Raw genomic sequence first — 63,248 nt, forward strand, 5'->3', positions numbered from 1 at the left:
GGGGCTTGTCCCCGGCTCCATGAGAGCAACTCAATATGCCATAGACACTCGGGGCTTCAGAGATCTCTCCGGCTTGGGAGCAACCGCCTGGGTAAGAGCAGGGCCGAGGAGGCAGCAGGGCTCCCACACCATCCGAGACCTGAGGGGACACAGCTGCCTCCCTGGAGAGGCCTACACAGTATCTGCTTCTGGGGGATGGATGCGGATTACCTGAAGGCCCAAGGCTGGACCCTTGACTCCTCCCCTCCCACCCCCTCCTCTCCTTCTAGAAGCCCATTGTGTTGGGTCCCTGGGTTCCACCTGCCTGTAGTTCCACCCAAAGGATCAGAACGGCCCCCCTGATTTTCTTAAGGCTTGGGAGAAGAGGGAGAATGACAGGCTGTGTTCCCACGTGAGGGTACACCGGAACCCTCTGGGTGAAAGGTTTGCTTAAAATAGAATTGCCCAGGCCCCAACTCGAGAGAGTCTTTTTTTTTTTTTTTTAAAGATTTTATTTATTTATGAGAGATGCAAAGAGAGAGGCAGAGACACAAGCAGGCTCCCTGCAGGGAACCCAATCCCAGGACTCCAGGATCACGCCCTGAGCCAAAGGCAAACACTCAACCCCTGAGCCACCCAGGTATCCCAAGAGAGTCTAAATCAGCAGAGCTAAAGTGGGACTCTGAAATACTCTTCTAACCAAGCTCCTCACCCTATGACCCTAAGTCAGGTAGTTCTCCGTCTATTCCAGTGGAGTGCCTCAGGCAAGCTTGGCTCCACATCCAAGTTCTACTCCTGTATGAGTTTGGAATCATTTCAGCTTTGAGCGATGGCTATCCAAAATAACAGAGGTCTTGGGGAACCTGGCTGCTGTGACTTTTGACCTTGGGGTTGCAAGTTCGAGCCCCACGTTGGGTGTAGACTTTACTTTAAAAAATTTTTAATAAAATCTTAAAAAAAAATAAAAAAAAGAAATAACAGGGGTCTAAACAAGACAGAAGTTTACTTCTGTCCTGTGAATGTCTGGAAATGTAGTCCAGGCTGGTATGGTCCATCATCCTGATGCCTATAAGCCCGGTGTCAGCCGGGGTTCCCCATAAGACTAAAGTTCCACTCAAACCCACAAAGTGCCACAATCATTCAGGACCTAGACTTTTGCTCCAAAATCTTCCACATTCAGCTATTGTTTCATGGTACAAAATGGCTGCTCTAGCTCCAGCCCTCATGCCTATGTTTTGTCTAGCAGGAAAGAGGGAAGGAAGGAGAAAGGCACAATCCCTCCACTTAAAGGGTGATTCGTGAAAGTTGCCAATACCACTTCTACTTACATTCCCTGGTCATAAGGCTAGATGTGCTAGAAGGGAGGAGAGAAAATGTAGATATTTGAGTGTTGGTAAGTGGTGATTGAAGGCACAGAAAGAGCATCCAAAGGAGCCGAAGCAGGAGAAGGTGGTAGAAGAGAAAGATAAAATCAACTAACATCAATTGTTAGCCCGGTGTCAGCCGGGGTGCCCCATAAGACTAAAGTTCCACTCAAACCCCATCTTGTGCTCTGTGGACATGCTAGGGGTTTCTAGCTCTGGCTTCTTCTTTCTGCTGAAGCATTTTGTCTGTGGGCATTTGTCCCTCAGAGACCAGGGAAAGAGTCTGGGGAGCCTGTGCCCAACTGCCCTCCGGCTCCTCCCCAGCCACCTGGAGAATTGTATGAGCAAAGTGTTTCTGTGACTTTTTTTTTCTTTAAGGCAAATCAGAGCTGTCACCCTGCTAGACAATTGCTAAGCCCAATTGCTGGGCTCCAACACCTCCAGAGAAATTTGCTGTGGGCACAGTGCGGGACACATAAAGAGATGCCCAGTAGAAGCTTGTTGAAAAATCATCATCATCATCATCTGAATAAGTGTTCACCATGTCCCAGGCACTATGCTAAGAGCTTTATTAATATTATGCCTTTTGTGGCAGACAACCACCAAGATGTTAATTTTACCAAAGAAAGAACTGAGACTCACAGATGTATTTGCCAAAGGTCTCACACCTGGTATGTGGCAGAGCTGGGATTCGAAGCCACAAATTTTTCATCATAATGCTCAGATGTCTACAGCCTCAAATAGCCACCCCTCCCTACCCACACGTACCATGAAAGTCCCAGGAGCCTGGGGTGGAGGCTGCTGGTTCTGTGGACAGACCCCTGCCAGAAGAGTGAGTTCCGTGTGGGCTCCCAAGGATTCGAGCAACTGCGGGATACTCCTGGCCATCGCCTCGCCCAGCTCTGCAACCCCCACCGGAGTGATCCTGCCCGGCACAGAGTGCAGGCCATTTTCACTGTGGAGGGAGGGAGGGAGGGAGGGAAGGCCAGGCCTTTCATCCACAGGACACTTGGAAACAATTTCTAGAAAACCAGCATAATACAGAGTTGAGCGGCTGGACTCCAGCCTGACACTCCCCTGCTTCGTGACCTTGGCCAAGCTAGTGAGGATTAAATGAGTTAATACATGTCACATAAAGCCCTGAGAAAGGGGCCAGGACGCTCTCAATAGCCTCCCAGGGTCCAGCCATCATTATGACTATTTCGGCTAAAACTGGTACCAGTGGAAGCCAAACCAGCCAGGAAGGCCTGAGTTCTGGCCCCTCATCCTGTCTTTTTTATACATAATAAAATTGGCTTTTTTTAAAAAAAGATTTTGTTAATTCATGAGAGACAGAGAGAGAGAGAGGCAGAGACACAGGCAGATGGAGAAGCAGGCTCCATGCAGGGAGCCCAATGTAGGACTCGATCCTGGGTCTCCAGGATCACACCCTGGGCTGAAGGCAGCGCTAAACCACTGGGCCACCCAGGGATCCCCTAAAATTGGCTTTTAAATAAGAAGTGATACATCGTTAGGGCCACCTGGGTGGCTCAGCAGTTTAGCGGCTGCCTTCAGCCCAGGGTGTGATCCTAGAGACCCAGGATCGAGTTCCACGTCGGGCTCCCTGCATAGAGCCTGCTTCTCCATCTGCCTGTGTCTCTGCCTCTCTCTCTGTCTCTCATGAATAAACAAACAAAAATCTTTAAAAAAAAAAAAAACCGATACATTGTCAACTGGTAAAAAGTATAAAAATTCAGATGAAAAAAAAATCACCTACAATTCCGCTCTCTGAAGACCATCTTTCCATTCTTCTATTTAATGAGTATCATGGCGATGTGGTGCTGTTTGTTTTCTTCCCCAGAGGGTGACTGGGATCTGTGGTCCTCCCAGCCCAGCAGCATCTGAGTCACCCTGGTCCCAGTCACCTGAGCCTCTGGCTCTCCTCACGGTGGGGGGTGATGTCTCAGAGGCAAGGGAAAGAGTCTGGAGCCTGCGCCCAAGTGCCTCCGGCTCCTCCCCAGCCACCTGGAGAATTTTATGAGCAAAGTGTTTTTGTGACTTTTTTTTAAGGCAAATCAGAGCTGCCACCCTGCTTATGATCTTTCAACAGCTTCCTGTTGTGCTTAGCAAAAGGCCAAGATCTCCAATGCCCGGACCTGATGGCCTGAGTCTGAATCTTGAATCCAAGTGATTTATGCCTCTCTGTGCCTCTGTTTCCTCATCTATAAAATGGGCACAACGGAGTCTATGTCCTTGATCCATTATGAAGTGAAATGTGCTATGTGCTTAGAACAGCACCTGGCGGACAGAAAGCCCTTCCTAAATGGCGGCAACTCTTACTATTATAATTTTCTCCTTTCTTCTCTTTGCCCTCTACCCAAGGACTCCACACGCCTACAGCCTGACTGTGGAGACCCAACTTTTAAGCCCTCTGCTACATGGCCTCTGACAGCAACCAAAAGTGAAAGGACAGAGCAAGCCTTTCTCCTCAGATGTCTTTCTTGTTTTATGAGGGATAGGGGTTTTTCCAGAATCCCCTTCCGTCTCATCAAGCAGAACGGGGTCCCACACCTGCCCCTTAAAGACTAACTGGCAGAGAGGAATGGGAACCCCGGCTTACAGAACACCTGAACCAATCGGGCTTCTGTCAGCTTTGACAGGTGCTTCTCAGATTCCAGGTGCCTCAGAATCAGCCACAGGGTTTGTTAAAACTGATTTCTGGGCCCCATCCCCCAGGCTTGATTAGGTAGGCCTGAGGGGGGGTCAGGGGTTTGCATTCTCCCCAGCATCCAGGTGCTGCTGGCCTGGGACCACACTTGGAGAATCGTGGCACAGAGAAGGATCAGTGTCTGGGCCCCAGGGTGTAACCCGAATCCGGCTGCGGTCTTGGCCCCTGGAGACTGAGGCAGGTGCGTGCAAACCCTGTGGCCGTGGCTATGGAGATTTCTGCGGGTCCTCAGGGCTGATGCTCTCATGGCCACTGTCCTGCTCCTGCTGATTTCTTGCAGCTGTTGCCTTTATTTCTACCGTGGAATTGACCCAAATGAGGGACAAGGGATGAGAATATTTTCCCCTGTTCCCAGAGCAATAGTGACTACAGGCTATAGTGTGACTTTTACTAAAGACACGGCGCATAGTGGAAAGTAGCCCAAGAAACATTCTGTTCTTTTTTTTTTTTTTTTGAAACATTCTGTTCTTAAAAGCCCTGCGGCCACCTGACCCTGGGACTCACAAGTTCTCACTGGTCCTTCATTCCACTCATGACCCAGCCAGCTCCTCTTCCGTTCTCCCTCCTTATGCTCCCCTCCCTCCCTCGTAGCTGATCCCCCTCCTGGGGCAATCAGCACCCTGAAGCTCCCTCCACCCCCCTTCCCCTCTGTCAGGCCTGTGGCCACCACCACCCACCCCCTTGCACCTGCACAGAGAGCCCAGGGCAGGAGAGTCCCTGGGTCTGGGTCCATCCCTGGGAGTTTGGGTGGGGGTGCATGGGGGCTAGGGTGAGACTCTGCCTCCTTGTGAGCCAGAGTGGGCACTGAGCTTCCCTTCTGAGCTATCCTAGCTCTGAGATGATTCTAGAAACATCGGTGGGGATGCTGGGACTTCTGCAAAAGTATGGCAGGGGATCCCCTCCCCCCCCTTTAGCTCTCAAAACCACTCACAACAGCTCCCAAAAGGAATCTTTGAAGCTTTTGAAACTCAGAGGCAGAGAACCTGCTAGCCGGGGAGAGGAACCCATGAAGACATCCAGAGGCACCAGTTTGAAGGACGTTTTAGAAGACTCTAGGAGGACAGTCAGTGTTTTTCTAATGTATCTTGGTCTTACCTCCCCAGGTTCTGGAAAAGTGGCTGTGTCTTTCACTGTGAACTTTAAGGGTGTTCAGGCAGGACCTGACATGGGGAGGACTCTCTTGGCTGTCAGCTTATTCTGAAATTGGAATTTCTGATGCACCTGGAAGAATCCAGAAGGGGACCATTGTTATTTATAACCACAGCTTCCTTCTCAAGAGAGTAAATCCTGCTTCATTAAATAAAGAGTCCCTTTGTTCTGAAGCCTCTTACTGGTCTGGTCGGGCAGAGAGTCCTGGTAGCCAGTTGCGGGGAGAAGGCGGGGTGGGAGGCCCAACTGCCCACACTGATCGGAGGCCCCTGGAGCACCATGGTGGCCAGAGCCATGAAGGAGGCCAGGTGGAAGACGAGGGGCTGGCAGTGGAAGGGTGGGGGTTGGGTTGAGGGGTGAGGGGTGAGGGAGGAATGCCCGGTGGCCACAGCTTTTTAATAACAGGAATGTCCCAGTGCCACTTCCAGTCTGGGCTGAGCAACGCTACCATTTCCTCAAACTGACACATCGTCAGTGAAATTCTGCTCACAGAGCAGCCTGGTATTCACGGTTTCTTGAGAGAAGAAATGGGCTGCATCCTATGTTTGAGTCAATTCCAGGGCAGAAATAAAGGGAACAGCTGCTAGAATTCAGCAGAAGCAGGAAGCCAGAGCCACACAATTGAAGCCTGAGACTTTGCAGAAGTGGAGGGTGAGGGATGGCGTCTGAGCCAACTTTATTTCAAGCTGGGAGCCTCCAGCTAAGCCTCGCTTCTTCCCGGGGGGCAGTCATCTGCCCCCTGCTTCCTACCTAAAAGAAGCCCGTTTTGTTCAGGTGTGAGGGCAGCGTGCCCACCTCCAGGGGATGGGGACTGTGTGTGTGTCCCCACTCCTCTCTGCTGTGTGACTGGGTCGGGTAAGTAGGTGACCCTGTTCTGGCCAATGAGACAGAAGGGGAAGTGGTTTGGGGGCTTCTGGGAAGGGTTTCCCTCTCTGATTAAAGCAGAGGGTGCCCTTTTAAGGCAAACACTGCCCCAGCTTTCCTTTCCTGGGCTGCTGTCTGTGACAGAGCAGCCCCCGTCAATAAAAGTGGGGGCTCAGAGTCAGGGTAAAAGCATGGCTCTGCCTCTAATTAGCTGTGTGGTCCTAAATGAGTTACTCTATCTTCTCCTTAATGTTCCTCATCTGCAAAATGACAATCATAGTGGCACCTTCCTCATAGGGTTGTTGTGAAGATCAAGTGAGCAAGTACACCTAAAATGTCTATACAGTTCAGACACATGGTGAGCACTCGGTGCATGAGAGCTATTATTACTATTTTTGTTATCTGTGGATATGATGCTTAGAGCTGCTGCACCATCTTTCAGCCATGGAAGAGGGACCTTGACACAGAAGATGGGAGGGCGGAAAGAAGAAAGGAGTATTCATTCAAAATGGCTGACTTCAAGCCTTTTTTTTTTTAAATTTTATTTATTTATTTATTATTTATTCATGAGAGACACAGAGAGAGAGAGAGAGAGAGAGAGAGAGAGAGAGAGAGAGTCAGAGACACAGGCAGAGGGAGAAGCAGGCTCCATGCAGGGAGCCTGATGTGGAACTCGATCCCGGGATTCCAGGATCACACCCTGGGCCGAAGGCAGAGGCCCAACCGCCGAGCCACCCAGGCGTCCTGACTTTTTTTTTTTTTTTTAAGATTTATTTATTCATGAGAGACACAGAGAAAGAGGTAGAGACATAGGCAAAGGGAGAAGCAGACTCCCTATGAAGAGCCCGATGCAGGACTCAATCCCAGGACCCCAGGATCACGACCTGAGCCGAAGGCAGATGCTCAATCACTGAGCCACCCAAGTGCCCCAAGATTTCTTAAGATAAAAAATTCCAAACTCTTTGGGCAACTATTAGTTGAGTGTTGCTTGCAGCCTAAAGTATCCTAGCCAATCCATACATAAAAGCTTGATGCCCATTATTGATTTAGAATGAGAAATAAAACCACTTGGTCTGAGAGACTCTCATATTTATTAATGAGAATATTCACCTTGGAGGCAGACCACGGCATGGACTGCTAGTTATTCCCAAATATTTCTCCTTTCTTTAATAAGAACTGCCATGTTTTAACTTAGTACATGCTACTTGGCTAGAAACTACATTTCCCAGGCTCCTTTGCAAGGAGGCCATATGCCTAATATGAATAAAAGTGATGTGTGCCACTTTGAGGTTTTGCCTTTTAAAGGATCGTGCATGCCCTCTCTCATTCTTATCTCTTCTTGCTGGTGGGAAGATAGCAAGAGCTGGAGCAGTCACCTTGGATCCAGAAATGCAAGAGGCATTCTGAAGGTGGACAGAGTTGCCCCTTGCCCCCTCACCCCCAGCCTGGAATCACCTACTTCTGACCTCTTACATGCAAGAAAAAGAAACAATCTTGTTTAAGCCACTGTATTTTTGGATTGATTCACTAGAGCAGATCTATATGAGGCTCCAGAATAGCAACTAGAAACAGTAGCACAGAAACACTGTTCTGAGACTATTACTGTGATTCTCTGTATCAGTTCGCTGTTGCTGCATAACAAACCACTCAATATTTAGGACTTAAAACAATGATTTATTATTTCTCATTATTCTCTAGGCTGGCTGCATTCTTCTGCTTTTTCCAGGCTTGCTTGTGCAGCTGCATTCAGTTGGAGCAATGGACGAGGGCTGGATTCAGCTGGGACACTGGGGATGGCTAGACTCCCTCTCCATGGGGTCTTTCATCATCAAGGAAGATATAGTCCAGGCTGGGTTTCCTCATACGGTGGTTCCATGAGCATTCTGAGAAAAAGCCCCAAAGCACAAGCACTCATCAGGCCCCTGTTTGTGTCTTGCTTGCTGATCCTTCACTGGCCAAAGCAAGTCACATGTCAAACCCAGCATCCGTGTGGGAGGGGCCTACACTAGGGTGTAGCTACCAGGAGGCTTGATTCATTGGGCCATTTGGGTAACAATCAACCTCACCCTATTATGCCCCATGAATTTTGGAAGCTCATTACGGGTAATTAGAAATCCTAGTACGGTGCTCATTAGGCCCATCTGCACAGAGACTAATAACCCCCTAGGAACTGGGACAATTAAAATTCATTCCTTTATTTGGTTATTCATTACCTACCTCCAAAAAAGATTTTCAGGTTGTTTATGTAAATACAAAAGATTTTTAAATGCTAAAATAAAATATAAAATGAATATTGGGGAGAATCAGCACGAAAGAAGAATGAAGGTAGGAAAAACAGAAAAGATGGCATCAGAAGTAGGGTCAGAATAAGAAGCATGTGTGCCGGGGGCCCATGCTGCTGCTAAGAGAGAGACAGGAGGGTCACTGGAGAGTGTCTGACAAGATCCAGGAGATGGCCAGGGAATGGGGCTCAGGGGAGCTGGGATGAAGCTGCCTCCCAAGCGATCCAAGGTGATGCTTCTCACCCTTTGCTGTGCATTAGGATCGCCTGTGGAGTGGGCTTAAATACAGATTCTGAGGCCCTATCCCTAGAACCTGGATTTTTAACAAGTTTCCCTGGTGATTCTGAAGTAAGTGGTCTTTGAACCACATTTTGAAGTGACTTTAAAGCTCATAAGCTGGTGCCAGCTTCTAGGCAGGATATTCAGAGGGGAAGAATAAGCAAGAGGAAAAGCTTCTTGAATAAGTGAATGGCTATCAGAGTCACAGGAAGATTCTTGAAAGGACAATGGGATACTATGTGATTTTGGAGCTTTCTAATATCTCAGATATTTTATTTGTGCACAGAACAAACCTCTGCCTTGAGCAGGTATCTCCTAGTGGGTCTTGGCCTTCCGCAATTTTGCCCGCCTCAGGACCTGTCCCTGTGAAAACCCCCATGGCAGGGATTCCATCCCTTCCCCGCCACTGCTGATTGGATAGGGATGGGCACCTGACTCAAGCTAGATTAATCAGTTTCTCTGCCAGGAAACTGGACACAGGTAAGGGTCTTTGATACTGCGTCCATTGATGGCTGTGTTCTGCCACGACAGCCCACAGAACCGTGCTGTTAAGGGGCAGGATTGCCTGGCCCCTACCTTTCCTGGATCCTGGCTCTTTGGCTTCCCTCCATTTTGTGACACAGTCTAGCATCCTTCTACTAAATTCCACCTCTGGCTGAGTCAGCTTCTATCCCTGGCTCCCAAAAGCACCTTAACTACTACAGGCTGGCAGGGTGAGATGGGATCAGAGCTAGTGTATCTGAGGTGGTCCCTATGATTCCAAACTGGGCTGTCCCTAAGAAACAGGCCTGTCTGGTCAGTTTCCTGAAGAAACCACAAGGCACCAAAGGCATGTGTTGAAAGAGCTGTGGAGGCCTGGGAAAGATGAGAACTTGCTTCTGAGATGCGGACAGTAGATCAGCGAGGGACATGGAGGAAGCCAATGGGAGGTTGGCGGGGCCCACACTGGGCATCACCCTCATCCCTCTTTAGACAGAGCCCACCATGGGATGAAAGAGATGCTTAAGATCACTTAAACAGATCTGGGAGAAAGGGAAACTTTGGTGAATATGGTTCTGATTTCTGAAAATGTGTCGAAGGCTGGTATGGTAGCCACAATAGCCCCTAGCATCCCCGCCCCTGGTGGTCAGGTCCTGGGTAATCTCCTCCCACGTTAAGTAGGGCTGACCTGGGTGACCAGTAGGATATGGCAGGAGAGACAGCATGTGATTCTTGAAGCTGTCATAACAGACACCACAGCTTCACCCTTCTCTCCTGGGTCACTCACTCTGGGGAAGCCAGCCACCATGTTGTGAGGACACACAAGCAGCCCCACAGAGAGGACCGTGAGGAACTGAGGTCACCTGCCAACCATGCGAGAGAGCCACCTCCTAGCCAAGCCTCAAGTGACTGAAGTCCCAACAGACATCTTGACCCCAACCTCATGAGAAATCCTGAGTCAGAACCTCCAGCTGAGCTGCTCTGGGATTTCTGGTCCACGGGAGCTGTGAGAGAAGAAATGTTTATTTATTGTTTTCAGCTGCTAAGTTTGGCGGTCCTCTGAGATCTAACAATAGATAACTAATAACTGAGAATGAGAATGTGCGGGCACAGAAGCTCTCCAGAAAGCAGTCACAAAGGGCACTACAGGGCAACTGTGTGTGTGACCCAAACTGGCTTCACTGGGACCTCAGGCACTAACTTCTAGGTCAGGGAGAAGAGGAAGGGACGCTCCTTTGGCAATCCGGGAAAGGAGCCCAAACTATTGGAAACAGCTGCTAATGCCCATGTCCTTTTAGGGTATGTCCTGTTTCATCATGATGTCCATTTTGATGGACAAAATAAGTTTACAATTCCTCTGACCTAGAACATACCAGGATTGCTGAGTGTCCCTCCTAAGGCTAGTGAGAGGTCCACCTTTTCTTCCCCTGAGGTGAGTCCAAAGGACCCCAAAATGTCTACCAGCCCAACAGAGGCCATCCCAGTTAATTTTGCTTGGTGGCGGAAGAAACCAGAAAATCTGGTTTGGACCACTGAGGGGGCCCATTTTCACCTGCACAGCCTTCCCCAAACCAGAAGTTCCAAGAGTTTCTCAGAGCACGTCTGAGGAGACGAACTATTGCCTTCACAAAACACCCAGGGATCTGTCTGAAGCAACGACTCAGGGATGTCCTGATTTGTTAGAGCAAAGAAGAAGACCATTGATCCAAGCTGCCCTCCGGAATGCTGAGTCAGGCTGCATGCTGCCCTGGAAGGGAAGGGAGACTCAAGGTTGTGCTAACAGCGTGGGGACTTCTCGGGGCCTGTCTGGGCTTGCCACTTCCCTCAGGGAAAGGTAGGCCCCTGAGGGTTTCATGTGTCTTCTTCCCTTTCCTGCCTTCTCAGTCTCCTCCTGCTTCCCCTGCTCATCTCTACTTCATGCCCACTGTTTCTCACTGTCTGCAGGCCCAGGGTGCTCAGACACCAGGGCTTCCCCCACACACAGGATCCACTCCCAAGTAATCTCACTCTTTTCCCTCAAGATTTTTCTTTCAGGAAACTCCTGAAGGACCTGTCAACAGCATTTGGTGACCACTGTCCTGCTGATGTCATGGTCATGGGGTGGGGGCCAGTACCCTGACTCACTCCCCACCCATGGTGGAGGAAGGTTTTTTCCACAATCCTGGACCCAGAATCCAGGGAAGAGCCAAGGAGCTAGGGTAGGACCATTCTGGAAACTGCTGCCCGGTCCCCAGTGGAACAGATGCGCCTTCTGGTGGCCTACATGGCAGCCCCAACCCCGCTCTTATGCCCCAGCACGCACCTCATTCACCCCCCATGGCCATCAGGACCCTGCCTGCCTATCTCCACCTGGGACTGGCTGCCTCTCTACCAAACCAAGGGCCTCAGCTGAGGGGGCAAGTGAGGTCGCTCCAGAGTTCCTTGTCTGCTGAGTTGAGTGGCACTGAGTTTATAGTTATTCCCAGTCCATTCTGAAGTTTTGAGACCCACCAGAAGGGCTGGGGAGGTTCCTTTCATGCTGCAGGCCTCTGTGAGTGTAAGTATAGGAAGGCCAGGGAAATGGTGAGGTCTGGGGTGGCATCTCAGCCATCCTCGAGCCCTGAGGGATGCAGGCCTGGCCGGCCCACACAGCTGGAACGGCTCCAGAAGAGGAGGAGTACACTCTCTCAGTGGAAAATGGGAATAATAAGATCTTAAAAGGAGATTATAGAAGTAAAGCCTTTTATTCAACCTCTGATGAGGTCAATTTTCCGGGGGGGGGGGGGGGGGGCAGGGGGATGAACACCCTGGTAGGCAGGGCAGGAGTGGGGTGGAGTGAGATTTCAGAATTTCAGGTGGCTCCAAATCCTGGCAGCAAAGCCAGACAAGCAAAGACAAGGACTGATTCTTTGATACTTGTGAGTTTCTGTCTGGAGAAGGAGAAACTCGGGAACCTGACTTGTGGGCCTGGGCACGTTTGTCAAATGAAAAAAAAAAACAAAACTGAATCAGTGAATGACTAAACCAACAACTCTAGGTGGGAAGGGCCCTCTGAAATTCTGAAATCGTGAAACCTGACTGCTGGAGACCAGGAATGGCGGAAAATTGGGAGCTGCCCCCCTGTTCCCAGCCCCAGAACCCACTAGGTTCCTGCTGCGAATTTGCCTCGGCGCCACCTGCTGGTGGGCACTGAGCGGGGCCAGCTCCCCCCGGACTGGGAAGTCTGTCTCCTGGGAGCCGAAAGGGAACCCCAGAAGGCTGAGACTAGACAACCCAGATGACCTGCCTCCTCTGGAACACCTGCTACCTAATTTATCCCGATCCTTCTGGGGTCAGTCAAGAAAACATATCAAAGCCTTGGAAAAAGGCCTGAGCGATTCCTGGGTGTCCTTTCAGAGGAGGTCTGGGTGTCAGCTACGTGTCCTCTGGATGATCATCTGATTCTTTAGGGTTGTGTGCTATTGATTATTTGATTGATTTTATAACTCTGTAGGGATAGAGGCGATTTGTAGAAAACAGATAATCATGGAAATGATTCCTGCCCAAGAGCAAGCAAATGAGTCCTGTTCATAACACAAAGAAGTTTTGTCCAGTAGAGAATGTAAATGCCTGAAGTGGAATCCTCATCTGAGCTGTGTTAACATTTTGCTGGTTCCTTGTCAATTAATGAGCTAAAGGAAATCTTGGACGTGCATTCACTTGTTTTTATTGTATGAGGGTCATGATTTCACCTTCTTGAAAATGATATTTCCACAGACCCTCGGTCCCCATGGAATCTACAAAGTCTCTCACACCTTCCATCCCTCCTGCCCCCCCCCCCATCTGTTCAGGTGGCACCAGCAACAGCAGCCTCTGGGTCACCGCGGTGCAGCACAGACTTCGGGGACAAGCTGCCCTTGTGTGCTTCTCTGCCAGCATCTCCCTCCAGACTCCCAGCTCCCAAGGGCAGGGGCCAGGTCTGATTCTCGCTGGATCTGCAGAGCTCAGTAGATGCTGTGGAATGAATTTAGGAATATACTCACTTTGGGCCACACCTCGCTGCTGGCGAAGGAGCCCCTGGTGCTTGGAAAGGGCAACGCATTCGTGTGGCCTAGTGCTTCTGAGCCTCGGTTCCTGCGTGTGTGAAATGAGGCTGTTTCCTACGTGCTGATGAGAAGGAGGTCTTTGGTAACTGTTGCATGTTTTCCTTTTCCCTCTTTCGGTTTCTACTGCCCCCTCCCCCCACTCCCACCCCCCCAGGATATGATGAACAGAAACAGGGTCATTTCCTCTGGCTCTCCATCCTTCAAGGCCCCCAAGGAAGTGTTCAGTTAAGTACCCCTGCCTGGTTCGTGAATGAGAAGGGGAAGAAGTGATGGCTTGAGGACCCAGGGTGCCCTCATTGGGTAGACAAGAACCAGGACCTACTCAACAGAAGCCTTGGACTCCAGTGCTGGGGGCCTGAGGGGCAAGGGAGGGCTGGACCCCCAAACACGGACAGGAACCCCAAGAAGAAAACTGAAGGAAGAGAATGGTGGGAAGGGGCTGGATTTCAAGTAGCTGAAAATCCCCACCCCAGCCCATCTTACAACACAGAATGCACCTGCTTCTCTGGCCCCTACTTCCCTAAACAGCTTCATCTGCGGAGAAATCAAGATTCCTGAATAACTGGTGTTTGGGCACCATCTCGTGGCCATTCCTGAAACTGCCTATCCAGGCGGAGTAGAGCCCCGACTTCCAAGAGCAAGGGGAGCCAGGCCAACACTCCTCCCATTTTCCTGGCTTCCATCCTCTTCATCCTCATCTTCACCCTTTCATTTATTGAGCACTGAAGATATTCCAGGCTGAGTGTTCAGCCCTTTTCAAGCCTGTAGCACATTTAGTTCTTGGAACAATCTTAAAAGGCAGGGAACACTTAGTACCATTATATAGATGAAGAAACTGAAGCACAGAGAAGTGAAGGAGTTTTCCTAAGGCTGTGCAGCTAAGGAGGTGGGCCAGAAGAGCTCCTCTCTACACAGGAGAGGGGTGGTGAGGCCCTTGATCCTGCCGCTTAACAAGTTGATTTGAGGCCCTTTAGTTCGAATTCAAATGTTTTTGGTGCCAATTCTCTGCCAGACCCTACACTGGGCGCCAGGATCTCCAGTAATCCTCTCAGTCCCCGTTAATCCCTTCCAGGGCATTCTTCACTGCTTATAGGGCCTGATTTCCTTCTTGAGCGTCCAGCTCCCACCTAGACTGTGGGCTTCCTGAGAGCAGGGACCTATAGTCTGTTCTCTTAGCTGCTGCATCTCCAGAGCTCAGAATTGATCTCAGAACACAGAATAGGTGCTCCATAAACCTTTGTGAACAACCTAACAAATCAGTGAATGAATACAAGATTTATTTAAAAAAAAAAAAAAAAAAAAAAAAAACCAGGACACCTAGGTGATTCAGGCATTGAGCGTCTGGTTGGGTGTCTGCCTTTGGCTCAGGTTGCTATCCCTGGTCCTGGGATCGAGTCTCGCATCAGGCTCCCCGGAGGGAGCCTGCTTCTCCCTCTGCTTATGACTTGGGCTCTGAGACTCCCATGAATAAATAAATAATCTTAAAAAAAAACCCTAAAGTAAAACAAAAGAAAACCCACAAACTAGCCCCCACTCTCAAGGCACCAAAAGTCTAGTGAGGAAGGCAGATTGATAAAGGGCAGATGTGGTTCCTAAACCACTTCCCTCACACACATCTGCCTTCCCTCAAGGCTTTCCCAAAGGGAAGCACAGAGTTTCCAGATCGCAGAGGAGGCTCCTAACCTTGCCCTGCCCTGAGGCCCTAAAGCAACCACGCAGAGATGAGACCTATAAGGGCAGGAAGGGGAAAATGTGGAGGCCACCTCAGGAGCAAGGTCCGGGATGGGAGAAGCTGCATGGCCTTCACCGCAGACTCAGCCTCCAGCAGGAATGTCAAGGGAAGAGGAGAGGTCTGCCGGGAATTCATCCAGGGAGCCACTGCAAACAAATCCCTGCAAACAAATCCACCACAAAATGGGAATGAGATGGGCCACCTGGGTGGCTCAGTGGTTGAGTGTCTTTGGCTCAGGGTGTAATCCCGGGGTCCTGGGATCAAGTCCTGTATCGGGCTCCCCATGGGGAGCCTGCTTCTCCCTCTGCCTCTGTCTCTGCCTCTCTCTGTGTCTCATGAATAAATAAATAAAATCTTTTTTAAAAATGAGAATGAGATGAGGGTAAAATGAGACACAGGGTCTGGCACATGGAAATTAACCTTAGGCATCCCCAGATGGTTGCCCCATCACCCCAGATGCACTTCAGGGGCATGGCCTTGGGGAGCTAGTCGCTGGCTGCACCCCCTCTCCTGGAGGCCACCAAAGAAGTAGCCTGAGAATCCCAACTGGAGGGGGCCCGGCACCACCTGGTTTAAATCAGCACCTCAGAGGGACATCTGGCTGGCTCAGCGGTTAGGCATCTGTCTTTGGCTCAGGTTGTGATTCTGGGGTCCTGGGATCGAGTCCTGAATCAGGCTCCCCCTGCTTTTCCCTCTGCCTATGTCTCTGCCTCTCTCTGTGTGTCTCTCATGAATAAGTAAATAAAAATGTTTTAAAAAAAAATAAATCAGTGCCTCAGAGATAGCAGCACCAGGAGATCCCTGGGTCCGAGCACCCAACCCCACAAGACAGCAGATCCACCCTATAATGAGTGCATGGGCACTGGATTAGGGACCAGGGTGGACACCAGTTGAGGGACTGCCCTCGCAGAGAAGGCACTAGAGAGAGATCCTTGGTGGAACCAATAATTCATTCTTATTTACTAAGTACCTTCTATGTTCCAGCTGGTGGAAGCCGTAGTGGTGCAGCGAACAGTAAGCCAATGTGTGCGTGTGGCATGGAAAATTTCTTCGAGGGAGAAAAACAAAGACAGGAACAGCGACTGTGGGAATGGCTTGCAATTTTAAATAGGGTGGTGCAGGAGAGCCTCCAGGGAAGAGACGTTCAAATAGAGACCAAAGGGATGTCTGAATGGCTCAGTTGTTGAGCGTCTGCTTTTAGCCCAGGGTGTGATCCTGGAGTCCCGGGATCGAGTCCCACATCGGGCTCCCTGCATGGAGCCTGCTTCTCCCTCTGCCTGTGTCTCTGCCTCTCTTTGTGTGTGTCTCTCATGAGTAAATAAATAAAATATTTAAAAAAATAATAGAGACCAGAAGATGTGCTGTGAGAGTAAGCCACAAGGAATAGGGAATAGGGCCCCGGGCAGAGGGGAAAGCAAGTGCAAATGCCCTGGGGCAACCTTGGGCCTGCTGCCCTTCAAGGAGCAGTAAAGAAGCCAGAGAGGGGGCTGAGTGGGGAGAGGTGGGGCCAACAGAGTAGGGCCTTATAAGCCACTGAGATGCCCAAAGGAGGATGTAACATGTAGCGACGGAGGTACACCATGGGAGAGAAGCACAGAGCCGCTCATTAGGCAACTCTAAACTTGTGTCTCATTACCCAGCCACACCTCCCGCAGTGCGCTATGAATTAATATTTTCTATAAATCCTGTAATTATCCTGTGAATAGCACAATTATATTGCATTGTATTTTGTGTGTTAAAAGCATTCATTTGTTAAATGTAAACATTTAAAATATACCATGTATTATGCAGCTCTTTTTACTTTTTTTATTTAATCAACTGGAAGCCTTAAATGAGAAGCAGAGGGGGCTTTTCTTGACCTCCAAGAGCTCCCAGGAGGCAGGCCTAGTGCCACACTCACCCACACCCTCACCTACACACACTCATACTCACTCGCCCGCCGTGCGCAGCCACAGAGCTGGGAGAGGGCCCTGCTCATCGGCCCCTCTTGGTGGCCTCGGACGGGACCCTGCAGTGGCTTCCACTCCCTCGGTGCCAGCTCGCCCAGCCCTTGTCTGACAGAAAGCATCCCCATCCTCACGGACCTTCACTACAAAACAGGCAGGGGTTAGTGTGTCCATTTTACAGATGGATAAACAGAGGCTCTGAGAGGCGCCTGAGGACAGAGCAGAGTCTGGAGGAGGCCAGATGTGGATGGGGGAGGCTGAGAAGTTTAAAGGTGAGGAGAGGAGCAGAAGGATGCCATGGCTAACCCTCTGGTGGACCCGACCTCAGACAGACCTGGATTTGAATCCCAGCCCCACCATTTATTTACCTTGGATAAATTCCTTAAACTCCCTGAGCCTCGGTTTCCAAATCTTCACAATGGGATTAACGGTAGTCCTCACCTCGTAATTTTGTTGCACAGACTCAGGGATGGATGGAAAGGCTGTTATTACTGTTATTTAAGTGCTGGGGTGTAGAAGTGGGGCGGGGAGGCCGCTCAGCTTACACCGACCCCCACCCCAGCCACAGCCATGGGCTGGTGGCCTCCTGCTGTGTTGCCCCCACGGCCTGTGGACAGAACAGTTACTGTTCCACCCTCATGACCCAAACTTTCCCATCACTCCTGCTCCCTAGCTTGCTAAGCGCTTTCAGCCATTCATTCAACATTTACTGGGTGCCTCCTGTGAAAACCAGCCCAGGCTGGGGGCTGGGTATCTCCTGGTGAAGGCGCTTCCTGGCACCCAGAGAGCTGACACCAGGTAGTTCATCACACAAATGAATGTCTAGGTAGCAAGTGGATTAAGGGCTTGGGGAGAACAATACAGGGGTCAGGAGAATCACAAAGGATTCGGTCTCCACAAAGCCGCCCAGCAGTGGCCAAGGATGACTCTTACTCCCAGGGCCTCGGTGGAGACCCCAAATCTCAGGACAGGGCAGGCAGCTGCCCCAGGGCACCAATGAGGTAGGGTGAAGGAACAGGGGGGCCCAAGCTGGCCCAGGGGAAGGAGAGGTCTCCCAGAGGAGCCTCCCTGGGGCGAGGCCTGGGGGAGCGAGCCTGTGGGTAGGCCTACATTCCCTTCACATCTGCTCCACATCTCCTGAAGGGGGTGGGGGGCTGGCTTAGGCCCCTGGGGTCCGAAGAGCAGAGTATACCGTCCCCTCCCCTGGGCATCAGCCTGGGCACCTGTGTACTCTTTGGGCAGAGCTGCTCCGAGCGTGGGCTCCAGGGGCTGTGAGTAGGGGCAGGATTGCTCCCCAGGGGAGGCTGGCCAGGCTGGCTTAGGGGGGTGCCCACCCTGCAGGCAGCACAGGCTGTAGCCTGTGCTGGGCTCTGAGGCGAGTCTGTTGAGCTACTGTTTGGTAAATGGCCCCAGAGCCACCAGCTTGTGGGCTGTTTTGCCACCTGCAACCCCCTTGCACAACTCCTATCTCTTTGATCCTCATCAAAACCCTGGTGGGAGAGAAAAGGCACTGGGGCCTGGAGCCAAAAGATCAGGGTTCAAGTCCTAGCAAATGCCATATCTCCATCATTCAGTCATTCAACAAACACTCACGAAGCATCTACAGTGTACTGGAGTCTAGGCTAAGTGCAGTGAGCAAAACAGAGCAGACAAAGTCCCTGCTCTCTTGGACGAAAAAGATAGAAAGTAACCAAGTAGTCACATAAAAACCAGGGGTTCAAAGCGCAGGTGTCATCCTGTGATATCTCCGTCATGTCAGGCAACCCACAGGGGCGTCCGTCAGCTCTCCGCCTGCTCCATCCCGTGTCCACCCCCGTCGCCCGGCCCCGCCGGGCCAGCACCATCCCTGCTCAGGACAGCTGCCCTCTCCTGAGAACGAGGCCTCCGGCTTCCCTTCTGCAGAAAGTTCTCCACTAGCCAGGCAGTGCCGACAGCCTCCTAACCGCCACCCTTGAGCCTCCCATCAGCTTCCCACTTGGAATAAAATCCAAACTCTTTCCTCGGCCTCACAAGCCCCGCGTGACCAGCGTCCTCTCACCTCTGCTGCCTTGTCGCCTGTCGCTCTGGCCCTTGTTCTTTCCATTCTGGGTCTACTGGCTTCCTTGTCCCTCAAATTCTTTGGCCTCAGGGCCCCTTGCACTTGCTGTTCCCCCTGTCTGGAATGTTCCACACCCAGACTTTTCTGTGGCTTCTTCTCACCTCATACAGCTCTCAGAACAGATGGCATCTTCCCTCCTTCTACCCTTTGTCCTTCGCTTTCTTCCAGAGCACCGCCTCGTATTATGTGTGTCATGTATGTGCTATGGCCCGTCTCCTCATTTAGTGCAGGCCTGGTACGTAGGAGGTCCTGAACAAAAGAGTGAAGACAGTTACAAAATGGAATAAGGGCTTGGAATGAAGAGTATGAGGGACTAGGAGGCCTCACCTAATTGGTGGCAGGGTGTCAGAAATGGCCCCCCGGGGAGCTGGGGCAGCCCTTCAGGGTTAATCCAAACTGAGGCAGGGAGGGCAGGCCCTTGAACCTCCCTGTTGACCAGTCACGGGCTATCCCTGGAGAAAGCACCTTGTCCCAGGGTCCTGAGCAGAAATCTGAAGTGCAGAACAGAGCACTCAGGGCAGAGGGAAGAGTTTGTGTGAAAGCCAAGAGGCCAAGGTCCCAGTCCCAGCCATGGCGGTGGCTGACAGGAGAGTGAGGGGAGCTGGTGGGAGGTGAGTCTGGCCACTGGCATCAGGAGCCCTTTGTCCTAGAAACAGGTAGCCTGGGGGAGCTTGATGCCACAGAGTTTCCTGGAGACTCTCCGGCTGCCCTGCATAGGAGAGGCAGGAAAGGAGAGGGAACCAAGTGGGAATCTTTGGTGATTCCGACTCGAACAGACACCAGGCCTCAGGTGGTGGCTCTGGAGATGGAGAGAAGGAGGCAGGAAGTCCAGCCCGTGGGGAGCCTCACCCATGGCTGGATGGCTGTCTCGGGGGCCACCTCATCTGGGTTCAGGATCCTTGAAGTAGACACGGAGACAAGGTATTTATGCGGGAGGCCTACTGAGGGCTGCTTGCAGGCACTACTCCTGTAAGAAAGTGAGGAGAACAGCAGGTGGTGGCCTCTGTGCAGCCACAACAGAGGCCCCGGCCTGTCCCAAGAAGAGTTCGGGAGCTGGGAGGGCCCTTCAGAGTTGGCCCAGACTGAGAGAAAGAAGCCAGGCCTTGAGCCTCCCCAGTGACCTGAGCACAGGTTGCCCCCAGGGAGGGGACATAACCTTGTATCAGGCAGCTTCTGGGGCTCAATCCCAGGACCCTGGAATCATGACCTGAGCTGAAGGCAGCCACTTAACTGAGCCACCCAGGACCCCCTCTCTTAGGGCTCTTATGAAGTTTGAATTAATAAACTGGAAGGGCACCTGCCTGGCTCAGTTGGTAGATCATGAGACTTGATCTCAGGGTTGTGAGTTCGAACCCCACACTGGGCATGAAGCCTACTTAAAAAATAAATAAATAAACTGAAATTTGTAAGGTGCTCAGAATAGTGCCTGGAACAAAGTGAGCACTGTATAAATATTTTACAAATGAAAGATATTGGCGACTTCCATTTCTGAGCCTCCTGGGCTCTGGGCACTCTACCAGTTTATTTATATTACCTCTACTCCTCATATTCTTCTATAGGATAGTCCTTTTTTTTTTTTTAGATTATTTATTTATTTGAGAGAGAAAGAGAAAGAGAGAGCATTAGTGGAGGGGGGAGGCAGAGGAAGAGGGAGAAGCAGACTCCCTGCTGAGCAGAGAGCCCACACGGAGCTTGATCCCAAGACCCCAGGATCATGACCTGAGCTGAAGGCAGACCCTTAACTGACTGAGCCCCTCTATAAGATAATTCTTATAATTCCCATTTCACAGCTGAAGAAACTGAGCCCCAGAAAGGTGAAATCACTCGCCTAAGTTGACCTAGGCTGATTCTACTCTTTTTTTTTTTTTCTTTAAGATTTTTAGCAACCTTTCCACCCAACACGGGGCTCAAATCCACAACCCTGAGGTCAAGAGTCACAAGCTCCACTGACTGAGCCAGCCAGGCCCCCCTCTAGCAGCACTCTTAGCTACTGCACTGTCGCTTTTCTCTACCGCACAGGCAGGGGAATGGAGGAAATGGTCCCCCGGAGGCCTGTCCTGGACGCTCCCAGCCGCAGACCCCTCCAGTTATATATTTTTTTTTATTTATGATAGTCACACAGAGAGAGAGAGAGAGAGAGGCAGAGACATAGGCAAAGGAAGAAGCAGGCTCCATGCACTGGGAGCCCGACGTGGGATTCAATCCCGGGTCTCCAGGATCGCGCCCTGGGCCAAAGGCAGGCGCCAAACCGCTGCGCCACCCAGGGATCCCCCCCTCCAGTTATAAACCAACCTCAGCCTCCTCAGAGCCCAAGAGGATTTCCTAGTTCTGCAGGGTAACTACTGGCTCAGAGCAGCAACCATCTCATTAGGCAATTACCTCTGTGAACACCAAGGCCAGGAAGTGACCTCACTGGTCACCCAACGACACCGCCCTGCCGCTGGGGAGGGAGGTAATGAGGGTAATCGCCGCAGTGGTGACAGTGACACTAATGGTGACGTTGTCAAGTGATGGAAAAGCCGATGGCTATGTCAGATCTTGATGTTGGTGGAGGGGGCGAGGGGGCCGGTAATTGACTTGACGGCGTTTAAGGTGGTGCCTAATGGTGGTGGCGGATCCTAGCGTGGATTCGGAACGTTAAGAGAGGCACGATCCTGTGTTTTCTCATTTGTAAAAGAGGAACAATAATAGAACAGTGCGCGGCACATGACAAGTGCTATGGAAGAGTTAGCTGTCATTGCTGGTGTTTGAGGGTGGAGGTGGCGGCGGGCGGGGGTGGGGGGGGGTGGGCGTTGTTTGTATGTGGTTTTTATTTCCTGCCACTTCTAGGCTGTTCCTGCCGGCCGGCGATATCACAGTAACACGAGGGTTTTCTGCAGCAATATTCTGCTGCTGGGTCTCCAGCATTCCAGAACGGACACAAAGCCCGAGAGCTGGGTCAGATGAAGGGCAGGGAGCAAGGAAGTGATAGTATTGGACAGACCGGGCCCCACTGCAAGACACTCGGATATGACGGTCACCATCAGACACCACATTGACCACTGCAACCAAAGGCTGCCTTCTGAGCAAATTCTCAGCCCTCCTGGCTTTGCATCAGCTGACATTCAAAGTCCTGGGCTGGAGCATCCACTTGGCTGAGCCCAGGTTATGTGCCCCTATCCTACCTGCCTGGGGTGCAGGGAGGGGTCTGCAGTCCCCTTCAGCTTCAGTAGTGGGTGAGGGGGTCTCACACAGTGGGGCCTTCCCCCTAATGGCAATGGGGTGCGGAGGCAGGGCAGCCAAAAAACAATGAACGTCCACTCGGTGAGGAAGCCTGGTGGTTATGATGGGATAAAGAAGCTGAGAGGAGACACTGCCTTCTTTATTAAAACCGAACCAAAAAGGAAGGTGACTGGACCTTTCGACCCTGGCCAGACCCAAAGCCCCTTGAGATCACCCACCAACTTCTACTGCCACCACCGCAGGTGCTTCTGTGGGACACTGGTCCATCTTTTATACTCTGGCCAAGTGCAGATGGGACACTTTGCCCCTTCCTTTTACAGTCCGGTTTAGAGCAGAAACCAGGCGTAGCCATCCAAACAAGATGTTACCAATGACCCAAGGAGAACAGAAAGGAAAGAAACATGGTCATCTATTCATTGATTCCACGTCCATTTATTAGGCACCAACCAGGTACCGATACAGCAGGGAATGAAGTCCCTACTCCAAGGGGCTTACAATCAAGGGGGGGAAGACAGTCAAAGTAGTAATACTTAAGTAGACGAGGCCACTGTGGGGCCTGAAACACAAGAAGGATGAAACAGAGAAGAACCAGGGAGCATTTCAGAGGGAGACGCGAGGGGAGGCCTCCTCAAGCTGCAGCTGGACAGATGAGCACCAGATGTGCAGAGATCTGGGGCAGTTGTGAGCTCCAACACCCTGAGGCAGGAACAAGCTTCCAGAACAGAATAGGGACCAGTGTACCTGAAGTGTATAAGAAGCCAGATAGGGGGATCCCTGGGTGGCTCAGCGGTTTGGCCACTGCCTTTGGCCCAGGGCACGATCCTGGAGTCCCAGGATCGAGTCCCGCATCGGGCTCCTGGCATGGGGCCTGCTTCTCCCTCTGCCTCTGTGTGTGTGTGTGTGTGTGTGTGTGTGTGTGTATCATAAATAAATAAATAAATAAATAAATAAATAAATAAATAAATAAATCTTTTAAAAAAAGAAGCCAGATAGGAGGAGGAAATGAGGTAAAGGTTAGCTGGATAAAGAGCTGGCATTTATTCCAGTCAGTGGGAAGCCACTGAGAGCTGGTTTTGTTTTTTAATGTTTATTTATTTATTTTGGGGGTGGGCAGAGGGAGAAAATCTTCAAGCAGACTCCCCACAGAGTGCAGAGCCCCGGTCGATATCACAGCCCGTGAGATCATGACCTGAGCCGAAACCAAGGATTGGACACTTAACTGACTGAGCCACCCAGGTGCTCCAGGGCTCGCTCTTTCTTTCTTTCTTTCTTTCTTTCTTTCTTTCTTTCTTTCTTTCTTTCTTTCTTTCTTTCTTTCTTTCTTTCTTTCTTTCTTTCTTTCTTTCTTTCCTTTCTCTTTCTTTCTCTTTCTTTCCTTTCTCTCTCTCTCTCTCTCTCTCTCTCTCTCTCTTTCTTTTTTATAAGAAAAAGGAGATTTGTCCTCAAGCATGAATCAGGAAGAAAGAGCAGATGGGCACAGTCCAGGTAGGTATATAGATTTAGTAGTGGTAAGGTGAGGGCTTCCCCCTTATGCTGGGCTCCTGTTTCCTCAGTGACATAGATGCTAGGTCATCACTGTGCAGGAGGAGGAGGACAGTGGCAAGACATGTGTCCATTAGGCCACGTCAGGTTTCCAGGGTCCCGGGTAGAGTCAATATCCAGCCCTTAAGGAAGCCAGAGTCTAGTCAGCCCTCGAGCTCCCCAGGCACCTCTTAGCGGCTTCCCCAGGGAGATGATGGAGGCACTTCCTCGGTTGGCCCTTCCCCTGTCACTGAGAAGAGGCCACTGGTAGCAACTGAAGCCTCAATCATCACAAGCACGATGTCAACAACAACCGCTGTCACCTTCACAAGGACAGGATAGGGACCCCTGACCCTGTGAGTTAACAAGACCCTGTAAGTCAGCTCCTGGGACCTGTGAAAGGCACAGGCCTGGGACAGAGCCAGAGGTAAACTAGAACTGGCTCCTACTGGCTTGTGAGAGCCAATTCTTCCCAATTCTGCATGTAGTATCATCACATGGGTGCTGAAATCAAGCACAGAGGAGGACTTTTAACAGCCAGTTCACCAGCATACCTCTGGACAGAGCCTGAAGGTTAGTGAGAGACACTGACCCCACCACTTGCCATGTAAACTCCAGATCCTGGAGCAGAATCAGTGGGAGGAGGCAGCCAACCATGTCCATAGAGTCTAGAGGGAGCCTGTTTGGTGGGGGGATTTGGGTGGAGATGGGAGGTCACCTGCCCCCAAGATACATCTGAGAGGGGACCAGAGACCCTGGGCATTAGCTCTGGGACAGCACCTTCACCAGAGCCTCTGCCCAGGAGCCTAAAGGCCTATGGGCTCCCAGCTAGGCTACTTGACTCACTGTCCTAGAGTTGGGATCCTAGGCTGGGTCTGTCCCTGAAAGGCTGCTTCTCCCTGTTCCTTGATCTCAGGATGAGCCCCGACGCTGGTCACAAACTGGGCCTGAGCCCGGTGACAAAGATCCCCACCCAGGGCCTGACAGAGCCCCACCCTGGTTCTAGGTTGGGCTCTAATGGGCCGCAGAAAACAACTCTCACCTCCATCTGCACACAGGCCTAGAATCATGGGCCCTGAGCCCAAAGAGGAGTAGACCTGATGAGGGGGTGGCCCAGCACCATTCACCTCTGCAGTCCTCTGCTTGGGGAAGCAACCTGTGAAAAACAAAACAAAATTAAAACTCACCACCAGCTCCTCCTTGCTTTAGTGACACATCTTTGTCTTAGGAAATAAGGCCTGAAGGCAAAACACATTTTCTAAGGCCTAACCCTTCCCCACCTGCCAGGCTCCCTCTGATTTAGAGGATTCTTGCCCTAAACTGTCCCTCCCCACTGTCCCCAGAACAAAGGGTTCTCTGTTGCCAGCTGTGAAAGTCCCAGGAACTTCATCCGAGAGCCTAGGGGGTGGAGGCCAGGATCCTATCTGGCTTATGGACTCCAGCAAGATTCTTTCCCTCCCCAGATCTGTTTTCCCATCTGTACAGCGAGAGATTTCGCCTGCTAGCTCTAATACGCAAAGTTAGTCAACTTGACAGAAATTTAGGGCCCCATGTTCAAACATTTGAAGGGTTGTAATTTCTTGATAATTCAGACCCAGGAGACCCAGGAGACCCAGGAGACCCAGGAAACCTTTCCTAAAACGTGTACGGGATACTGGGTCCAAGTCCTGGCATATCCTTTTAACTCTGGTACCTCATGCTAGTGACTTGGCTTCTCTGGGCCTCAGTTTTCTCATCTGTCAAATGACAATAATACCAAGTTTGTGAGGATCAAATGAGAGGGTGGCAAGAAAAGTGCTTTGTAAATTGTAGAGTACGGTGCTCCCAGGAGAGAGGAGCATTTATTATTGCTGTTCGTACAGGTTAATGTTTTGCCTTCCAGCAGAGCCCAGAAAGTGGATCAATCTGGCCTAGCTCTCAGGTGGGAGACCTCCTCAAAGTCTCTCCAGGACCTACTACCTCACCCCTGCCCAGAACCAGCTTGAGCCCAGCAGAAGCCTTCTACCTGGCCTCCCCACCTCAGGATTGGACAAATCTTCCTCACTGGCCCCCATGGATCGTAGGCTTTAGAGCCGGACCAGCCTTGGGGATCCTCAGATCCCATTGCTTTATAGCGGCCCAGATAGAAGAGAGGCTGCCCAGGAGGCCCACAGCATGCTAGTGGCAAAGTGGGGCTCAAACCCAGGCCTCTCCTTCCTACAAGACTCTTTCCTCTAATCCTGGCACCCCCAAAAAAGCAGTGTCCCCTGGAATCTTGACGGCAGCAATGGTCCTGCAGGTGCTCCAAATCAGCAGGCCCTGGCCAGGCAAGGGAGTCTGAGAGACGGCCTGTCCAGAGCATCCCTCCAGAGCCTTCGCACTCTGCTGGTCTCTTGCCTCCTCCAGAAAGCCCTCCGTGACTGGCACCCAGAAAGCTGAAAGTGAGTTTCCTCCCACCCCGTTCCTTTGACAGAAAACTGGGCTTTAAGAGGAACAGAGCCTGCCTGCCTGCCAGCCCCTACGTGGAGTTTCCTCCGGGTAGGAAACAGCTAGATGCGTCTGGGCTCCCCAGGGCAGGGCCCTCCCCAGACTGAGGGCGAAGGGAGTAGGAGAAGAGGAGAAGCAAGGGATCAGCGCCCTGGGATTTGGGGATCCCAGCTGCGGCAGGGAAGGGGGCCGGACTGGCAGGACAGGGGGACACGGAAGCTCCGCCCCCTCGAACGCCAATTCCCGGGGCCCCCTCCCTCCCCGCGGCCCATTCCCCCGGGCGGGCTCCTCCCGTGGGAACTGCTGTCTCGGCAGCGGGCGCCGGGCCACGGGGCTGCCGGGAATGAGGCTGGGCAGGGGCGGGGCGGCCCGGACGCGGCTGCCCCCCGCTCGGCCCGGGAGGGGGCGGCTGGGGCGGAGGCCCGCAGGGAGGGCAGCTGCGTGGGATCCTTCTGGGTCCCTCTCCTCCCCGGGAGCAGTGGCCCGGAGGCCACCTGGGAGCTGGTTAGCGACGCAGACTCTCAGGGCCTTCCCCAGACCTGCTGATTCAGAATCTGCATTCTAATAAGATCGCCAGGTGACTCCCAGGCACATTCCAATTTGAGAAGTCCTGTTCTAACAGGAGTCTGGCTGCAGATGTACAGGTTAAAGAAAAGAGACCTGCAAACTTCTAGTTATAAAATAAATAGGTCACATAAGGGAGGTAATGTGCAGCATGGTGGCTGGAATTAAGAATATTGTATCTTTAAGAGTTGCTGAGCGTAGATCTTAAAAATTCTCACAAGAGAAAAAAAGTGTGACTCTGTTTGGTGAGGTTAACTAAACTTGCTGTGGCGATCATTTTGCAATATACACAAATATCGAATCGTTATGTTGTACACCTGATGTTTATATGTTACATGTTGATTATATCTCAATTTTAAAAATTAAATCGTGAGGGGTGCCTGGGTGGCTCAGTCGGTTAAGGGTCTGCCTTCAGCTCAAGTTATGACTCTGGAGTCCTGGGATGGACCCCAGGTTGGGTTCCCTGCTCCGTGGGGAGCCTGCTTCTCCCTCTGCCACCCACCCTGCTCCTTTTTTCTGTCTCTCTCAAATAAATAAAGTCTTTTAAAAAAATTAAATCTTGGGGGAAAAAGACTGAGATTGCCTTCCTTTTATTTCTTTTTATGTTTCAGAGAGGGCATTATCTTGGGTTTTTTTTTTCCATATTAGAATGTATAAGTAGGATATATCACCTATGAATTGTATTCCATTACAGGAAAGAGGTACTGCAGAATAGTTGTTATAAAAAGGAGCATGGGGTCTGCTGGGGCTGGGAACCCACTGATGAGAACTCATTCCTGTTTGTCCCCAACATCAGTCCTGACAAGACAGAAATGGGAACAAGGAGCCCTTGAACCTGAGAAGCTCCTCCTCTAGCAGAGGAGATGAGACAGACTCATATCACTCTTTTCCTGAGTCTGTTTCCTTACCCATGAAATGGGCATAATTAATCATCAGTCATTGTCACTACTCAGACTCCAATGAACTTGGGGACAGGGAGGGACTCTGTGAGCAGCCTGGAACCTGAGGGAAGAGAAGTCCCAGGGTGCTGTGCTCACACCTCTGCCTTCTGGTGCCTCTTCCTGTCCTTCAGGATCCAGCCCTCAGTCTTCCTGGTTCTCCTCTAGAGCCTCGTCCTCATCTATGGTCTCACCCTTCTTCCTTCCTCCTTGACCCCCCCCAAAAAAAAACACCTGTCCGAACCTTGCTCCCATTTAGCAAATTAGCACTGTTTCTGGGAGGAGCAATAATTCATTGAGTGCTGACTACATGCCAGCCACCACTCACACACCGGTTTTGTTTTGTTTTGTTTTGTTTTGTTTTGTTTTGTTTTGTTTTCATGCTGGGTCTTTTATGCCCAAGTTATAATTCAAGTTTTTGGCTCCCACTAGAGCAGGCTTCCTCGGCTGGAAAACGGGAACCAACTTTCAGTGACCTTGGGGAGGACCCACAGCTCTGGCTGTGGCCATGATGCACCACGCCCTGCAAGATCTGCTTCTAGAAGAGTGCTCCTTCCTCCTTTCCTCAAGCACCCCTTCACTCATTCCATGAAGATTTATTGAGCGCTAAATAACTCGCAACACAGTTCCAGGAGCTGAAGTAAACAGAAAACTAAAACAAGCAAACTCTCTGCCCTCCTGGAGCTTCTGTTCCAACAGGGAAAAGAGTAATAAACAAACAAACAAACAAACAAATAAAATAAGTAAAAATGCAGCATGATGTGCAGATGGTGTTGGGGGCGGTGGAAACCCTAAAGCAGAGAAGAGGACAGCTGGGGTGGGAGGTGGCCATGCTCATTGGTTAGTGAGTGAGAAAAGGAACCTGGAGGAACAGGGGAGAAGCCAGGTGGCTCTCCAGAGTGAGTCTGCACAGGTGCTAGAGCAATCAGAAAGGCCCTGAGGTGGGACAGGAACGTTCAGGAGCCCGGTGTGCCCACAACAGAGGAATGAGGGGAGAGGAGGAGACGAGGTTGAGGGTGTCCTGTAGAGCCTTGTGATTGGAGGGACTTTGGCTTTCTTCCAAGTGAGATGGAGGCATTAAAATGGCATGTTCTGGGGCTCGTGGGAAGCTCAGTCAGTTAAGCATCTGACTCACAATTTCAGCTCAAGTCGTGATCTCAGGGTCATGGGGTCTGACCCCACATGGCACTCCATTCTGGAGTCTGCTTCTCCCTCTCCCTCTGCCCCCCTGCGCTCACATGCTCTCTCTCTCTAAAATAAATAAATGAGTTAGACCTTTGGGGAAATTTTTTTTTAAATAAAAGGATCACTCAGGCTGCGGGGTTGAAAACAGACTGTGGGAGACCAATGCAATAGTAGAGGGGCGTAGGGAGGCTAACCCAGCAGAAGGGCGATAGCCATGAGGACACGGAAAGTTGCGGCCAGGATGAGATGGGCTGGAATTCTGTCTGTATTCTGAAGGTGAAGCCAACTGGACTTGCTGACACACTTGATGTGGGATGTGAGAGAAAAAAGGAGTTAAAAAAAAGGGTTTCAGGGCAGCCCAGGTGGCTCAGCAGTTTAGCACCGCCTTCAGCCCAGGGCCTGATCATGGAGACCCGGGAACCAGTCCCACGTCGGGCTCCCTGCATGGAGCCTGCTTCTCCCTCTGCCTGTATCTCTGCCTCTCTCTCTCTCTCTGTGTCTCTCATGAATAAATTTAAAAAAAAATTACTTTAAAAAAAGGGGGGGGGTGTTTCAGATTTTCAGCCCAAGAACTGGAAATCGCCATGTGCTGCAAGAGGAGCAGTTCAGCTCAAGAATTTATCTCTGGATGTGTGAAGTTTGAAAAGATGATAAACATACAAGTACAGACGGTAAAGGGTACAGGGTTTCTTTTAGGAGTAATTAAAATGTTCTAAAATTGAGTGGTACTGGTTGAACAACTGTGAGTGCACAAAAATCCACTAAGTTGTATACTTTACATGGGTGAAGTGTTTGCTCTGCAAATTGTATCTCAATGAAGCTATTACTAAAAGACATTGATGATTGGACTTAGCAATGTGAGGGTCACAGGTGACCTTGGCCAAGCAGTTTCGGTGCCATGGTGGGACAAAGCCTAACTCAAGTGTGTTCAAGACAGAACAGAATAACTGAAGACAGCAAACACAGACATTTTCAAAGTTTGCTATATAGAGAAATAGGGAGATTTTTGTTTCTTGGGCTTTGGTTTTTGTTTTATGTTTTTTAGATGCAAAGAATTATGTTTTAATAGGAATGATCCAGTAGAGAAGGGGAAGTCACCAGAGTGAAGTCCTTGAGCAGGTGAGAGGCAAGTGGTCTGGTGTAGAAGCAGAGGGGTAGCTGCAGGGAGGAGCAAGCAGGGTTCCCCCTGAGGCAGCAGGAGGGAAGCTAAAAATGAGGCACAGACCCAGTGATTGGGTAGGCACTGAGAGTCTCTGGAAATTCTCCTTTGATTGCTTCTATTTTTCTCAGGAAAATGTAGGAAGCAAAGTCCTCCACTGAGAGGGGGTGAGGGAGGAGCTGTCCACGATGGAGGTGAGGAGGAGAGGCATGAAATTGTCTCTAGGGGGATCCCTGGGTGGCGCAGCAGTTTGGCACCTGCCTTTGGCCCAGGGAGCGATCCTGGAGACCTGGGATCGAATCCCACATCGGGCTCCCGGTACATGGAGCCTGCTTCTCCCTCTGCCTGTGTCTCTGCCTCTCTCTCTCTCTCTCTCTCTCTCTCTCTGTGTGTGTGTGTGTGTGTGACTATCATAAATAAAAAGAAAGAAAGAAAGAAAGAAAGAAAGAAAGAAAGAAAGAAAGAAAGAAAGAAGAAAGAAATTGTCTCTAGGGAGAAGGAGAGGTATGGAATTGTTTCTAGGACCGCAGGGGAACGAAAACACCAGGTCACACGGTAGGCCTGCCAGCTGGTGCTAAGGGCCCCCTAGAGAGGATGGAGGCCATGACCAGATGAGTGAGACCTGTCAGCAGGGCCGTGTGTCTTTCTCCAGCTTCAGTCAACTGTAGGGCACGAACCCATAGCTGGATTAACCAGGGTGTGGTTTTGCCAGATGAGTGCAGTTTAACGTGAGAGGAGCAAGGGGGGTGAGGGTGTGTGCAAGGAAGTAATTATAATGATGGTCCATGGGATCAAAGCTGGTTAAGGAGGCAAGAAACAGTGGGGGGAAAGGTGGGAGGATCAATAGATTGAAGGGTCTAGGGAGTCAGGACCCAGTGCAGCCAGGGTTCTAGAGGTAGTGAGCAAGAAAGACAGGAGGTGGTGGTAGGAGGATGGGACACTTGCTATTGAAAGTTTACGGGGCACTGGCAAGGTTGAGAAAAGTACCTTGGCCGTGAGAGGCTGAGGCACGGTGGAGGACAAGAACCGTAGATGACAGGTGATTCTGTCCCAGAGGGGAGGACCATCTCTGTGCAACGGAACAAACCAAGCCATCCTCAGAGCAGGGCTCTGGGTAGGGCATGGGCCTTGGGCCCAGCCAGACCTGGGTGTGAAGCCCGTCCTTCTAGCTGTGGGGCCCTGCACAAAATAACTGGTTTCTCTGAGCCTTAATTTCCTCTCACATAAAGTGAGAGAGCACTCCTCTGTCAAAATTTGTGTGTTCTGGGAGTGCCTGTGTAGCTCAGCCGGTTAAGCATCTAACTCTTGATATCAGCTCAAATCATGATCTCAGGGTTGTGAGATCAAGCCCCAGGTCAGCTCTGTGCTCAGCATGGGAGTCTGCTGGAGATTCTCTCTCTCCTCTGACCCTCCCCCTGCCCACACTCGCACTCTCTCTAAATAAAGAAATAAAATCTTAAAAAGTAAAAAAGATTGTGTTCTGAAAATTGAATAGGAAACTATGGAAGTTGCCTCGTGTGGTTCCAGGCACAGAGTGCTCAGTCATGTGGGCAGATCCCAGAATGCTCTTGTCTGCGGTCCCAGAGCAGAGGAGGGACCAGTGTGGAGGCCAGCACTCCCCACAGGACCCCTTCTCCTTCCCATCACTTCAAATCACAGGTGAGTGGAAAAACCTGACTCCTACTTTGCTGCCATTTTACAGAATAGGAAACTGAGGCCCAGAAACGGAAAGTGACTTACCTATGTCACTACAACTCAGTTATCACAGAGAGTATGTTTCCTCCTAAAATCAGAGTCAGGATTGGGATGGGAAGTATGTATGGGAGGGAAAAGGCTCATATATAACATTTGAAAGCCAGATGAACTCTTCGGAAGGTACCCCAGTCATTGATTCCCTCCATTCACTAGGACAATTTTTTGACAGAGACAGAGCACAAACAGGGGGAGTGGCAGAGGGAGAGGGAGAAGCAGGCTCCTTGTGGAGCAGAGAGCCCAACGTTTGGCTCGATCCCAGGACCCTGGGATCATAACCTGAGCCAAAGGCAGACGCTTAACCGACTGAGCCACCCAGGTGCTCTCACTAGGACAATTATAAGTTGGTCTTGGTGAAGGTGAAAACCCTCCGGAGTATACCCCTGCTGTCTCACCTTCCCTCTCCTCTTCCTACATTCCCAGATCACCCACACTCTCAGGGCAGTGATGTTCAGGTACTGTGATCCAGCAAAGATTGGACCGATTAGCTTTGGAATAGAAGTGTCAACAGAAGGGTGATTCACAGCGCATGAATTTGCTAATTGCTCTTCCTAGCCCAGGCAGCAGGAAGGCGACAGGAAAAGAGATCTCTAAGTTTCCTTTCTTAGAGAACTTGATTCACAGCACAGCACCAGGCCCCGCCCCCAGGGGCGCCTACCCCCATGTAGTTCCAGCCCTAGTCAGTCTCCCTGGGCAAATTCCCTCTGGCTTCCTGGACCCCAGTTTACTCATTTATAAAGTGGGAAGAGAGTGAACAAAAGGATTGTCAAAAAACCCCTCCCCATTCCCCCCAGCTCAGGGCTTCAGGGTTGTAGGAATGTGTGGCTGGCACCTTCTCTGCTGCCCTGGCTATCTGGCGACAAGCACAGGGAGATAGGTAGAAGCGGATTCAGCAGTTGCAGTAGAAATGTAACCTCCTTGGGCAGGATCTGTGATCACACTAACAAAGGACATCAGTCTCTTCAGTTCTCTCTCTCCCATACCCTGTTTTATTTTCTTCTTAGCACTCTCTAAAATGTCTTATTTATTTCTTTACTTAAGTATTGTCTTTCTATACCAGAATGTCAGTTCTAGGGCAGGGACCTTGCCTATCACATCTCAGGGCCTAGCCCAGCACCTACGGGGTGCTTAGTATATATGTGTTGGTTGATGAATGAATGAATGGATACATCTTGAGGGTGGTACCAAGGCTGTGCCAAGCACAATACTGTGATCCGTGCCAACTCTTCCACGAGGAGCAATTGGAAAATAGGGCTCTGGAGTCAGGAGACTTGGATTCAAGTCCCACCCTGCCAATTAGTGGTTGTATGACCACGTCACTTGACCTAAGCATTGGTTTCTTCATCTGTAAATTGAGGATAATGATCCCACATCTTGAGGCGTATTTTTAGAAATTAGAGGTCGTGTATGTAAAGTGACTTGGTATCTAGTAGGTCCTCGGTAAATGTTAGTTTCCTTTCTTTTACTTCCCCTGCTGGGGCATGGGGGTGGTAGGGCAAGGGTTTGGAGACTCTTGGCTCAGCAAAAGAGGTTTCTCATGTACGTTTTCTCTTTCAAAAGAACGTAAAACAAAATAGCAAGCAACATCAGTGAGAACAGCACCTGAGACTTGCCCATAGTCACACAGCCGAGCTGGGGAACAAGCAGCAGGTCCCCTTCCCGGGGGGGCCAAAGGAAGCCCCAATCCCAGACGGAATGGAGGGAGGGGCCATAGGCAGGATCTTGCTGGGGCTGGCCTTCAGAAAGAGGACGTGATCGCTCTAGTCTGAGGGTCAGGGTTCTACGTCCAGATCTGTCGGCGACAAGCTGGTGACCCTGGAATGTAGTTTACCGTGTGTAGGTCCCGGTTTCCTCTTCTGTACATTGGGAATCTCACTCCTCACTCCGCCTGCCTTACAGAACGGGACAGTGTTAGAAGAATGATATATATATATATATATATATTTTATCTGTAAGAAGAATGATACTTAATCTAAAAGAGGGGATCCCTGGGTGGCTCAACAGTTTAGCGCCTGCCTTTGGCCCAGGGCGTGATCCTGGAGTCCCGGGATCGAGTCCCACGTCGGGATCTTTGCATGGAGCCTGCTTCTCCCTCTGCCTGTGTCTCTGCCTATCTCTCTCTCTCTCTGTGTCTCTTGTGAATAAATAAGTAAAATCTTTAAAAATAATAAAAAATAAAGATGGGTAAAAAAAATAATAATCTAAAATATTGTAGCGATAAATCAAGCAGACTCAATTTCTGAAATTCTGCCCCAGGTACACATATTTAAAATCAGAAGAAAAAGTGAATTCAAAAGTAACACTGAGCCGCATCCCTCTAGACTCTGTAAAGTGGGAAAGAAAAACATGTAAACATATCATTTCAATAGAACATTGGAAAATGTTTTCGCCAACTATGAATAATCAAATCAAAAAATTTTAAATATTTATTGAACATCTTCTCTGGGACAGAAAAGGAAGCTGGCTCAGAGCGGTGAGTGACTTGCCTGGGGGCACACAGGACCTGATAAGGCTGAGAAAAAGCTGGCAGGAAAGACTTCCACCAGCTGCTCAGGAAACCCCCACCCGAAGGGGTTGCCGAGGAGCCCAGGACAATGGGTCAGGAAAACCAGCTCCCTACTTCCAGCTGCCCTCTATCCTCCAGCCCTTTAAAGGCCCTGCGTCTGCACAAATGTAACGGAAAGAGCATGCGCCGCAGATTCTAGAGCCCAGGTTCAGCACCAGGGCCCCGACTCTTCTGCTGTGTAACCTGAGGGAGTCACGCCCCCTCTCTGAACAGGTCTGCCCTCCGCTCAGTAGGAACGTAGAAGCAGGTCAGGCTGTGGTGGGCAAGGGCCAATCAGGAGCGCGTTAAATAGCCTCGACCTCGGTAGACACAGTTTGTTACCTTTCCGCCACACTGAAAGCGGGAGGAGCGCCGTGTGGAGCTGAACGAGCAGCACGGTCTCTCTGGGCTTCTGGAAAGAACAGGTGACCAGGACCAGGCCAGGCGATTTCTAAATTCCTTCCAGCGCCAGAAAGAACCCTGGAACTTCGTGGTCCAACCCCGCTACGAACTCCCCAGGTCACCTCCCTCCCTCCTGCCCCTGGAGGGCGCCGTCCCTTTAAGTCTAGGTCGGCCGCAGCCCGGGCCAATCACGCAGAACCGAAGTTCTTTAAGGACCAAAGGAGGGAATTCAGCCGGAGCAGGAGGGCGGGGCAGGGGCGTGCCATCCAGCCAATCGGAATCTCCCTGGCGACTAGTGACTCACGTGCAAAGCTCCGCTGACCAATGGCAGGGCCGCCGGGAGGCGGGGCGCTCCCGCTGTGTGACAGCTGTCTGGACCAATGGGCATGTCGCCCGCGGCCTATAAGAGTCCGCTGGGCCCCTGGCTACCGGCTCTAGGGTCGGTTGGTCGTCGCCGTCGGAGGTGTGCCCCGAGTTTGCCTCGCCGTCGCTGCCACCCGGTCCCTGCAGCCGCGCCCCTCGCCTTGGCCCAGGCGCTCTCCCCGCCCGTCTCCCCTTGGTCACCCCACCCCCCGGTTTCTGCCGTCGGGGCCCGGGGCTGGGCTAATGATGCCGTCGGAGAGTGGAGCTGAGAGCCGGGACCAGGCAGCCGCGCAGGTGGGGACGGCTGCGGCCTCGGCGGTGGCCACGGCCGCCCCGGCAGGCGGCGGCCCCGACCCGGAGGCCTCCTCGGCCTCCCTCGGACGGCACCTGAGTGGGCTGGGCTGGCCACAGGTGAAGCGACTGGACGCGCTCCTGAGCGAACCCATTCCCATTCACGGGCGCGGCAACTTCCCCACTCTGAGCGTGCAGCCCCGGCAGATTGTGCAGGTGAGAGGGCCCTGGGCGCGGGGTATCCTATCTCCGACCTGAGGTTGTCGTGCCGGGAGGCACCCAGAGTCTGTCCTGTTCTCTGGACTGCTAGGGAAAATGAGGCTTAGAGAGGGACAGGGATTGTAACGATCTCCCCGAGCATGGATAGCAGACCATGAGCCCTCCCCACTTAGCTTTCCCTTCCCCCGCCTCTGGAGAGCCCGATTCCTCTGGAACCATTCACCCTGGCCCTAGCTAGGAAATGGGAGGAGAGTGGGGAGGGACTTGGCTGTGCTGGGGGTGGGGGTGGGGGTGGCGGCGGCGGCGAGAGAACAGCCCTGCCTGCTAAGAAATAAGATACCAGGGAGCCCTGGATGGGTAGGTGTGCATGCTTGGGTTAAAATAGTTGTTGGGTGGTTTTTTTTTTTTTCCATTTCCAAATCTTCATAGTTGGGCTTCACCCACCCACCCACACACCCATTCCCTCTCTCAAGGTCCTAGGGGCAGACTTTGTCCTGTGCTCCCACAGCCCTTGGCTCAAGAGCTCCGTAGCTAAGTGCAAAAGCCAAGAAATTCTTTTTTTTTTTTTTTAAGGTTTTATTTATTCATGAGAGACACAGAGAAAGAGGCAGAGACATAGGCAGAGGGAGAAGCAGGTTCCATGCAGGGAGCCCGATGCGGGACTCGATTCCGGGCCTCCCGGATCATGCCCTGAGCCAAAGGCAGACGCTCAACCACTGAGCCACCCAGGCTTCCCAAAAGCCAAGAAATTCCAATAAGGACTCCCTCTCAGCTCGAGTTGTGGCAGGAGGGGATTAACTAAGCACCAAGCCAGATCTGGTGCCTGCCTGCTGGAGGTGTCCAGTTTAGGTGGTTCTCTCCTTCCTCAAAATTGGAAATGAAGGCTGGCCTAATGCCTCCTAAAGAGCAGGAAAAGAGAATTCTGATAGCACTCTCCCCTTTTTTGGACTCCTTTTCCCATTTACCTAACTTTTAGCACCCCTAAAATTGCTCTTTCATCTGTATAACCTAGGTGCTGTCATACCCTGAAATGCCATAATATGGTAATTGTATCCATTTTCTGGCTGGGGAAGCTGAGGTTCCAAAAGGGGCAGAAAGCTGCCTAAGATTACCTAAAGAGGTGAAAATCAAACCTAAAGAATCATGGGTCTTCCTGGGAGCCACCTGCTGGCAGGTTCAGTGTTTCCTACACCATCCCTAGTTCCTTCTAAGGCTCAACTTCTAAGTCTTAGGAAAGTCTTCTGATAGAAACCAGAAAATCCAGCCACAATTCCTGTGTATTCCTGCCAGTAGATGGACTTTCTTTCTCAGGAGTTGTCCACAGAAGCAAGTGAAGCAGGCCATTCCCCTGCCTCCTACCATCTCAGCCTCCATTGAGGAGGAAGGGTGCCTGCTAGGGGATTACCTCGCCCTCCCTCCCAGGGAATGGGAGGGGGTGGGGGCAGATTCCCCAGGGCTGACTCACCTGCAGCCCCAGTGGTGCTCACTGAGGCATTCCTCAGTAGCTGCCCTGCTGTCATGGGGTAATTAGGAAACCAGTTGAAGCTTTTCTCCCCAGGACACTCAGGTCAACCTTGGGGCCCCAGCTGCTGTATCTCCAGGACTGCTGTCCCAGACACAGGGGAAGGAGGAGTCCAGTGTGGAAACTCCCCTCTGCAGGGACAAAGGGTGCTCTGGAGGGGAAGTCCCTGCCAAACTGCCTTTACTGGTGTCCACTCTGTGTCAAGCCCTATTCAGGACACCAGAGCTACAGATGTGCCTGGGACCCCACCTCTCTGCCCTCAAGGTCCTCCCTTGAGAACAGTGTTCTCCTGGATTACGGTCAAAGATGTCCCAGAGCAGGGAGCTGCTGGCTGTGGTGGGGAGAGGGAGGGGAGGCTTCAGAGCTGGCCTGGGAGGTTGGACATCTGGCTTCAGGGCCTGGACTATTCTCCGTTCCCTTTGCTGGGCCCAGTGTCCCCATCTGGTCAACACTGATGAGTTGGACTACTCTGGCACACCCTTTCAGTTTCCAAGATCCAAACAGAACAGGTACCTTCACCTGGCCTATACACTTGCACCCACAGGGAAGAAAGTCCATCTGCAGGTGGGAATCTACAGCTGGCAGCTTCACAAACTGTGTGTGTGTGTGTGTGTGTGTGTGTGTGGTGGGGCAGAGGTGGTCCTGGGTGTGCATGGGGCATGGACAGTGGTGCTTGGTGTATATGGGGATGAGGGTCATCATGCTGGCTATGTGTGGAGGTGGGGGTGCTGGTGATAAAGGGAGGGATGTTAGGTATGTGTAGTGGGAGAGGCTGGTTGTCCATGGTTCAAGAATTAGAAACTTTCTCCCTCTGTCTCCCCACAAGACCTAGCCTACAGCAGCAATCTGAGCAGCTAGAGATGCTATTCTTGCATATACCTGAGCTAGAGGGATTCATTCTCCTGTAGGAGTCATCGTGTCGGAATCCCCCCCCACCCCCCCGCCTACAGCTCTGGGATGCCTGGTTCTAATTGAGCTCAGCCACACTTCTTGGCTGTGTGACCTTGGATAAGTCCTTTGCCCTCTATGGGCCCAGGGAATTGAATTAGACATTCAGATCTCTCTAGCTGCAGCCAGAGGGCCTGCATCAGGCAGCTCCAGATTTGAGTTTTGTAAGCCTGCTGGTGGACAGCACCTATAGCCCCCTGCAGGTCTTGGCAATGACCCAGGAACAGAGTTTCTGGGGATGCCCTTGGCACAGGGGAAAGGAGGGTGCAGCCATGGCCCTCTCCATGGCTAGAAAGTCTGATTCAGGAGGCTCCAAGCTGCCCTGCAGTCTTTGGGAGTGGTGGCGGTATCTGGGGTCCGCCTGCCAAGCTGGCTGTAGTCACACCTGGGAGGGAGACACCAGCTGCAGGTTGGCTGACACAGCCGGCCCCATGGCCTGACGTAGGCGATTTAACGAGGATACTGCTACCTACTCACCAGGCCAGATGCCATGCCCTGGGGTGAGCATCAGCCTGGGAGCAGGAGCTAGCATTGAGTAAGGCTCAGTCAGCTCTACTGGGACACGGGGAGGGGGCTGGTCTGCTCTCTTTGGCCTGCATGGGCGCAGTTGCCAGCTGTCCGAGTGTGGGTTACGAGTCCCGCAGGCCGGACTGTGGCAACTGGCCCCTGACCTCCAGCTTCTCCAGCCTCTCTGGCCAAGGCATCTCCCTTTCCTAACTGCCTTGCCTCTGGGCTGCAGTGACTGGAGGGTCACCTCTTTGAAATTTTGAAAGTGAGAGAAGATTAGAATAGTTTCTGGTCTCTACTCCTTCTAAACCCTGGGATGGCGATGTGTTGAAATGAGAGTCTGTCCCACCTGGATTTGAAGGCACCTCTACATGATCTTGGGCAGATGACTATGCTCCTGTGAGCCTTGGTTTCCCCATCTATAACTCGGAGATCATAAAGGGCTGTCCCCAATAGGGGTGCCGGGCTGGCTCAGTCAGTGGAGCATGTAACTCTTGATCTCAGGGTTGTGAGTTCGAGCCCTATGTGGGGTGTAGGCATTACTTAAAAAGAAAATCTTTAAAAAAAAAAAAAAAGAAAGAAAATCTTTAAAACGAGGTATTAAAAAAAAAAAAAAAGCTCTATCCCCCATAGATTGTGGTGATAAGGTCCAGGTATTCAATAGGTGGCTAACTGGTATTCCTTTCCCACCCCCCATCCCCACAGCTCCTCCTCAGCATGTTCCTGATGGCCAGTTGCTGACCCCCATAGCCATCACAATACCTTCCCCTAGTCGGGATCCTCCTCCCGGAAGCCTTCCTGGAGGGAGCCGCCCGCCTCAGATTGCCCCACTGCGGCTTGCCTCCTCAGCACTTAAGTGCATTCTTCGCAGTAATTCCTGAGAAGCGAGGAGGGCAGCCCAGCCCAGTGGTGCGCGCTGACTTGGCAGCAAGGCGGGGTTGCAGAATCACTCAGGGCAGGAATGCTGCTTGGTCACTTTCAGGACTGTGTGTGAAGCACCCTGGGTTACTGAGAAAACTGAATGTCCAGGCCCAGCTCCTTCTCCCCACATGGTCCTAGGCCCAGAGAGATGCCTCTGGCCAAAGAAACAGACTCCAGATGCCTGGTAGGTTTGCCGGTCACGTTCCTGTGTCAGCAGACAACCTCTGCTGCATCTCTTCCCACTTGGGCTGGGCCTGAACGCCTCCTGAGATGATCGTCCCAAGAACAGAAAAGGTCTGGGTTTTCACCCCCAGCCTCACCACTTCCGAATATCCTCCCCACTCGAACCTTAGAGGTCTCACCACTGCAAACCTCAGGTTCCTCGGCTCTAAAACAAGTGCTGTGTGAATCTCAATTACATTCCCAACACATTTGAGCAGTTAGCATCATGCCTGGCACAAAATGAAATGTTTTACTTGCAGCTTTAGAGAGGTAGAGTAGCCTAGTGGTTAAGACCTGAACTGAGTTTAATTCACCGGCTATGTGACCTTGGGCAAGTTACTTGGCCCCTCTGTGCTTCTATTTCTCCATGTGTAAAATGGGAATAATAGTACCTACCCTTTGAGGTAGGTACTAATTGTGAGAATTATACGAGTTTATATCCTAACGTATAAAGTGCTTAGACAGGACCCGGCATTTAGTAAATTCTACATATGTGTTTGCTATCATTAGTGCTGTTCTTTCAGAGTCTTTCCTCCAACGAGCCATTCTCCAGGTTAGGAAATCGAAGCTGTAGAGGGTCAAAAGACTTTCTAAAGTCATGACAGCTGATAAGCGGTCAACGCGGTTAATGTTGGTGTGCTTATTACACGGAATCCCGTAGTAGCCCGGGGGGCCCAGGATCCTGACCCCTCTGTCTCCTGCTGTCTCTCCGGCAGGTGGTCCGCAGCAGCCTAGAGGAGCAGGGACTATGCGTGCATGGGGTGCGGTTACACGGCTCTGCTGCCAGCCATGTGCTGCACCCGGAGAGTGGCCTGGGCTACAAGGACCTGGACCTGGTGTTCCGTGTGGACCTGCATGGGGAGGCGTCTTTCCAGCTGGTCAAGGAGGTAGTGCTGGCCTGCCTGCTGGACTTCCTGCCGGCCGGTGTGAACCGAGCCAAGATCACTCCACTGACACTCAAGGAGGCATACGTGCAGAAGCTGGTGAAAGTGTGTACCGACACGGACCGCTGGAGCCTCATCTCGCTGTCCAACAAGAGTGGCAAGAACGTGGAGCTCAAGTTCGTGGACTCGGTCAGGCGCCAGTTTGAGTTCAGTGTAGACTCCTTCCAGATCATCCTGGACTCCCTGCTGCTGTTTGGCCAGTGCTCATCCACCCCCATGTCTGAGGCCTTCCACCCAACGGTGATAGGCGAGAGCTTGTATGGGGACTTTGCTGAGGCCCTGGACCACCTGCGGCACCGTGTCATCGCCACGCGCAGCCCTGAGGAGATTCGTGGCGGTGGCCTCCTCAAGTACTGCCACCTCCTGGTGCGGGGCTTCAGGCCAAGGCCCAGCACCGACGTGCGTGCCCTGCAACGTTACATGTGCTCCCGCTTCTTCATCGACTTCCCAGACCTGGTGGAGCAGCAGCGCACACTGGAGCGCTACCTGGAGGCCCACTTCAGCGGGGCCGACTCAGCCCGCCGCTACGCCTGCCTGGTGACGCTACACCGCGTGGTCAACGAGAGCACCGTGTGCCTCATGAGCCATGAGCGTCGCCAGACGCTGGACCTCATCGCCACCCTGGCGCTCCAGGCGCTGGCTGAGCAGGGCCCGGCCACGGCGGCCGCCCTGGCCTGGCACCCCTCGGGCCCCGATGGGGTTGTGCCCACCACCGTGAGTTACTACGTGACTCCTGTGCAGCCCCTGCTGGCTCGGGCCCACTCCTACCCCACCTGGCTGCCTTGTAACTGACTCAGACCCTGGCCAGAAAGTACTGGGCCCACGCTGATGGAGTGGGGCCTCCAGGAGTGTGCAGAGGATGCCACCAGAAACAGGCAGCCTGTGCTGAGTGGCCCAGCACTGCTGCAAGGTTGGGCCTTTGACTGAACACACTGGACCCCACTCATCCCCAAGCGAGGCCCCCATGGGCTTAAGGCCAAGCTGAGGTTCTTGATTGGCCTTTGGGTTATTGCACCCCACTTTGGAGCAGCATAACTGTGGGGTGTGGGGGCTCTTTGTCTTGGGGGTCAATTGCCTTCAGGAGACAAAACCTGTTTAGGGTGATAGCCTCGATGCTCATCATCTTAGGTTGATTTCTGTGGCCTAGAAAAGGTCTTTTTGGGTAAAGCCAGCCCATAGTGATCCCAGCAGCCTCTGAAGACCTACAGCCCACACAATAGCTAAAATATGGTATGTTATACAAACTACTCACTTTGGATTGAGCCAGGCCCCTAAGAGGGCCTGGCGATCCAACCTGATTAATCACTGGGAGGAGGGAAACTGAGGCAGGAGGCAGCTACCTGGGTTTGCAGAGGGATAAGTTTAGCCCAGTTTGCAAACACCCCTACCCCAAGCTGTCGAGGTTTGTGGTGAGCAAGAGCCAAGCTGCCAGGGGTGGGACACCGCCTATGCCCCTTCTGGGCTGTTGCTCTCTTCCTCTGTGTTGTGAGGATCCCTCTGCCTAGAAGCTTGTTCTTCAAAGGGTGCTGGGCCCAGAATGGCCACAGTCAAGTGCTCCCACCCCACTGGCCTGGCTACAGGGTCTGCACTTGGAGGAAGGGAACCATGCCCCACTTCCTTTCCCATCCCTCTGGATTTGTCACCATTTTGCACTGTTAACACCTGCCAATAAAGATCGTCTACACTAAACCTAGCACCCTGATTTCTCCTGGGAGAAGGACCTTCCCTGGCAGTGGGGGGGGGGGGGGGGGGCTCTGGCTGCCTCTCCCAGCCTGTGTCTGGCTTGTGTTGTGGGCAGGGACATTTAGGTGGGTTGGTGTCTGAATCCTGGGCTGTGGCTGAGGGATTGCATCTCCTTCCCTCAACCCCAGCCCCGGCTGGAGGACTATGCCAGGAGCTCTCATCTAGAACATGTGACTTATACCTGCTAATTGCCTCAGCAAGTCTCTTGTTAAAGAGTAAATTTGTCAGTATTTCCTACCTGGAGTCCTGATGACCCTGGATTTGGCCTCACACTCCAGGGCTAGGGCTGCTTGACTCCAGCTCTGCCCACCCAACCCACTCCTTCTCAGGAGGCTGGCAGACAAGCTGAGTGAGTTTGAATTGGAGACCCCTTCAGACTGGGGGTCTTCTAGCATCTTCCAGAATGAGAGCTCAGGTTTGGCCTCCCTACCTGAGAAAGGGGTTCCATCAGTTCTCTGGCTCCCTCTCTAACTGCCAAGCACTGATAGGCACACTCTGGCCTGCCCTAAACAGGTCTCCTAGAGGGACAGGGTCTCTCCTTTTCAAATCCAGCCAGGGCCCTGTCAGGCTCTCAGGGAGCTATTCCCTCAGGGCATCAGCCAGTCACTGGCCTGGACGCTGCCCACTGTTTACCCAGCCCCTTTGATCCAGGGATTGCAAAGCCCTTAACATATTCAGCCTCATTAGTGGTTTCTGAAGTGGTGGCTTTGATGGTTTCAGCCAGGGTTAAAAAAAAAAAAAAAAAAAAAACAAGGCCACAGAGGAGGCCCTTAGGTGAGTCCAGCCACCTCACCTGCTCAATGAGTCCCTGCAGTGCTCGAAAGGGCTAGGACATTGCGTGGAAAGAGTTTCTTGGCTTGGTAACTGAAAGCAGCCTGCCATCCCACCCTATTTGTGCCCACCCAGCTCCGGGCCTGGGAGAGAATAAGTTTCTCCCAGCTCCCAATGGGGGCATGAGGGTGGTGTTCACCGGGTAAGAACACAGGCTTGGCTTGTTGGGGTGGGCAGTAGGGTTCACCTGGATATGGTTGTTTTAGTAAGAAAGTTAGACACCCACAGTATGTGTGTAGACACTGCATTCAGACCACCATGTGCCAGTGACCCAGGTAGGAGCAGAATACATCAGCAAACAAAAGATCAAGATTCCCTACTCCCATGAAGATTACAGAAAATAAACTAAATTATATAGTCTGAGAAGGTCAATGATGCTTACAAGTATGTAGTAGGGCAAGGGTTTGGAAGTGCTGGAGTACTGATTTTTAAAGGTCAGGTTGGACCTCATCGAAAGGGTGACATTTAATCAAACAAAGACTTAAAGGCAGACTGGATGGCAAGTCATGCGGTGTCTGGGGAAAGAGCTTCTGGGCAGAGAGAATCTGTTAATGTGCACATGCTCCTGGCAGGCGTGTCTGGGGGAGGACACATGTGCCTGAGGGTGTCTGGCCGGCCTTGCTCAGGCGTGTGTGCACACCGCTGCTGGTCTGCAACATGCATGGGTGTGAAATATGGGAGAGCCTGAGCAGGAGTTCCTGGTAACAGCTGCTGTTTCTGGAGCCTCTCCTCTAGGCCAGGCACTGCTAAAGTCTTCACGGTCACTACCTCTCATTTCATCCTTGAGAGAAGAGTGATTGTTATTTCCACCTTTACAGACAAGGAAGCTGGTGTCAGAGAGAGGTCAAAGTGTGGCTGGCTCCAGAGCCGTTGCTGTGAACCCCTGCTCCTACACTCTGATTTCATGTGGATAAGCGAGACAGTGTGTCTTCTGTACATACATGTGATGGAGCATGTTTGGTGTGTGACAGTTTGTACTGCTGTGCACTTACCATTTTATGTAGGACTAGGGCAGTGTAGCAGTGTGCTGAGATGTACAATTTCTTGATGTACATGACACCAGCCATAGCTTGCAGTGACCATGTCAGAGGCCCATGATGGCAGCAGGTGTGCCTGTGGGTGTGTTTGGGGGTGGTGCCATGTTTCTGGGTGTGAAAAAAACAATGACTCAGTGGCTGGCATTATTTGCTCATGGACAGTTCCTGCAGCCATCTAAGGTGCCAGGACAGGTGGAAATCAAGAACTGGGAACCAGAGCCAGAGAGGGGAAGGCTGCAGGAGGAAAGCCCACACCCCAATCCCCTGCAGTGCTTGCCCAGCAACAGTCCACCCACTGCCCCTCATGGGCCATGGTGGGTGGCAGCGCTTCAAAGGGGAAAGAGGCACTGCTATGAACTTTGGGGAACAGAAGACATGCCCTCAAGCAGTGATATGATGTGTGACCCCTCCAGTCCCACACTCTCCTCTCTTCTCCATGTTTTGAGCCCTGGGAGGCTGCCCTCTGTGGACTGTGTATCAATGGCTCTCTTGTTCTCAACCTTCCTGTTGAGTTCAGGCAATGAGAGGCCCCAGCAGGAGACTGAAAGGAGGAGAATGGGGTGTTTTGTCCGCCTGCTATCTCTCCCCACCCCACCCCCCCTGCACCAGGCTGCCATAGTTGGCTGCATCTCTGTCAAAGACCACTGCTCCTGTCAGGGGTGCCCTCCACACAGCTACCCACTCTGGTCCTGTGCCCTCCCTCCGCCTCCCCCTTCTCCCTGTAAAGGCTCCCCACTCTTGCTAGCCCCAGAGAGATGCACCCATCCCTTGTTCTCTTTTTAAGCCCACCTGTTTGGAAATAATTTTTTTTAAATCTCTTCCCAGTTTGAGGGTGGCTCATCTGCTGCTGGGGCCCTGACTCACAAACAGGTCCCTATCATCACCATCACAGTCACACACAACCCCCCCCCCCCCCCCCCGCCAATCCTCATGCTGTCACATTATCACAGACATGCACCACCTTCTCCATGTGACACGGTCTCATGTATGCACCCCCCACCCCCTAGCTTCCTCATCCCATCCTTAACTGGGGCAGACTTCCCAGGGAGGGTCAGCCTGGAGCCAGATCAAGGGGAAAGCACTCTGCAAACCAGTCCACAGGGCCAGACTGCTGACCCAAGCTAAATCAAAGCTGCTCAAGGAACTGCCAACTTAGAGTCGTGAGAGACACACACAAAGGAAGGGCAGTAGGGACACTTGGCAAAGTCAACCTCAAAACCACATGCCTTTGTCTCACGTCACTGAAATTTATTCTTCCTGAATGTATAAATCAGGGGACTGATTCAATATACATTCATTTTGTGGAATACAAGTTCTGGGTTGTATGTGAGTAAATGTGCCCCCCGCCCCCTTCCCTATATTTTCAGGATATTTGAATAAATATGCTCCTTTTTTTTTTCATTTAAAACTTTGTTTTGAATGTTTAGGTTGCCACCACCTCTCCCTGAGAATGAGGTGCCCCTCCCCTTGGAGCCAGCAGCGATCATCTTTCTGAGGGGCCCAAAGGCACACCCCTAGGCAGAGAGGGCAAGGACAGTGGAGGAGGGAAACAGATTTCTCAGACCAATATTTCCCCTCAAACAGACCTCCCAGCATTGTCAGGGTGAGAAGCAATGACATCGACCACAATGGAGACCCCAGCTGCGCTGTGACTTAAGAATGACAACTCTATTTTAAAAGAAAGCCTTTTCATTTTCACACTGAAATGTTTGCTGCTTTCTTAAATAATCTGATTGCAACTCAGAGGACCTGTTGTAACATTTCCAATCACACAGTGTCAGCCAAAGTCAAATGTGGCTTAGATTACAGGCACCTTCCCCAGAACCGAGCACCTGGCCGCCGTTGAGTGCAAGGCCCCCATGATGGGAGGATGGTGCCAAGATCATACGGGATCAATTTGTTTAAGGTTGTGGGACGTCTTCCTGGAGGAGGTGCCCAGGAGCAGGAGCAGAATCCAGGAGTCCAGATCCATAGAGTGGAGGCTCTGAGGAGCTGGGAGGAGCTAGAAAGAATCATTTCAAGAGCTTTAATTACCTTCTTCCCCCCCACCCAAACTCTTCGACATTTGACATTTGCGTCAAGAGGGACCATTGTGGATAGAAGGTACAGAGCAATATTATGGAACAGGGCTCCACTGGCTCCTGCTCTGGAAGGGATGGGGGCTTCTGGGGTAAGCAGAGGTTCCCTTGGGCCTTGTCCTTGGCTGGGATCCCCACTGGTCTGAGCAGCTGGAATGGAATGTTCCTGGGAAGAAAGGCCTGCCCCTCCACCACCTCTCCCCTTATGGAGTTCCCCAGAGCCCACAGTGGGGGGAGAGGGGGAATGTTCCAGGGATTCCTGATATGGCGATGCTCTGGGGAAGCAAAGGCCCACACTGCCTGGGGGCTCTGTCCTGGCAGCCTCTACTGGGCTAGGTAGATTGGATCTATCAAACATTTATGAATCTCCACCATGTGCCATTCAATAGTCAGGAGTTATCTCCTCTCCAGCTCCCCAACAAAACATACACATACACATGAAACTGGGAAGTCATTTGCCTGAGGTCTTTCAGCTGAGAAATTACAGGCAAACACTGAACCCCAGATCTGTCTTATTCCAAACTAGGGGCGCTTCCTGCCCCCACCATGGAGCCTGTCATCCTCCTCCTCTGCCATCCCAGGCTGTTTGCTCTCCTGGGCACCCAACATTCTAACTAGGTGTGCAGAGAGAGGAGGTAACCCTCCAAGGCAAGCCCAGGCCCTGAGCATCGTTGGCTGGCCCTTGCCTGAAGCAAGGTGTGCTGACTCAGCCTGACTCACCCCCCCCCCAGAGCCCAGACAACCAGGGTGGGGAGCCAACTTCTAGGGGTGTGCCCAGACCTTGGTGGTGGTGATGGGGTGGGGGGGATGCACTTTCTGCCACCCTCCCAGCATCTCATCACATCCTTCCCAGATCTGAGGTTCAGGGGTCACAGTACTCAGACTTAAAGAGTAAGAGCCCAGAAACCCCCTCAAATGGAGCCCTTGTTAGCCTGATAAATGAAAAGCACATAGACTAATGTTTAAAGGACCTCTTATTTACAGGCTCTATATCCTTGAGCAAGTCATCTGCCCTCCCTGATCCTTAGTTTCCTCATCCATGGAAATGAGGATAATAACCCCTACTTTGCAGAGTAGCTGAGAGGATTATAAGAGATAAAGGGTGTGAAGTGCTCAGCACAGTGCCTAGCGTGGAGGTGATTAATATATTTCAGAACCAAGGAACTTGGCCAGGGTTTGGACTAATGGAAGTTCAAGGACTAGTAGAGGAAGAAATAGGCTGGGGATCTCCCAGCTTTCCCAAATGTCTCCTCGCCCGGGCTGTAAAGCAGGGAGCCTCTCATTAATCTGAGAAGCCTGGCTATTGGGTTTTCTCTAGGGACCCAGCAGGTGGGAATAGGGGGGCAGGGAAGCCTCCTAGAGACTGCCTACTACAGGCTTGGAAGCACCTTGGTCATGATGACCTGTTGTTTAAGCCTAGTTTCTAGGAAGCCTCCCTGGTCCCCAGGTGGCTGAAGAATGGGATGTTCTGATCAATGATCGGTGTAACAAATCTGTGAGGAGCGAAAAGGACTACAGCCTTTCACTCAGACGGTGACTGCCAACCAGGGCGACCTTTTTCCAGGAAGTCTTTCCTCGTGAACCTTTTTCTTGAGGTCCGAGGCCCGGCCCAACCACAGGCCCAACCTTACGCCCCTTCTCTGAATGACCGCCATACCCGCTCGTTCTGACAGACGTTAAAACCCAAGACCTGCTTGAAGGAAGGCTCTGCGTGACGGGAGGGGGCTGGTCGGGGGCGGGGACCCTGGGGAACCTAGCTTGCTCCAGGCCACGCCCCCACTCCCGGGAAGCAGCCCCACACTGCCCTCTGGTGGCGCCACCCAGAGACGCCTCCGCTTGGTTAGGGCCTCCAAAAGAGGAAAAGGCTTATCCAAGGGGAGGGGCAAGTTTAAATTAGAACCATGAACTTTCTCCCAGCCCTAAGCACTGGCCTGAAGAAGGGCTCCTGTTCTTATTTCCCTTTGCTGAAATCCCAGATTCACAGCTGGCCATCGATATTCTCAAGATTCCCAGGGCTGTGGCCATCAACAAGGTGTTGAGGAAGGGCACCCGGGTGGCTCAGTTGAGCGTCTGCCTTCAGCTCAGGCTCAGGTCATGATCCCAGGGCCCTGAAATCGAGCTCCACAGAGAGATCCCTGCTCAGTGGGGACCCTGCTTCTCTCGCTCCCTCTGCCCCTCCTCTCTGCTCATGCTCTCTCTCTCTCTCAAATTTTTTTTAAAGTGTTCAGGAAGCTGGGAAGGGGGTGGGGGATGCTGTGTCAGTCACCAGACCAGAGGCTATAGTTATTTGTGAAGCCTTCCAACAACACAAATTGCCCAGTCCCAGAGGGACCCCTGGGATAGTTACCACCAGGGATGGTTGCCTCGAGGAGAGCTGGGAGACACCAACCCTTAAAAGCAGAGACCCTCTGAATCAGTGTTCCTTCTTGAGCTCCTGGACTGATTACACTGAGGAAAAAATGGAGCCTCCCAGACGGGGTTGGGTGGGCCAGACAGGGGTGGGGAAGTGGCTTTTATTAGCTGGCTGGGGAATAGTGGGCAGAGCACTGAATCATGAGTTCAAGTCACTGAGCACTGTATGCCTGGGCCAAGGCCCTTGGTGAGAGGCAGTGGGACATCTGGCAGGGGGGGGAGGGGGACAGAACTGCCTGTGACACTAGGACCAATCACCATCTCCCACAGACATGCATCACTTTCTCAGCAAGAGCCATCTCTAATTCCTCCCTCCCCACCTCCTCCAAATCGGGACAAAGCTGATGACCAATAAATCCCAGAGAAAGGCAACATCGTCATGGCACAGAGCACTTTACACCATTAGCTAAAAGCTTCTCTGGACCAAATGCCCCTCTCCTGTACAACACAGAAAATGAACAGTGCTGGCTGCAGCCCAGTGCTGCAGCTTGAGCTCCTCACTGTCACCTCCAAGAAGTCCTTGTCCTCTCTGGGCTTCTAGACCCTAAATGAACTAAGTAGCTTCAGAAGGTTCTCTCTTTCCACGGAGGCCAGAGGATCCCAGGGCCCCTCACTGCTCTCCTGGCCCCCACACTAAGACTCCCTGAGACTGCCTCCTGGACTTCCCTTCCCTATAAGAATGGGTTTGGAAAGGCCTGGTTGTCAGAAAGCAGCCCTAAAGTTTGGTACCTGAGGAGAGAGAGAGGAAGTGCTGATGAGACTTTAGGTTAGGGCCCCTGGGGCTCTGCCTTTCAGAACAATGCACCTGACCCTCAAGACTCTAGAATTAAACCAGATTCCTGTGACTCTGGAGTTCTCATCCTACCCTCTCTTCCCTATTCCCAAGCCCTGACATGAGGAAGGACAGCTGTGTACAGAGAGGGACTGAGGAAACTGGCCCAAAGAGGAGGCAGAGCTGTTCTAGGTCACACAGCAGACGGGCTGCACACCAGCTCTCTGGAGCCCCTGCCCGTGGGCAGGGAGGAGACACTATGGGAAGGACACACACAGGCCTAGGACCTAGTTCTGTCCAGTCGTGACATGTGACCTTGCCACTCCATAAAATGAGGACTTTAAAAAGTAGCTCCTAGCTCCACCAGCAACAGCACTGCCTGTTTCTAGGTGTGATTTTAAAAAAATAAAGCATTCCTCCACTTAAGGGGGGGAGAAGAAAGACCTCTGCTCTGTGTTAACCTCACTACAGCCCTTCCCAGAGGTGAGGATAAGCACTTCACAGACAGAAAAGGGAGGTTGAAGTCCAATCAGCTGATGAGCAGCAAAGCAGCAGCCTGGCCGTTTTCGGCGGAGGGGGTCGAGTAGGGGCCGGTGGTTCCTGAAGGGCATGTGGACAGGAAGAGAAGTCAATCTCATTTCAGGTCTGGCCCTTTAAGGCCCCCCTTTCTAGAAGCAGATGACACACCTGCCCCCTTGGGGCCTGTTAAAGGATGTAACCTGGCTCCATTCCTGGCAGAGCCATCTTAGAGACAGTTAGGAGCGGGCCCCTAGGAGAGCAGGTGCAGCGTTAGGCAGTTACCAAACACCCTACCCTGGTTATCTACGTCAGGAGGTACGCTTGGCAAAACTGCTTGAGCGTGAGAAAAGATCTGCCTCCTAGAAGTGGAAGGGCCTAAGTACGATGGAAACAAATCCTCAACTTCTCTGGGATTCCATCCCCTCAAATGGGAAACAGGGGCTTAGGGAGAGAACTCGGGGGTACGTCGCTGGCCCAACCCCTACTCCATCCCGGGACCTCATTATTTTGTCCTCCCCAAGGTGTGGAGCTGGGCAGTTCCAGAAAGCAGCAGTCTCAAGGGCAAGACTCTCCTGACAGCCACAAGGGACCCAGGAAAGGCAACGCGGGCGGGGGGCGGGGGCCTGGGGGCGGGGAGGGGGGAGGCCTGCGTCAGTGCCGCAGGCTCCAGCTGGGAAAAAGTTTGCCGGCAAGCCCCTCCCGGAACCTGAGCATCTTCAGTTTATCCAGCTCTACAGTGGGGACGTTCTGCAACCACCTCACTCCCCGGGAGGGCTGGGAGAGGCAGAAGCAAAGTGACCGGCTCCATTAGGGACCCGGAGGCCTCCAGAAGCCCCAGGGAAGGGGGACTCGCCGCCCCGCCCGCCCCCTCAGACGCGCCAGCCGCTGAGACCGCACCTCAGCCTCCTTCACTGGGCCCCCGGCCCCCGACTGTCTCTTCCTGGGGTCTGTCAGTTCGTCCATCCTCGCCGGCGACGCCGTGCATCCAGCCGCCGTGCCGGTCCGTCGTCGGCACCTCCGCGACCGCCTGTCGGGGGGCCTGCGGCCCTGCGCCGAGGTCAGCGCTGGGGGGAGGCGGGGCCGCGGGGCGGGCTGCGGCGGAAGGGCGAGTCGGGCTCCGGGCCGTGGCCCCGCCGCAGGCGCCCGGCGCCCCAGGGCACGCAGCCACCCAGGCCCAGGGCCGAGGCGAGCAGCGCGGGCGGGCGGCCGCGGCGGCCGCGGCGCTGGCCCTTCTTGAGGCGCGAGCCGTGCGCCGCCAGGTAGAGCTCGGCCTGCGCCACGCCGCCGCTGAGGCGGCCCAGGCTCTCGGCGCGGTGCGCTAGGCGCAGCTCGGCCGCCAGGAAGACGCGGTGCAGCTGCAGCACACGGCTCTCCAGCTCCGACACCAGGCGCCGGCGGCCCTCCACCTCCAGCAGTCGCCGCCGCGCTTCGGCCAGCTCCAGCGCGCGGCCCCCCGCCCCCGCCGCCGCCGCCGCCGCCGCCGCCGCCGCGCCCCCTGCCGGCCCGGTGCCCCCGGCGCCCCCGTTAGCGCCCTGGCGCCAGCGCTGCAGCTCCTGCCCCTCCGCCGGGGCCGCGTCGGCCGGCGACGAGACCTGAGCGGGGGTCGGAGTCAAGGTCGGAGTTGGGGGCGGGGGCTGAGGGGACGACAGGAGCTCCCGGGGCGGCGGCGGCGGGGACCCGGGTTCTGCGGTCCCTTCCTGGGCCCCCGGGCCGCAGGCGCTGATGCGGCAGCCCGGCATCCCCCGCCCCCCGGCGGCCTGCAGCGGTCGGTCCGCGGGTCTGGCCAGCTGCCCCCCGCGAGGGGGAAGACCGACGCCGTGCGCGCGAGAGAGATGCGGCGGCAGCCCCCGCGCCGGCCGCGGGCGAGCTTTATAGCGCACGGGGCGGGGCGATGGGCGGCACAGCCAATCAGAGACTGGCAGTCCCGACCCCGCCTCCCCGGCCCCGCCTGCTCAGGACCCTGCCCAAACCCTTCGGGTCCCTGGTCCTTCGTCCGGCTCTGCCCTGCTGGGGCATCCGATCCCCATCCACCTCCCCCAAAATTTGGGGTGAAAGAGGACTGCATCTTCTCTGCTCTGGTCCCTGAGGCATAAGCTCTGGTAACTGGTGCTTAGAAATCATGGACTCCAGTCCCCTCGCGGCGTAGGGTGGGGCGGAGGGCGGGGATTCCTGAGGCCACACCGTGTGCGGGTGAGAGTCTGGACTAGAACTCAGGAGACTTGACTCCTTGCGCAGTGCTCCTTCCCGAACCGCACCGCCTAATGCGTTCTGCCTGGTCTGGACCACCAGTCTCGCCAGAACCCCTTCTCTAATCTCCCTGGTCAGTGGCGAGGTTAATGTAGAGGGGTGGCTGGCGTCCTGGTGGGGATCTGGCCCTGTTGGTTCCCCGCCAAGGAAGTCCTTGGCTTGCAGAACAACCTACAGCGCACCCGCTGAGCCTGGCATGGCTTTCACAAAGGAGCCCCAGGCCCCATGGTGTGCAAATTTCTTTGTGTCCTTGCTCCTGTTTGCTCCTCCCAAAATATAGATATCCCCACATCTAGAAACAGAGGGGGAAACAGCCCCAGAAGGGGCAGTGGTACCTTGCCCAAGGTTCCGTTGCAAGTCAGTGGCTGAATCTGGACCACTGAATGAGACCAGGTGGGCCATTTATGCCCTCTGGGACCTCAGATACCTGGGTCTCTCGTCATTGAGGGACCCTCCTTAAATGGGACTTTAGTCATCTTGGCAAAATCATAAGACTGAACCCTGCTGGGCAGCCCTGGTGGCGCAGCGGTTTAGCGCCGCCTGCAGCCCAGGGCGTGATCCTGGAGACCCTGGATCGAGTCCCACGTTGGGCTGCCTGCATGGAGCCTGCTTCTCCCTCTGCCTGTCTCTGCCTCTCTCTCTCTGTCTCTATGAATAAATAAATGAAATCTTTTCTAAAATGTTTTAAAAAAAAAAAAAAAAGAAAGAAAAAGACTGAGCCCTGCCCATTTTTCCTTGGAGAAGAAGTGACCCTGCTTTATTGCCTCCAAACACTCAGACACCATGGCCCTGCCTCAGTTTCCATACATTTGAAGGTGCCAAGAGAGATGAGAGATATCTGTTGTGGGCGGGGGCAGGGACTGGAGGCCAGAGACCAGTTCTAAAACTGATTGGGAAGAAACCCAGCAAATCCATCTCAGGAGGACTTGCCAAAAATGTGTAGCCAGTGTGCCAACTGCCTCAGCCTGAAGAGGAGGCTGATGGGGGAGCTGCACTCACTTGGTGAGGAGGAGGGCTTTATGGGGAGGAGGACTAGGGAGGCCTGCCCCCCACCATGTTCTCTAAGTGCTCTCAGGTACCTTAGACTGATTGATGGGGACTCATGGGTGAGAAAGTTTGGCTCAAAGGGGCTCAGAGAGGGGAGTGGTCCATGACGGTGTACCAGGCTCATGAGGAAGAGGGAGGAGGAGTTGGAAGGAGTGAGGAGGGTGTTCAGTGACCCGGCTCAGTGGAGGCGGAGGGAAGGGCTCAGTGAGGGCAAGAAAAAGGGTCCAGTGAACATGATGGGCTCAATGGAGGGAGAGGACTAGTGGGTGCACCGGTGCCAGAAGAGGCTCACAGAGTGAGAAGGGAGCATGAGTGAGGGGGATGGGGGCTCAGGGAGTCAGAGGAACTCCATGGGGTTGATGGAGGCTCAGCAAGGAGGAATGTCCTGCTAAAAGGTGTCCTTACTTGGAATTGAAAAATCATGGTAGAGCTTGTTTAGAATGTAGGAGCCCCTTTCTCCTTCCTTGCTTCCTTGCTTCCTTCCTTCTTTCTCCCATTCAATAAATTTGAGGGGCATCTGGGTGGTTCGGTGGATTAAGCGGCTGCCTTTCAGCTCACGTCATGATGCCAGAGTCCTGGGATCATCCCCTTCAGGCTCCTTGCTTAGCAGGAAGTCTGTTTCTCCCTCTACCCACCCCCACCCCACTTTGAGCTCTCTCTCACTCTCTCTCGTAAATAAATAAATCTCTTTAAAAATTTGATCATTATCTCCTTGTTGGGCTGGCTGGTACAGGTACCACAATGATCAGCTGGAGCTCTGCCCTTAGGGTCTAGTGGGGGGGACATAGCCAGGGGGGACATAGCATTTCAGTGTGATATCTACTGGGATGGAGGGAACACTGAGGCTATGAGGACCTAGAACAGACACGGAGCCCAGCTGGGTGGGAAAGGGTTCAGGAGAGTTCCCTGCAGGAGATGATATTTAAACTGAGACCTGAAGGATGAATCAAATTGAGTGATGCACAGATGGGGGTGGGGAGGACAGGAAGGGAAGACTACTAAGGATGGGAACACTATGTGCACAGGACCAGATGTGAGAGACGTTTGGCATCTACTAGCTTCCATCCCAGCCCCCCCCCCCCCACGCCGGCTTCCTTAATTGGCCTGCACTCCCATTCCTGGGAGTGGACAGGGGCCACTGCTAACCACCTCTAAGGACACAGCCAGCCTGGCAAACACAACATTTGGAATTAGGGGATTTTTTTTTTTTTTTTTTGAGAGAGAGTGAAAGCAAGAGAGAACACAGAGGGAGGCAGGAAAGCAGGAGCCCGATGATGATGATGATGATGATGATGATGATGATGATGCGATTCGGGGCTTGATCCCAGGACCCTAGGATCGTGACCTGAGCTGAAGGCAGACGCTCAACTTACTGAGCCACCCAGGCACCTGAAACACATTTATAAATTGTAATGATTATTGGCATTTCTGATCTTTATAAAAGTTATACATTCCTTTTGTAGACAAGATGAGAAACAAAGAACGCATTAAAATATTTTGAAGCAATAGGGAGGGAGGGGAAAGGCATCTGAAATTAGAGAGACTGCTGTCTGAATCAAAGCTCAGTCCATTCCTAGCTGTGCAACCCTAACAAAAGCACTTTTTCTCTGTGAACTTCAGTGTCTAGGGAATGGAATTGCCAATACCCACAGCACAGACAAGGACACAGATGCAAGGGTTTGTCCAAGGTCCCATGAGCTGGTTGTATCTGTCTGTGGTCTGAGTCAGAGACCAGAAAGAGAAGAGGCAGCCTGGGGAATAGAGAGTCCTATCCATTATATGCATGCTCCTCCCAGGACAGAAGCCAGTGGAGAAAGACAGAGTCTGACAGAGGCTATGGCCCAAAGCAGGATCCCCCTCCATCAGCTGAGAATGGGGTGGGGCAGGAGGTCAAGGCCAGAGGAGTCTGCTTCCCTCCCAGCCTAAAAGATTCCAGGCCTTGCCAAGAAATGTAACCCCTCCTTTTCAGTTTCTTCCTGGCAACCTGGCCTGGATGTGATATCAGTTTAATAATTTAGCAGATGCAGACAAAGATAGCAGCTCTGAAAATAACCCAGCTAGGCCCCAGCCTCCATCTCCTCTTTCCTCAAACTCCCCTGCCCTCCCCACAAGGTTTCCGGTTGCCCCATACCTGTTAGTGCCGCTGCCTGCCAGTGAGCACTGCCTGCCAGTGAGCACGTGAATCTACACCTCCTCCTCCACCGCCTCCCTCCTCCTCACCTCTTTCTCTCCATCCTCATGTTAAGAGCTTTCATATTAATTAGAGTTTACAGGAATCTTGGGTTTAAGTCCCATCATTCCTAGTCTCTGTTCCCATAATGATAAAATGAGGCCTTTGAATTCCTAGATGTAACATGAACAAAATGTTTGGAGGGTGGCAATTATTTAGAGAGAGGACTGGACATCTTTCCCAGGAAGTCACAAATTGCAGGGTCAGTTCTGCTTAAGCCAACTGCACCACAACCCACCAAGCCGCTCCATCTGGAGAGCTCACGGATATCCTTGTTTTTTATTTCTCTCATGATGAGAATTTTGCCCCAGTTTGTATTTCTAGAATAAAAGGCTATGACTTGTGTTCACAGTGGATGCAGCAGGTCCACATGCATTTGGTGCTCCATCGCGTTTCTTTTTTTTTTTTTAAGAGACTTTATTTATTTATTCATGAGAAGACACACAGAGAGAGGCAGAGACACAGGCAGAGGGAAAAGCAGACTCCCCATGAGGAACCTGATGTGAGACTTGATTCCAGGACCCGGGGATCACGACCTGAGCCAAAGGCAGATGCTCAACCACTGAGCCACCCAGGCATCCCACCCATCACATTTCTGACAAGTAGAAATGTTACTTCCCTGTGGGAAGAGCAATACCTCTCTCTCCTTGAAATTTTGCTCAAATCATTCCATTTTTATGGGTCTCAATTTCCACATCTCTAAAGTGGCCAGGTGTCAAAGGGTGAGTAGAACAAAGACTCCATGATGTCTAGATCGTAAGCTCCAAGAGGAGTGAGAGTGCATCTGTTTTCATGCATTCATTCAACAGCATCATCAAGTACTCGCTATGGACCAGCCACTGTGCAAGGTACATGGCAGTAAATAAAAGAAGCACAATCCCCGTTCCCCCAAAGTTTATGTTTCAGAATCAAATAATTGAGCCCTAAGAAGTGTGCCATGAAGAAAATACCTGCTAATATTTATTTAGTGGTTACTCTGCCAGGTACAGATCCTGTGAGACACTATTATTAGCACACTCCATTTAACAGATGAAGAAACTGAAGAACAGACCGAGTAAATGTGACTGAGATCACATGGCCAAGGAATGACCAAGCGAGGATTCAACCCAGACAGTTGCCCTGCAGAATCTATTTTCAACCATGATGCTATCTATAGTGCTTCCCTAGAAATCATGAACAAGGAATCACCTGGTGACATGATAGAGGAGTCAGGGAGGTGACAGTTAAAATGAGACCGAGAGATGAGCAGGAGTCAGTCATGTGGAATCAGGGAGAGAGATTTCCTAGCAGAAAAAAAAGTACTATGTGCAAAGGTCCTGAGACAGAAAGATCAGTGTGCTTGGTGCCTGATAAGCCAATAGGAGAATGGGGAAAGGTGAGATCAGAAGAGCAGGTTGGACCTGGAGGTCTGGGCAAGGATTAGGATTGTACTCTAGGTTCAGGGGAAGCCTGTGAAAGGTTTAAGTGGGGATCAACATGATCTGATTGGTTTTTAAAAGATTGTGCTGTTTGCTGTATTGAGAGTGACCTGCAAGGGAGCAAGAGTTGGATGAGGGAGATCAGTTAGGAGATTACTGCAGTAATCCAGCTGAGAGGATGTGGCTAGGCCAGGAGTAATGGCAGGAGGGGGAGGTGCGGGTGGATATGAGCTTTATTTGGAGGTGAACTGAGAGCCCTCCTGGATGGATTAGTGGGGGTGGGAGAGGGCGGGGGCAGGGAATGCCCTCCGGGTTTGTGGGTAGGGCACCAGAATGGATTCTGATGCCCTTGATAAGATGGAAAAGATGGGTTTCAAGGAGAAATCAAGGCCAAAGGGTCTTTTTCTTTTCCCCCCCCTAAATGTTCATTTGCTTTGGTACAAAAATAAGAACAAAAGGGGTCTATGGTAATAGCCCATTATATCTTCCCATTTTTTAGTCCAGTTAAGAAATATATTTTACAGGAGATATGCACACAGTTTCAAAGGTGAAATATTATTTGAAATAAGTGACATTGACATAGCATTCAGAGAATATGGTTTGAATTACTGTGCACTGGTAAATGGAAATACAACTTGTAAAATCGTGTTCATTAAGTATCAATCTAATGTAGAAAGGGAAAACTCAAAAAAAAATACAGAGAGGAAAAATATATTTCTAGTAAAGGTCTACACACATAGGGGATAGGTATACATTTAGAAAGAAGTTTGGTTTGGACACATTTTGGAAATTATTTTCTGATTTTCTTTTTTTTTAAGATTTTTACTTTATTTATTCATAGAGACAGAGAGAGAGAGAGAGAGAGAGAGAGAGAGAGGCAGAGACACAGGCAGAGGGAGAAGCAGGCTCCATATAGAGAGCCTGGTGTGGGACTCCATCCCGGGTCTCCAGGATCACCCCCTGGGCTGCAGGCAGCGCTAAACCGCTGAGCCACTGGGGCTGCCCTATTTTCTGATTTTCTTCTCTATTCTCAATACCCTAGTCACAGAATACTTCACTTCTGACACTTTTGGTCACCATATGTGTGTGTGTGGGGGGGTTCCCACACCAACCAATCCGCAACACCAGCTGGGTATCCTGCATTTCAATTCAATTCTGGCACTAGCTGGAATTAATGAAGACTGCACAGGACAGGGCTCAATCCCACAAGACTGCTCTCCACTTCAGACCCTACTTGCAAGTTGTAGGCCCTTAAGTTACCCAAAACTTCTGTCTGACTTGGCAAATCAGAGTTTCCCAGGAGCCATTCCTTGGATTCAGTCATTTGCTAGAATAGCTCACAGAACTAAGGGTAACGTTTATCTTTACCAGTTTATTATATAATAAAAGATGTGATAAAAGATACAAATGAGGTGTGCCGGGTGGCTCATTTGGTTAAGTATCTGCCTTCAACTCAGGTCATGAATCCAAGATCCTGAGATTGAGCCCCGTGTCAGGCACCCTGCTCAGTGGGGAGCCTGCTTCTCCCTCTCTTCCCCACTCATGCTCTCTCTTGCTCTCTCATTTACTATCTCTGTCTCTCTGAATAATAAATAAAATCTTTAAAAAAAAAAGATATAAATGAACAATCAGAAGAAGAGATACATAGGGCGAGGTCCAAAGGGCTCCAAGCTCAGGAGCTTCTGTCTCCAGGGAATTAGGGTGTACCACCCTCCAAGCATGTATATGTTTTCACCAATCCAAAAGCTCTCCAAAACTAATACTTGGTAAATTTTTATGGAGGCTTCATGACGTAGGCATGATCAATTCTTTTTTAAAGATTTTATTTATTTACATGAAGGGGAAAAGCATGTCCAGGGAGAGGGGCAGAAAGAAAGGGAGAGGGACAAGCAGACTCCCCGCTGAGCACAGAGCCTGCCGCTCCATTCCAGGACCTGAGATCATGACCTGAGCTGAAGTCAGATGCTTAACTGACTGAGCCATCCAGGCGCCCTGGGCATAATCAATTATTAATTCAATCTCCTATTAATTCAATCTCCAGTTTCTCTCCCCTTTCCAGAGGATGGGGCTGAAAGTTTCAAGCTTCTAATCATGGCTTGATCTTTCTGGTGACCAGCCCCCATTCTGAAGATACCCAGGAGCCCATTAAGAGTCACCTCATTAAAGCAAAAGATGCTCCTATGACCCAGGAAACTCCAAGGGATCTACAAGATCTGTGTCAGGAACTGGGGTCAAAGACTGAATATTGGAGGAAAAGAATGCTCCTTATGCTTTTATCACTTGGGAAATTACAAGGATTTTAGGACCCCTGTGCCAAGAACCAGTGGCAGAGACCTATATTTTTTTTTCTATTATTTCATAACACCCAAACTGGATATCCATGGTAGGTAGGCAGGTGTATAGATGCATCTGGAAGTCAGCACTGAAGAGTCAGGGCTGGAGACTTAAATTTGCCATCAACATATAGATGGCACTTAAAGGCATGGGGCAGGATGAATGGTCTTGGGAGAAAGTGCTGATAGAGAGGAGAAGCAGAGGCCTGAGTCAGGATAATGGTGAGGAGTGAGCCATGGAGCCTGAGCAGGAGCGGCTGGTGATAAAAAGGGAAAATAAAAAAGTGGCTGAATAAATTGAGAGTGAGGAAGTACTCACAGCAAATGTAGACCACTTTTCTGCTCTTCCGTGAAGTTTTGTTTTGAAAGCAAACAGAGAAGTGGGGTGGTAGCAGGCAAGAAACTGGGGTTGAACAGGAGTTCTGTAAGCTACAAGGAACATCTTGATACGCTGATGGGATTGATCCAGTGGAGAAGGATATCTAGCTGCCTGGCATCAACCCCAGGTGGGAGATGCTTAAGAAAGTCAGAGACGATGGCTTTCTCACAAGCTCATTCCTGCCCAAAGCCTTTATTAGGCACTTAACTCTGTGCTCTACGCGCTAGAACATAGCAGTGATCGAGAGGTGCCAGGTCCCTGCTCTCTGAGCACTCTCAGTGCAGAAGGAAAGAAGGAGGCCACAAGGAATCAATACAAATATTCCAGATTGGGTTACCTGTGTGCTTTGAAGGAAGTAAACAGGGTGATGGACCGGAAGTAACCAAGAAGATGTACTGTAGATCAAGAAGTCAAGGATGATGGATTAGGGAGCTATGGTTTTTGCCTTCCCATCATTCATCTATCCTACTTTTGACAATAACACCTTTATGTTTCGGGGGGCACCACTTCTCCGACAAGCTCAATGCATGTTTTTTGTGGGACTGACCCCAGCCTATCTCCAGAATGGACCTGTGATTCTGGCCTGGCCAACAAAACTCAATCGTAGGACATTTGTTAGAACTCCTGGGAAAGAGAGACTTTCTTTACCTGGGAATTCTTGGCTACATAGATTATGAACCGGGAGCTGCAGGCAGTCATCTTGCTAACCACAAAGGAAGTACCTGCCTGGTGCCTGGCAGGAGACCCCAGAAACAGAGTCCTCGTGAGTGGAAAAATCACATGAGCCCCTGATTCTAGCTGTACCTGAAGGTGGTACTCCCCTTGGACTCTTCAGTTAAGTGATTTTTTTTTCTTTTCCCTGAAGCTGTTTTGAGCTGGGTTTTCTTTCATTTATAATTGAACAAATCCTGATTGATGAAGAAGGCTTAAAAGATGGAAAGGGGGAAAAAAAGGAAAAATTAAAAAAAATTAAAAAGATGGAAAGGAGCCAGGCTTAGAAGTGCTGGGGAGAAACAATCCAGGTGGAAGGAGCAGAAAGTGTGAGATTCTCTGCAGAAGAGAGTTTGGCACATTTGAGGAATACAAAGGAGGCAAGTGAAGCTGGACTATAATGAGCTGTGGTGTGGAATGAAATGGGATAGAACCACTGGAAGAAAGTTCCATTTCTAGCAAAATGACAGAAAGGGGAGCAGAGAAACACTTCCCCATGTACAGTATTTAAAAAACAATGGATACATTTTTAAAATTATTTTTTGTAAAGCATTGATGAGCTGACCACAAAGTAAGGGAAATAACAGAGGCCAGAAATGACAAGAAAGGACAGTTCCTCAGGAATAAAAGAGTCTTGTAGCTGGTGTTTGCCCTAAAGGCATCTATTGAACCCCAAGGCCTGGTCTAAATGTTTTACTTCAACACATAAGACATTTTACAATAGGATTCAGTATGCAGACAAGAGATTCATAAGCAGTACTCACCCTAATTACATGTGAGACACATTTCTTTTTCCTAGTCTAGTTTATTCTGTTAATCTATTTCTTTTCTTTTTCTTTTCTTTCTTTTTTTTTTTTTTTTTAAGTGCTGGTTGGAGTGCCTGGCTGGCTCAGTCAGGGAAGCATGTGACTCTCAATCTCAGGGTTGTGAGTTTGAGCCCAATTGTATGTAGAGATTACTTAAAAACAAAATCTTAAAAAAATATATAAGTGCTAGTTGAGTTCCATTAAATGATGTAGTGCCAGGAGCTGCAGAGCCTTCTATCTGGAAAGGGAGAGTGAAGTTGTAATCAAATTCCAAGCTGCAATCAGGAAGCATTCAGAAGAAAGGGACCCTTTGAGGCCCCAGCATCTTATTGGATTTTTCTTTTCTAGGGAGTTAAAATTTGGTCCTACGGAGTTTTAAATGCCTATTAGACAGATATTCAAGTGGAAATTTTGAGCAAATGCATTGAATTTGCATGTCTGGAGCTCAAGAGAGAGAGGAGTAGGCTACAGATGTGAATTCCAAATTCTCAGGACATAGGCAATATTTATTGGGACCGTGGGATGAAGAAGGGAGAGAGGCCTAAGGACTGAGTCTATGCACTCAGTTGGCAAGCAACCGTTTCTCCTTTCCCCATCCTGTTGCCAGAAATGGGGATGTGATGGGTGTCATCCACGACCTTATGACAAGGACCTGACTCTGGGATAGTAGAACAGTGGGTGGGTCAACTTCCAGCTGAATCTAATTCTGAACTGATACAGGAACAAAACTGAGACATTCCTGGGAAGACTGATTGAGAAAGAAAAGGAAGGTGGCACAATTAAACAGTGTTGGGCTTGAAAAACAGACTACAGAACTACAGCAGTAGCCGAAATTTAAAGGATAACAGAACATTACAGACAATTTGATGACAACCAACTTAAAGGTAAAATCAGCAAATTCCTGGGAAAATAAAAATTTATTTCAAAAACAGTCAAGGACAGGGTGCCTGGGTGGCTCAGTCAGTGGAGTGTCTGGCTCTTGATTTTGGCTCAGGTCACAATCTCAGGATCCTGGGATAGAGCACCATGCTCGGTGGGGAGTCTGCTTAAGATTTTCTCTCCCATTCCCTCTGCCCCTCCCCCTGCTCTGCTCCTTCTCTTTCTCTCTCTCTCTCTAAAAATAATAAATCTTTTTTTAAAACAGTCAAGGGAGCAGCCTGGGTGGCTCAGCGGTTTAGTGCCACCTTCGGCCTGGGGTGTGATCCTAGAGACCTGGGATCCAGTCCCATGTCGGGCTCCCTGCGTGGAGCCTGCTTCTCCCTCTGCCTGTGTCTGTGCCTCTCTCTCTCTCTCTCTCTCTCTCTCACATGAATAAATAAAGAAATCTTTTAAAATAATAATAATAAATAAATAAAAATAAATAAAACAGTCAAGGACGAAGGAAAAATTACAGAGCAATGTTACTTAAGAATATAGATGTTAATGCCCACAATGAAATATCAGCAGACTCAATCTAGCAATGTATTCAAAAGGTAATAAATACATCATGACCAAGTTGAGCTTATTCTAGGATTCAACATTAGAAAATCTACTGGTGGAGGGATCCCTGGGTGGCACAGCGGTTTGGCGCCTGCCTTTGGCCTAGGGCGCGATCCTGGAGACCCGGGATCGAGTCCCACGTCGGGCTCCAGGTGCATGGAGCCTGCTTCTCCCTCTGCCTATGTCTCTGCCTCTCTCTTTGTGTCTCTCATAAATAAATAAATAAAATGTTAAAAAAAAAGTTTGACACCATTTTCAAGATGGTAGTTTTCTCTGGGAGGATGAGAAAGGAGAGACAACAGAAGAAGGCCATACATGGGCTTCAAAGGTACTGACATGTCCCATTAAACTACCACGGGTGCCTGGATGTTCCTTTTATCTTTATTCTTTAAACAGTATATATACTTCTATATAGATACATATATAAATATATATATACAGTTGACCCTTGAACAACGTGGGAGTCAGAGTACTGAACCCATATACAGTCAAAAATCCATGTATAACTTTTGACTCTCCTAAAACTTAACTATTAATAGCCTGCTGTTCGCTGGAAGACTTACTGACAACA

General features: G+C 51.4%; 2 protein-coding genes and 1 long non-coding RNA gene across 5 annotated transcripts; 1 reads left to right on the forward strand and 2 right to left on the reverse strand.

Annotated features, from left to right (window-relative positions):
• Positions 1-11,885: 11,885 nt before the first annotated feature.
• LOC121497833 lies at positions 11,886-34,898 on the reverse strand. 3 transcript variants are annotated; one of them, XR_005989538.1, is made up of 6 exons: positions 34,639-34,898; positions 33,583-33,639; positions 24,730-24,843; positions 19,794-19,911; positions 19,046-19,193; positions 11,886-16,989 (listed from the first exon to the last, which is right to left on the reverse strand). It is a non-coding gene; the product is annotated as an uncharacterized LOC121497833 (long non-coding RNA). The 3 variants fall into 3 exon arrangements; XR_005989539.1 differs by having other exon boundaries at positions 11,886-15,060; positions 16,833-19,193; XR_005989540.1 differs by having other exon boundaries at positions 12,959-13,076; positions 14,932-19,193.
• Positions 34,899-35,131: 233 nt separating this feature from the next.
• On the forward strand, positions 35,132-42,324 carry TENT5B (terminal nucleotidyltransferase 5B). Its single transcript, XM_041767538.1, has 2 exons — positions 35,132-35,568; positions 40,408-42,324. The coding sequence occupies exons 1-2, from the start codon at positions 35,305-35,307 to the stop codon at positions 41,425-41,427; spliced, it is 1,284 nt and encodes a 427-aa protein (XP_041623472.1). The 5' UTR covers positions 35,132-35,304; the 3' UTR covers positions 41,428-42,324.
• Positions 42,325-45,473: 3,149 nt separating this feature from the next.
• Positions 45,474-51,891, reverse strand: TRNP1 (TMF1 regulated nuclear protein 1). Its single transcript, XM_041767881.1, has 2 exons — positions 50,925-51,891; positions 45,474-46,248 (listed from the first exon to the last, which is right to left on the reverse strand). Exon 1 carries the CDS (start codon positions 51,764-51,766, stop codon positions 51,086-51,088), a length of 681 nt encoding a protein of 226 aa, XP_041623815.1. The 5' UTR covers positions 51,767-51,891; the 3' UTR covers positions 45,474-46,248; positions 50,925-51,085.
• Between the last annotated feature and the right edge of the window lie 11,357 nt (positions 51,892-63,248).

The sequence above is a fragment of the Vulpes lagopus genome, chromosome 8 (assembly GCF_018345385.1).
Source record: "Vulpes lagopus strain Blue_001 chromosome 8, ASM1834538v1, whole genome shotgun sequence".
In the NCBI taxonomy this organism is placed as follows: domain Eukaryota; kingdom Metazoa; phylum Chordata; class Mammalia; order Carnivora; family Canidae; genus Vulpes; species Vulpes lagopus.

Bases quoted from the DNA above. Each gene is read 5' to 3' on its own strand.
- TENT5B (XM_041767538.1), top strand. From the start codon at position 35,305: ATGATGCCGTCGGAGAGTGGAGCTGAGAGCCGGGACCAGGCAGCCGCG. The intron at 35,569-40,407 runs GTGAGAGGGCCC...TCTCTCCGGCAG, and splicing joins AGCCCCGGCAGATTGTGCAG to GTGGTCCGCAGCAGCCTAGA.
- TRNP1 (XM_041767881.1), bottom strand. From the start codon at position 51,766: ATGCCGGGCTGCCGCATCAGCGCCTGCGGCCCGGGGGCCCAGGAAGGG.